At 33.3% G+C, this 72,089-nt stretch overlaps 3 protein-coding genes and 3 long non-coding RNA genes across 8 annotated transcripts; 4 read left to right on the top strand and 2 right to left on the bottom strand.

Moving 5' to 3' along the window:
- The first annotated feature begins 3,294 nt into the window (after positions 1 to 3,294).
- LOC139866970 (PRA1 family protein F3-like) lies at positions 3,295 to 4,143 on the top strand. The gene has a single exon (XM_071855276.1). It carries the CDS (start codon positions 3,364 to 3,366, stop codon positions 3,913 to 3,915), a length of 552 nt encoding a protein of 183 aa, XP_071711377.1. The 5' UTR covers positions 3,295 to 3,363; the 3' UTR covers positions 3,916 to 4,143.
- Positions 4,144 to 9,405: 5,262 nt separating this feature from the next.
- Positions 9,406 to 10,776, top strand: LOC139867718 (uncharacterized). The gene is made up of 2 exons (XM_071856081.1): positions 9,406 to 9,835; positions 9,929 to 10,776. The coding sequence occupies exons 1-2, from the start codon at positions 9,406 to 9,408 to the stop codon at positions 10,774 to 10,776; spliced, it is 1,278 nt and encodes a 425-aa protein (XP_071712182.1).
- Positions 10,777 to 13,755: 2,979 nt separating this feature from the next.
- On the top strand, positions 13,756 to 45,029 carry LOC139865850 (ABC transporter C family member 8-like). The gene is made up of 13 exons (XM_071853956.1): positions 13,756 to 13,919; positions 14,111 to 16,056; positions 39,233 to 39,553; positions 40,147 to 40,233; positions 40,316 to 40,903; positions 41,002 to 41,166; positions 41,242 to 41,536; positions 41,622 to 41,836; positions 42,591 to 42,896; positions 43,554 to 43,617; positions 43,740 to 43,979; positions 44,634 to 44,823; positions 44,936 to 45,029. The coding sequence occupies exons 1-12, from the start codon at positions 13,895 to 13,897 to the stop codon at positions 44,744 to 44,746; spliced, it is 4,365 nt and encodes a 1,454-aa protein (XP_071710057.1). The 5' UTR covers positions 13,756 to 13,894; the 3' UTR covers positions 44,747 to 44,823; positions 44,936 to 45,029.
- Positions 45,030 to 50,108: 5,079 nt separating this feature from the next.
- LOC139865720 (uncharacterized) lies at positions 50,109 to 51,633 on the top strand. 2 transcript variants are annotated; one of them, XR_011765081.1, is made up of 4 exons: positions 50,109 to 50,536; positions 50,820 to 50,948; positions 51,162 to 51,317; positions 51,581 to 51,633. It is a non-coding gene; the product is annotated as an uncharacterized lncRNA (long non-coding RNA). The 2 variants fall into 2 exon arrangements; XR_011765080.1 differs by having other exon boundaries at positions 51,162 to 51,615.
- A 10,421-nt stretch (positions 51,634 to 62,054) lies between these two features.
- On the bottom strand, positions 62,055 to 64,241 carry LOC139866759 (uncharacterized). Of its 2 annotated transcripts, none has more exons than XR_011765609.1 (6): positions 63,611 to 64,241; positions 63,189 to 63,406; positions 62,964 to 63,015; positions 62,806 to 62,880; positions 62,377 to 62,490; positions 62,055 to 62,286 (listed from the first exon to the last, which is right to left on the bottom strand). It is a non-coding gene; the product is annotated as an uncharacterized lncRNA (long non-coding RNA). The 2 variants fall into 2 exon arrangements; XR_011765608.1 differs by having other exon boundaries at positions 63,182 to 63,406.
- Positions 64,242 to 64,260: 19 nt separating this feature from the next.
- Positions 64,261 to 65,730, bottom strand: LOC139866760 (uncharacterized). The gene is made up of 3 exons (XR_011765610.1): positions 65,338 to 65,730; positions 64,919 to 64,971; positions 64,261 to 64,526 (listed from the first exon to the last, which is right to left on the bottom strand). It is a non-coding gene; the product is annotated as an uncharacterized lncRNA (long non-coding RNA).
- Positions 65,731 to 72,089: the final 6,359 nt, after the last annotated feature.

The following is a 72,089-nucleotide window of genomic DNA, read 5'->3' on the forward strand; positions in this document are numbered from 1 at the left end:
ATAGTGTTTTAATGTAGCAAAGTAAATTTTACTGTAGAAATTCACTGTAGCAAAGTAAATTTTACTGTAGCAAATAGTGATTTTCGAAAACACTGTAGCATTTTGGGTACTGTAGCAATTTGAAAATACTGTAGCAAATTAGTTTTTTTTACTTGTTCATCTTAAACGTTTTAGTTAACTTATCTAAATATCAATCGAATCAATAATCGAATGTTACTATCGTTTACTAAATAACTTGAAATCATATATATTCAAATAGATATATAAACCAATAAGTTTAATGTACGGTAACATGCAATTAAAACTTTGTTACGTTTTCAAGTTATAGTATATATATGTATCTATTTACATATAATGGTTCGCGAATCGTTGAGAACAACTGAATGGTATTTGAATAGCTTAAAATTTTTGAGATTCAGTTTTACAGACTTTACTTATCGTGTCGAAATCATTAATCATTTAAGATTAAGTTTAAATTTAGTCGAAATTTCCGGGTCATCACATAATTAAAAACTATGATAAACTTTGATTTAAAATTTGTTCTTCTGGGAAAATGATTTTTCTTATGAACATGAAACTATATCCAAAAATCATGGTTAAACTCAAAGTGGAAGTATGTTTTTCAAAATGGTCATCAAGACGTCGTTCTTTCGACTGAAATGACTACCTCTTACAAAAACGATTTGTAACTTATATTTCCGACTATAAACCTATACTTTTTCTGTATAGATTCATAAAATAGAGTTCAATATGAAACCATAGCAATTTGATTCACTCAAAACGGATTTAAAACGAAGAAGTTATGGGTAAAACAAGATTGGGTATTTTTTGATTGTTGTAGCTACGGGAAATATTGTAACAATTCTATACAAATCATAACTTAACAAACTTATATTGTATTATTCATGTATTCTAATATATATTATGTAATCTTGGGATACCATAGACACGTATACAATGTTTTGACATATCATATCGACCCATCTATATAATATATTTTGGAACAACCATAGACACTCTATATGCAGTAATGTTGGAGTTAGCTATACAGGGTTGATGTTGATTCCAAAATAATATATATAGTTTGAGTTGTGATATAACCTGAGGCTTGTATACACTGGGTCGTGGATTGATCCAAGATAATTTATATTTATTTCTGTACATCTAACTATGGACAACTAGTTGTAGGTTATTAACGAGGACATCTGACTTAATAAGCTTAAAACATTATAACGTATTAAAAAATGTTGTAAATATATTTTGAGCATACTTTGATAAATATGTACATATTTGTATATGTTCATGAATCGACCAGTGGCCAAGTCTTACTTCCCGACGAAGTAAAGATATGTGAAAGTGAGTTATAGTCCCACTTTTAAAATCTAATATTTTGGGATGAGAATACATGCAGTTTTATAAATGTTTTACGAAATAGACACAAGTAAATGAAACTACATTATATGGTTGAATGATCGAAGCCGAATATGCCCCTTTTGCTTGGTAACCTAAGAATTAGTAAACCGATCTACTAATTGACGCGAATCCTAAAGATAGATCTATTGGGCCTAACGAACCCCATCCAAAGTACCGGATGCTTTAGTACTTCGAATTCGTTTATATCATGTCCGAAGGATTTCCCGGAATGATAGGGGATATTCTTATATGCATCTTGTTAATGTCGGTTACCAGGTGTTCACCATATGAATGATTTTTATCTCTAAGTATGGGATGTATATTGAAATATGAAATCTTGTGGTTTATTATTGCGATTTGATAAATATATAGGTTAAACCTATAACTCGCCAACATTTTTGTTGACGTTTTAAGCATGTTTATTCTCAGGTGATTATTAAGAGCTTCCGTTGTTGCATACTAAAATAAGGACAAGATTTGGAGTCCATGCTTGTATGATATTGTGTAAAAACTGCATTCAAGAAACTTATTTTTGATGTAATATATTCTTATTGTAAACCATTATGTAATGGTCGTGTGTAAACAGTATATTTTAGATTATCATTATTTGATAATCTACGTAATGCTTTTTAAACCTTTATCGATAAAATAAAGGTTATGCTTGTTTTAAAAAATGAATGCAGTCTTTGAAAAACGTCTCATATAGAGGTCAAAACCTCACGACGAAATCAATTAATATGGAACGTTTATAATCAATATGAACGGGACATTTCAATTGTTGAGAGTGTTTAGTCCTGGTTTAGTCCTGCTTTAGTTCTGGGAAGGAAGTGAGATGGAGATGCTGATGTGGCGCTGAATGATTGGTTAGTCCTGGAAGAAATTTAGTCTTGGTTGGGAGCACTCTTAGGTATATTAGATATCTATATATAAAAGTGAGTTTTAAAAAGTTGACATGTTATTAGCACCTTAATTATAGCTAATTGTGACAAGTGAAAAATCCACATGTTCCTTTCACAATTATTTATAAAATTAAACAGCCAAATAACCTTTAATAATTTGATTTCCCAATTAATTTATAAAAATTGTTGTAACCCATTCCTAACGACACATACTTTGAATTTTATGCTAACCCATATTTTCCTTCCCCTATCCACGTTATCATCGTCACCGTTTTCAGACTATACATGATACTTTGAAATTTATGCTAACCCATATTGGAAGTCGTAGAAAAAATATTGAGTTTTGGTAATCTGAAATCCAATACGCATAGTTGAATCCTCAACTCTTAACAAATACTTTTCTCTGTGGCTTTATTGATGTGCCTCGTGCCTATTTTATATTCCATTTTTTTTTATCTCTATATATCCTCTCATTCTTACTCAGGTAATCAATATTACATACTATTCTTAATAATAACATGTTATAAGTGTAATCTAATATGTTGATTATTAGTTTTAGAATATGTCATAGTAAATGTAGCATCCGTGGAGTAGATTTTAAAGCCACTGAAGTGCTATTGAGAAACTATAATTAGTTGAAATAGGCTATATGAACTTCATAGATGTTGACTATGAAAAGATTATTAATAATTCTATTTCGAGAAATCAACCTAAATACTAACGTTTTAAGTTGCGTATTGACTTATAACGTGGAGTTTATTTACTTATGCTGTAAAATTTTCATTTAAACAGTTCAGTTTAACCCAGTTTCAAACAATATCTAACTAATTTGAACGATTTTTAAACAACCGTGCATTGCACGGGCTCAAAACCTAGTATAGTAATAGATAATAAAGAACGTATCACAGTCGTCCAAGTTATTATACAGCATAGTAGCATACACGACAGCTAAAACTCCCCAATTCTGTTTTATCGCAAAAAATAGAAGAAAAAAAATCCCCAATTAAATAAAATCCCCCCTAATTTCCTCCGGCACAAATCACCGTCAACGATGACGACGTACGGCACGATTCCGACAACATCAATCGGAGGAACTAACGTGGAATACTTATCACGAGCAAAAGCACGAATAAAATCAGGTTTAGGTACACGTCGTCCATGGAAAGAAATGTTCAATCTCCATTCATTTAGCCTTCCTCGCGGTGTTTACGATGCGTTTTCACGAATTAAAACGAACGTAGGTTACTTCCGTATGAACTACGCTATACTTATGCTTATAATAATATTCATGAGTCTGTTATGGCTTCCGATTTCGTTAATTGTATTTGTTGTTATGATGGCGGCATGGTTGTTCCTTTACTTTCTGCGTGACGAACCGTTAGTGATTATGAACCGTACGATTGATGATCGTACGGTGCTGATCGTGTTATCGATTTTGACGATTGTTGTGCTGTTGTTGACTGGTGCCACGTGGAATATAATTTCGTCGGTTTTGATTGGAGCTGCTGTTGTGGTGGTTCATGCTGCGATAAGGAGTACGGATGATTTATTGTTAGATGATGGCGGTGAAACAGGCGGTTATATTGCGACTTCTTCGTCTTAGAAGGTAGCTTCGTATTCGATTGATTGCAGGTGTGTGTTTGTTGATTGTTCAGTTTTAGTTATTAGTTGTTTTTACTTTGTTAGTGATGCTTAATTTTTTTTGAAATGATTCATATGTACTTATGTGGCTACGTGTGTTTTTTACTTTTTACTGATATGATATTCAATTCGTGTGCAAACTTCATTTCGTTCAACTGAAATACGAGTGCTTTGTTTTGTTCATAATTTGCAGGATAAAATGAGTTCTGATTCTATTGGTTTAGTAATTACACATCCAAATTGTATACTGATTGGAACTTTAATGGTTTGATTATTTGCTGAACTCTTTAGATTCATTTTTCGCGGCTCTATTGAGTCGACAGCAATCGTCGATTTATTGGCGACTTGACTGACTCTTAGAGCCTAAATTAAATTCTAGGCAGGATTTAAAATCCATGGAAATTTGATTACCATTTTCATGGCGCCTATTATTATTAAAACTTTTTCCTACTTAAAGGCCGGAGGTCCTCTCGGAAGCAATCTTTTTATCTGTCGAATAAAGAGAGGGATGACTTTCTCTACTCTTGAGAGTGTTTCACTCTGGGTGGAGAAATGACTTGTCTTTATTCTCGGATAGGGGAAGGATTGTCTACATCTCACCTCCCCATACACCACTTATGTGGTATTGGGTTTTGTTGTTGTTGTTGTTTAGATTCATTTAGATATAAGTACGTCCAAATTGTATACTGATTAGAACTTTAAATGGATACTATCATCTGCAACTATGAAGACTTTAGAACACATGATACTACTGTGTGGCCCTTGGACCATAGGTATAACTAGCTCCCTCCACAACCGTGTTCATGGGCTCAAGACTCATTGTTGGCATCAATGCATAGTTTAATTAGTTTAGTAGCATCGACTCTTAAAAGAAAAATGATTATACTGAGATGATGTATAGCTCTTTCTAGGTTAGGTGTGACATCAAGGAAAGTTTTTACATTATGTATGAGGTTCAATTCCTCAGATCAAAGTCCCAAGTGTGAAGGTTTCCAAAGGGTATTATGTAACTACTTAGTGTTGCAAGTATGGAAGTGTAATTGGTTACCGATTGCATGCTATAGTTTAATATATAGACAAGATGACCTAATGTTAACCAAGCCGTACGAGCCGATTAAGCCAAAAATGGCATTAACTCTCATAGACCATGTGTCTACATGATACACCTTGATAATTGTTACATCCTCTAAGTTAGTAGATGAGTTGGTGGAACTTGCGGGCATAGCCCAACGGTTCTCCCATGTAGTTTGTCTCATGGGATAAGGAGAGGTCATGAGTTCGATCCTTAGGGATGACATGATTTACTTTAAAACAATTGAACACCAATAATGGTGGTATATATTGACCCTATAGGGAGGTTTTACCGGATTCGTTCACGGACCTCTACCCAGGAACACTGTCCGAATGGATGTGTTCACGGGTACCGTCGATCGGGTTCGGGTTTCCGCCCGAACGTGTGTGATACGTGCAAATGATGAGAGTCGTTGAAATAAATTATCTACTCATGCCGAAAAATCTCCCTTAAAAAAAAAGTAGATGAGCTGGTGCAAGCTCAATCTCTCAACAATTCAATAAAGGGGTAGGTATAGATGAGCTGTTTGGACAGTAGGAAAATGCTTCTAATTTGGGAATTGCAAATAATTGAGGTATTTAAAATGAAGTGAGTATAATGTCAAATAAAAAATTAATGGATCCAAGTACAAATAAAAAATTAATGTATCCAATTACAAAGCAATCCTTGGGGAATGAATTGATGATGGATTGTATGGAATTTCAGGTTAAGGATAACATAAATGAAGTTTTGATGGATTAATTTTATTTTTTTTCTTATATATATACTGTGGTTTGATTATCACAAAATCAAGTACTCAACCAAGGCAAATCAGCAATTAGTCAAATTACCATATGTTACAAAAAAAGGTCTTTTAAATCTAGAGGTGCTTATACATACAATATTTTTTTTTTGTTTTGTTCGAGCTCGAGATATGAAGCTCGAGCTCGGACTCGTTTACTAAACGAGCTTGAAAATATGTTCATGCTCGGGCTCAAACTCGTTTAGGCTCGACTCGAATCGTGTTTATAATGAGTCAAGTTTACACTCCCTATCCCTTTTATGTGTGGATTCCTGATAAGGAACCCTGTGGAAACCGTAACATTAACCTAAGTTGACCAATATCAAAGTTAAATTGGAATCTTTAGTTTCACTACTCTTTCATTACATGTTCAAAAAGTATTCCTTTCCAGAGATCTCATATGTTTTGATGTTCCCTCTTTAGCTTGTTATGGGTGTAGTATATCCCTGTAATATTCTCTTTTATTCCTTGTGGATATACTCGGGTTTTAAACTAATTTCTATCTTCAGTATCATGTGTCATGTGTGTGGTGGGTTCTTGACACACATCAAGTTGCAATGCAGATTGTTAGGCTGTATAATATTGATTCTGAAAAACCGAACACTGATCTAAATGTTTGCAACTATAATAAAGTACAAGTTGGTTACTGTATTTTGTTTCGAATTCACCCTCTACGCCTACATTTAGGTAACTTTGAAATCAATAGCATTACTTGTGCTTGTTGAGAGTTTTTGTTTGCAACTAGAACCGGATGAATCCTTCTGAAGTGTGCAAGTGTTGGAGTTGATTTGGGCTCTCTTTTGTACAGTAGTGAATGAATGGAAACTGTAGGTCTGACAGATAATAAGGCAGAGGCAAAAGTGAGGTAATCCATGAATTTGTCAGACAGCACATGTTCAAAATTTTGATCCATGAAGTGCTTCCCATGATGCACAAAGATCTTGTTCTTTCACATGGTCATAATTTGTGATCTTTGTGCTTCCCATAATTTTGGTTTTGTTATTCTTGTTTTAAGCTCGATTTTCGTTAGTTGTATGTTTCTTGGGCTTCAATTTTTGTTGAAGACCCCGTTTTTAATCTAAGTTCTTGTTTTTTTCGCCAAAAAAAAGAAATGATGCACAAAGATCACAAAAGACCATTTCATTTCTGTTAGGGTTTGACTAGAAATTCAAACTAAAACAAAAACACAAATTTGAGAGATCTACCACCAAAAATAAACGCCAAGTTGGTGAAATTTTTTGATTTTTCAGTGATCTAGAATCAAAAACAGAAATGAATAGTTAACCAGTGAACACCAAACCTCTTGGAGCCTAGAGAAAATTACAAAATCGGACTCTAAACGAGGGAAGTTGAGGTTGATGACTGTGCTTGACAAGTAACTCAAGGTGTGCGAACGTTTGACAGTCGAGATGTCATTAGGTTTTTTTATGTTACCTATGTAGGAATTGACCTAAACTGAACTACTATGTTTTTGACACGATCAAACCTCAACTCCTTAAGATGATTGATGATTCTGACAATGTTATGTATGTAGTTAGCAACCAAAACGTAATGACATACAAAGATTGAAAATCATCTTACATGGAGCTTGTTTGCACGTTGTTATATGAGAGGCTCACATATAAGTGTGGAATGAAATCAACAAATGGGTTCGAATTTTGCTCACTTCAAAGGTATACATATACCTGTGACATTCGACGTCTTGAATGGCAATCCATACGCAATGTTCCAAGGGAAAAAAAGACTATGCAGTCAACTTTACATAGCAAATCAAATATACTAAAAAGTAATATAATAAAATTAAAAATAGAATAAAATACTAAAAAAAGATTTTTTTTTTGAAAAAAAAAATTGTTTTAAATATTTATTTTTTACAAAATCTATTTTTTTTAAAGAAAAAACGGGTCTGGACCTGACCCGACCCAATCCAATTTGTTTGGACTCGACCCGTTCAAATTTTGAGACTCGTTCAACCCATGACTAGTTTTAACCCAAACTCATTTGAATCTCGACCCAACTCGGCCCGTTTGCCATGCTAACAGTCAACAACATGGTCTATATCTAAAGGTTAGTTCACCATCATCTATCATCTATAATCTGGATTGGTGGGCTCTTACTATAACCAACAAAAAGAAGAAAAAGAAAAAGCTATAAACAAACTATAAACTATTACCTATCTGACACAACCAAAGCGGCTTAAATTTCTTGGCCTTTGCAGCTACTGCTCTGAACGGTGATCCATAAACAGTTTTGATCTTCACATTGATCTAGATAACGATGTAAGTTAACCAACATTTGGTAATCATGAAGATGAATAAACGCCAAAAAAAAAAAAATAGTATACATACATGACTGTATGTATGGAAATGCCTTATTAGGATCATACATGTTATGCAGCCGAAGGATCATCATTGAGCATAACCATGGATGCCATTTTTCCCTAAATAAGACCTCCATTAACGACTATACGCAAGAAGTTATCAGACTGTAATAACATGTAAGCCCTACAAACACAACAATGTGCACACATGTCATAAATATGCTACGTAAGCCTGTACGTTTGTCCTAAAAACGCGGGTCCAATTCTCAATGTTGGTCCGCCCATCAAATTATGTCACGTGGTCAAACAAGTACAAACTCTAGTACTTACCTACTCACTATATGCACCGATGCTAATACCACTACTGATGACATCCTAGTTATTTAATATTTTATTTTTACAAAGACTTTCTCTCTACACTCCAAGTAGAGTCAACTCTCAACTCCAAGCATAGCTAATTCACTTGAGTTCTCAACAAGGTTTTCTTTTTGGAACTTGATTTCAGAGAATGAAACATATTAAGATGTTGAAGAAAATCTGCAATTTAGTTGATTTTGGGGAAAAAGATATGTTAAATTACCAATTTACCCTCATGTGCTTAGCACACGTCAAATATTTAACGTAAAAGATCATGAGCGTCAGTAACAAGGACTACCGATGATTCGAGTGCAAATCAAAGGATCATCTTTGACAGAAAAAACACAAGGACCATTAATGTTATTCAATACAAATTATGGGGACCATTCGTGAAATTTTGTCATTATTTCACTACTTAGGCATCATGTTGTTCCTCATTTTTTAAAATCAATTGGTATTAGAAAAAGTTTGATTTGATATATATGCTTAATAGTCCCTCATCTTTGACTTATATGTATGCATTTATTTTTTTATTATGATTAATATGAGACTTTGATTTGCACCATTAGAGCGCTCCCATCATTTTCGTCCAGACGACCCCCCAAGCCACCGCCCACCTGGGCGCCGATGGCAGCAGGCCGCCCAGGAGCTCGCCCACCTTATCGTTCTGCTGCTCGTGCTTCTTAATCATTTTGCTGGACGTATGCATTGAGCCGTTGGTGATGAACCGATCAAATTTTTTGGCCGTTGCAATTTTTTTTTTCTTTTTTCTTTTTTACACTCTATATAAACACACATATGTTTCATTTTATACATCTCAAACACATACATTTCATATACATTTCATATTCATCTCAAATTATCAATCATTTTCCAAATTAAAGTGAATTCAAATAACCCAAATTCCGATCCCGATGTAAATATGGTATTAACGATCATGAATACCACTAATAATCGAGCACTTGAAGCACTCGAAACACTTGATCATTTGGATGAGTTAAGCGATAATGAAGAAGTTGAACCCGTACCAAGGGCACCTAGAAGATATTTATATAGAGATCGTGAAGGCCGCGCAAAAGCTTTATGGAATGATTATTTTTCCGACACTTCTACATTTCCAGACGATTATTTTCGTAGACGTTACCGAATTCGCAAACCTTTGTTTCTTCGTAGATGTCAAGGTATATTGAATTTGTCTCAAACTCCGATTCCCGAGTATTTTACTTATTTTCATCAAAGACGTGATGCTTGCGGATTACTTGATTTTAATATTGTTCAAAAAGTAACATCCGCCATACGTCAACTAGCGTATGCTGCGTCGGCCGACCTTTTTGATGAGTATTTGCATATGGGTGAACAAACCTCATATGATTGTTTAAACAAATTTTGCAAATGTATTTTTCACTTGTACGCAACTGAATATTTGAGAAAACCAACTGCATAAGATGGGCAACGTTTGACCGCTAAACATGCTCAAATACATGGGTTACCGGGGATGTTAGGAAGCATCGATTGTATGCATTGGAGATGGAGAAATTGTCCGGCACGTTGGAAGGGTCATTATACACGAGATGACCATGGTTACCCGTCAATTATGCTTGAAGCGGTATCGTCATATGATGGATGGTTTTGGCACGCTTTTTTTGGTACTGCGGGATCAAATAATGATATTAATGTACTAAATCAATCTGATTTGTTTAGCGACTTATTAGCCGGCGAAGCTCCACCGTCCACGTTTACTGTTAACGGGGGGACATTTAATAAGGGTTATAAATTGGCGGATGGAATTTACCCGGAATGGATAACACTAGTTAAGTTGTTCAGAAATCTGATTGATCCAAAACAAGTAAAATTCACAAAGTATCAAGAATCGGAAAGAAAAGATATTGAACGAGCATTTGGAACACTACAAGGTCGATGGACCATTGTTCAACATCCGAAAAAACCGTATTATATCCGCAAAATTAGAAGGATTATGTTAACATGTGTGATATTAAACAATATGATAACCGAGGACAACAGTCGTGCATTTTGTGGACTTGAAGAGAACTATTGTCCGATTCGACGTGCACGAGGAACATTCCAAGAAAGGGTTGAAGCGCATATGCGGGCGGACGCGGAGTTAAAAGATGGGTGCATTCATCGACTACTACGAGATATGTTTGTCGAACATGTATTTAGTCTTCCAGCTAATTATCGTATTCGACATGATCCAACAATTAATCCAAACAATCAAGATGAGGCAGGACATTCACACGTTAACGATGACGAAGACGAAGGCGAAGACGAATAATTTTTAAATTTTTATGTCATTTTATTTTAAACTCTATGTTTTAATTTTAATTATTTGTAATGTTTTTAATTTTTAATAAAAGTTTAGTTTTATTTAAATAAGTATTTAATTTTCGGAAATAATTTAAAAAAAGGAAGGAATGAGTATCATGGTTGGAAGTGTTTAGTCCTGAATTTAGTCCTGAAAAGGAAGTACTGATGTGACGTCCAGAATTAAGGATGAAGAAGTTCCTAGATTTAGTGCACTCTTATATTCTTATATTAAATTTCATCTTTTAAAACAATACACAACTATTTAAAACCGGATCTTACTTTTGGGCTCCACGTTTTCATAATGAATGAATGTTGTATTTATGACCCATCCATCAATATTAATTTCCATTATGGGGTTTCCAATTAAATTATTATTAAATTAAACGTTTGTGTTTCCATTTGTAGTAAGAAATTAATAAATGCTTGCCTACAATGGGCTAATGTCTTTTGATTAGGGAAAGACAAAGGATATTCGATTAAGGAGATTCATTCGATTCGATCTATTTATATGAATATGGATAATCTAAATGAATAATAAATGGATATAGATATGAGTAATGTGAATAATTAGTGAATAAGATATAAATTATAATTTATTATCTACGAATATATCCATTTATCACATGAAATACGTATACACATATAAAATACTCCCTCCGTCCCACTTCAGATGTCCACCTTTCTATTTTGGGACGTCCCATATCAAATGTCCACTTTGTATATTAACCAATGAGAAGAGGTTATCCTGGATAGAGAAGATTTCTGATTGGTGGAGAATGAAGTTAGTGAGATTTTCTAAAAGTGTGTGCAACTAGTACTAATTCAAAGTATTTACTTAAATATATGCATATATACATGTACATATCCTTATACATGTACATATAAATCATAAAATGTTATCGAAGATATGAATTGTAACGATACAACTAGTACTAATTCAAATATCTTACATATATTACGTAGGGGAATTGCCTCAAATATACTTTTTTCAAAGTTTTTTTAAAAAATACACCTTTTTCAAAAAAATTGGCAATATACACCATTAGGTCGAACATCACTTTGGTCGACTACTTTATAGCTTGGTCGACCACCTCATTTTTCAAGGTGATCGACCAACCTTCATTGCATTATTGGTCGACCACCATATAGAAATGGTCGACTCCTATATACACTCTAGGCAATACATTTTAAAGACACACTAACTTTTCAAAAAGTCAATATGTGTAGTTATGTATTCTCTCACTATCTTTTTTCTCTGCATATAAATTTCTCTCTCATTTAAGATTCAAAAACACCCCAACATTTAATTCAAGATTTTGAACTCGTCTTTGAATGATTTAGATGACACCACCGACACCATTAAACTCGAAATCGTTTTCCGAACGAAACAAAACAAATCCCACCATCTTCGGATCTCTGACGCGCTCTGACGGGTAACTCATCGGAATGTTCGTCGGAGTTATATTCACAGGTCACCTCTGAAAGTCTTAAAAATTAAAGGTAACTTTGATTGGCTGTAAAATGGTGCACATTTCTAATACAAAAGCAAAAAATGAAGGTGTTGATGAAACTAAAACCATGGTCTAGTGTAAAAAAAATAAAAAAATAAAATGTTGATGGTCTTGTAGGAATTGATACATCCCTCGTCCTTATATCAAAATCTAGTAGGAATCGATACATCCTTGTCTTTTTCTTGGAAATTTTAGGTAATAAAATATGTATATTAATTTAAATTAAAAAAATCTAAAAATTCAGTTAATATATGAAAATAACTGATAAAGAATAAAGAAGGAGTTGACACATGACATGAAAAAATAAGGAGTTGACACGTAATATTATTATCACGTGCTTTATATAATATATCAATTTGATATATTATATAATATAATGGGTCAGCACGGTTTTGAGTTGAAATAGCATTGCGTGTTTAAAAATTTTAAAACGTAATAAAAAAATCTTCAAAAACGAGTGTTAGAGTAACCCGGTAGCTCTTAGTGAAATTCAAGTAGCAAGTTTTGATTGGATCGCGAAGAGGTGCAAATTGAAGATATAGATTGACATAATTGGTTTCATAATCCTCAAATTTTTTCTATATGCTTAATCTTATTTAGATTCGTTAGGTTACTATCTGCTCTTTTGATGTATGTAGGCCTCAAATTGTACAACTGTTTCATTAATCAATATATTGCCTTTCCAAAAACTTTTAAACATTAACAATAATCAAAGGAGGAAATTCGATCGGGTTAAACGCATCTCAACGGAAAACATGGCAAGCAATCGTGTGGGTGACGTGCTACTTCATTTGGAAAAACCGTAATCAAAAGATTTTTCGAAACGAAGCATGGGCATCTTCAAAATTTATAAACGAGATACAAGTAAAATCCTTCGAGTAGGTAAAAAATCGTTCGAGAGGAAAACTCGTGGATTGGCGTCAATGGCTTCTTCAACCAAATATTCCACGTGGGGTGCATGAAAACATCGATCCGGGTTGAAGTCACATGTCGTGTATCTTTGCGTCGTAACATGTTTATAGTGATATAATTCTCTCGTGTAGTAGGCTTGTAATTATCGTGGCCGGTGTAGTGTAGCTACTTTGGCTACCTCACTATGTACATAACTTTCATTTATATAATAATAATATACCATAATTGCTTTTCAGAAAAAAAAAAAATAATTAGATAAAAAGAAAAAGATTTAATTTATAAATAAGATAATTAAAAAAGAAAAAAATCATGTAGATTAGTAATCTACGATACAGTAACTAATGATAAAACAAATATAATTCAGTTTTTATTATATATTATATTTTGTCTTCACACTTTCCACGTGCTCTCTCTAGACATCCATCCATATGGCGCAGATAATGGTTATAATTGATTCTGCTTGTGTTAGTAGAGAAATTGTTATCTCATATTACGTTCACATTCATATAATCATATTCTTTCTTCTTATCCCTACATAAATGCAGTGTCAGTATCGATACATACATAAATTGTACCTAACCACTAAACACTGACAGTGTTCATTAATGGAGATTTTTGTTTCAATTTAATTAATCGTACACAGAGTTCAATCCTTCAACATCAATGGCGTCTCCTAGGATTTCACTCGGTAACATTTCATGCTTCTTGCGATAATATCATGTAGTTTATGTTCATCATAGATTATACAGCATTAATTTGAACTTATATATACATATTTATTTTCATAATTGTAATTCTATATGAACTCTAGGTTTTCAGTAGCTCAATTTGACCTAATATATAAACATATACACTAATTATTTCAATATACAATTGCAGGAGGATGTATATGTGCGGATAATTGTGATTTTGTTTCACTTCACGGTCAAAGGATCATATTCGATTTGTTGAATTTATTGTTTGCTGTTATATTCTATTTGATATTGTTAATTGTTTGGTTTAAAAAATGTGGAATAAATGAAAATAGATACAGGAGAAGTGATTGGATATCAGTATCAGTTGCAATCTGTTGTTTTGTTACTAGCTGTGCTTATGTTGGTGATTGTGCGCTGGAGTTGATAGGCAGAACTCGAAATTTTGATTGTTCGGATTGGGTGATGGATGTGAGTAGAGTAGTGGTTTGGGTGACTTTGTCAGTTTCAGTGATGGTTAAACGATCGAAATTGATTGAAATTGTAGCTTCTGTTTGGTGGATGTTAGTATTTGTGTTGATATCTATAATAGAAACCGAGAATTTAGTAGAGAAGCGTGAGATTTCGCTTTGGAATGTTTTTGAGTGGTTTGTTAGTTTCTTGTTTTTTGTCTGTGCTGTGAGAAATGGTCAAGAACTTGTCACACGAAACACACATGAGACGTTATTAGATCCTTTATTGGCTAATGGAATGAAGGAAGGGAACACGAGGCAAGTAAACGAGCCTAGCTTTTTAAGTAAATTGGTGTTTACTTGGGTGAACCCGTTAATATCGTTAGGTTATAGTAAACCACTAGTTATAGATGACATTCCTACTTTAGCAAATAAAGACCAAGCGCTTGTTGCATATGAGAAATTCAAAATGGCTTGGGACTCGATTAAAAGGGAAAAGCCGTTAGATGATGGTAACCTGGTTGGCAGGGTGTTGAAACGAGTTTATTTTAAAGAAATGGTAGTTTTAGGATTTTATGCCTTGAGTAGGACTATTGCAGTCGTAGTGGGTCCACTTTTACTCTTTGCGTTTGTTAACTATTCCAATAACGAGATGAAAGATTTACAATATGGACTATTGTTGATAGGATGTTTGATTGTAGTCAAGGTTGTTGAATCTTTGTCTCAGAGACACTTTTTCTTTGATGCCAAAAGATTAGGCATGAGAATGAGATCGGGTTTAATGGTAGCAATATATGAGAAGCAACTCAAGCTTTCTAGTTTAGGGAGAAAAAGACATTCAACGGGAGAGATTGTAAACTACATTGCGGTCGATGCTTACAGAATGGGCGAATTCCCGATGTGGGTTCATATTTCGTGGACTTCGTTCGTTCAGTTATTTCTGGCCATTGGTGTTCTTTTTTCGGTGGTTGGAGTTGGTGTTTTACCGGGGTTAGTCCCGCTTCTTGCGTGTGGGCTTCTCAATGTGCCGTTTGCGTTAGCGCTCCAAAAATGTCAGTTACAGTTTATGATTGCTCAAGATAAAAGACTAAGGTCGACTTCTGAGATCCTAAACAATATGAAGATCATCAAGTTACAGTCATGGGAAGAAAAATTCAAGGATTTTATGAAGTCTTGTAGAGAAAACGAATTCAAATGGCTAAGTGAGTCACAGTATCAAAAGGCTTATGGGTCAGTTTTGTATTGGATGTCACCAACCATCGTTTCTTCAGTTGTTCTCTTCGGGTGTGCCCTTTTGAATAATGCTTCATTAAATGCTGCCACAGTTTTTACAATTTTGGCAACGTTAAGAACAATGTCCGAGCCAGTCAAATACTTTCCGCAGGCTCTTTCGGTTTTAATACAGACTAAAGTCTCCTTTGATAGGATCAATTCATTTCTGGTTGAGGATGAACTAAAACACGAGGGGACGATTGGAAATCAAGAAAAAACCCCGTCAGATATTTGTATCAGAATACATGGAAATTTCAGTTGGGATCCAGAATCATCTCATCCGACGCTTAAAGACATAAATATAGAAGTTAAGAGACAACAGAAGGTGGTGATCTGTGGGCCTGTTGGTGCTGGAAAATCGTCACTATTGTACGCTATGCTCCGAGAAATACCCACAACTTCAGATACTGTAAGTCTACGAACCACATTTCTATTTAAATTTCTCTTTGGAAAGAGTTTGCAATTTTTTTATACTTGACAAACGGGTCAGGTTGGGTCGTTTTGGATAATGGGTCAGAACGGTTTTGGGTTGAAATAGGTCATGGGTCAAACAGTTCTTATTTTAAACAGGTCGAAACGGGTCAGGTTGGGTTACGGGTCAAAACGGGTAACGGGTCAAAAAAAAATTTGGTTATTATTATTTATATTTATTATGTATATATAAGAAAATATTAATTAATATACATAATAAATGATATAACCATGGATGCTTTCATAAATGTTTGACGGATGAAACTTATAATGATCTTTATGTTCGACCCGTTTGACCCATTCACAAGACCCGTTAGACCTATATTTATTTATTGAGCTTTAGGAATTGATACCCATTAGACCCGTTTCTTTATATTGTGTATAAGACCCAATAGGTTGGAGGGGAACATATTAGACCTTTTTTTTAAGGTTGGGTTGGGTGGAAAACGTGTAAGTTGGCAGGGACACGCTAACCCTGTGTGCCGTAGCACCCACCAATCCCACCCCGAAAGAGACCTGTGCCGGAAAATTACCTCCTCCCAGTTACCCGCAGTGACGGCAAGGCGATCTTTACCCCAGCTAGCTAGACCCCCGAAAGCACTTCACAAATTCCCCCCCGGAGGGAGAAATAATTCCATGCGGGGCGCCCAGACTGAGAATCGAACTTGCGCCTCTATTGGGTGGAAGCTTCCCCCACTGTGGGCCCAGGGATCAAAGGCATCGGGTACCACTGAGCTATAAGCTCGTTGGTAAAAGCACTTCACAAATTCCCCCCCTACAGTGGTACCCAACATTCACTGTATAGCTAACTCCAACATTCACATATAGAGTGTCTATGGTTGTTCCGAAATATATATAGATGTGTCGACATGATAGGTCGAAACATTGTATACGTGTCTATGGTATCTCAAGATTACATAATATACAATACAAGTTGATTAAGTTATGGTTGGAATAGATTTGTTACCAATTTTCACGTAGCTAAAATGAGAAAAATCATATATATATAGTTATATTTATGTATATATGTATACTACCATATATATAAAATCATGTTTTAAATGTTGAGTAGATGATTAATTATGTATATTAAACAATTAACTACAAAGTATAACATTGTACATTTAATATTTTGATAACGTTGGTAAAATATGTTTGAATCATTTATATACAATATACTATATATATTCAAAATGAAAATCTTTAGTTATTAAATGTTATCTTTTATAATAACAAAATTACTTAATAGTTCATTAATACTAATATAATTAGTTTTATATATAATTATTTATATTTACATTCTTAGTTACAATTAAAGGTTCGTGAATCGTCAGAAATAGTTAAAGGTCAAATGTTATCATGAAATAGTTCAAACATAATGAGACTCGGTTTAATAGACTTGATTATAAACGATTCACAACAGTTGATTACATCGCGAGATACTTGACCTCTATATGATACATTTTACAAACATTGCATTCGTTTTTGAAAAGACAAACTTTCATTACATCGAAAGTTGACAGGCATGCATACCATTTCATAATATATCCAACTATAATTGACTTGATAATAATCTTGATGAACTCGACGACTCGAATGCAACGTCTTTTGAAATATGCCATGAATGACTCCAAGTAATATCTATAAAATGAGCAAATACACAGCGGAAGATTTCTTTCGTACCTGAGAATAAACATGCTTTAAAGTGTCAACCAAAAGGTTGGTGAGTTCATTAGTTTAACTTAAACAATCGTTTCCATCATTTTAATAGACCACAAGATTTCAGATTTCCATTTCTCATAAACATACGTCCCATGCATAGAGACAAAAATATCATTCATATGGATTGAACACCTGGTAACCGACATTAACAATATGCATATATAAGAATATCCCAATCATTCCGGGATCCTCCTTCGGACATGATATAAATTTCGAAGTACTAAAACATCCGGTACTTTGGATGGGGCTTGTTGGGCCCGATAGATCTATCTTTAGGATTCGCGTCAATTAGGGTGTCTGTTCCCTAATTCTTAGATTACCAGACTTAATAAAAAGGGGCATATTCGACTTCGATAATCCAACCATAGAATGTAGTTTCACGTACTTGTGTCAATTTCGTAAAACAGTTATAAAAGTTGCGCATGTATTCTCAGCCCAAAAATATAAAGGGTAAAAAGGCAAATGAAACTCACGATACTGTATTTTGTAGTAAAAATACATATGACGTCATTGAACAATGCAGGGTTGGCCTCGGATTCACGAACCTATATCAATTGTGTATATATTAATACGTATAATGTAAGTTACAAAATTTCATTTATTAATATGTATTATTTATATATTATAGTTTTGTAGAATTTATTCTAACCTTTATTTTAAAACGTATACTTATATTATATTTTAAGTTATATTTTATATATATATATATCGATTTTATGTATATATATCTATAATGATTTACGTTTATATAAATAGTGACATTAATATATTTATATACATATATTTGTGGTTAGTATTGTATTTATGAAATTTTATTAGTTTGTTATGTGAATTATTAATACAATCCTAGTATATACCATAAGTATATATATAGTGTACAAAAGATTTATTTGTTAAAATAATAATTTAGATAATAATGATTTACTAATAATAATAATAATTTTATTAATAATGATAATACTAATAGCAAAAAAAATGAAAATGATAACTGTTAATGATACTAATAATAATAACTCTAAAATAATATTAATACTAATACCATACTTATGTTAATAATAAGGGTTCTAATATTTATAAAATGATAAATGATAATCATAATAATACTAGTAAATATTAATGATGATACTGATAAATATGATATTATTAATTGTAAATGTACTGATGATACTATTATTTATAAACCGGTACAAATTCTAATATTGATGATAATAATATATTTTTATTTCCTTCATAATAATAATAATGATAATCATAATCCTAATGATGATAAAATACTAAAATGATAAGTTTATTACTAATAATAATATTATTAATACCTATCATAATAATAATAGTAATGTCTATAATACTTTCAAATATGATAACAAGTATGATACTAATAATAACAATAACAATCAAAACAATCACAATAATAATAATAATACTAATAATAATTAATATATAATAACAATAATAAAATTAGAAAAGAAAACTACCTCACATGAAAAGAGTTTAAAAAAAAAAAAGAAACTACCGTCCTCTGGACTCGATCTCGTGACCACATGCTCACACGCAAACACTCTCGACCATCCCACCAATTCTGATTCTCTGTAATAATATCGAATTTAAATTTTATATATAAACTGTTTTTCTTCTATTCCTCTTCTTCTCCACAAGTCTCATGGATTCAACAAAACATCAATAACCAAAAAAAAAAAAAAAAAAAAAAATCAGGGTTCCTTTTAAAGCTTCAAAACATTACAGAAAAAAAAATAATTTGGGTTCTAAAATAAAAAAAAAACACTAAAGGCCTACTGCAGCGTCGGTTCTTGGAACAAAACAAAAAAAATTGATTTCGTAATAGATAACATTATAGATAATGTTTATAACACGAAATAGTTTTCTAAACATGTATAAAAACTACTGGAATCGTCAATTTGATCAGAAACATATACACGAACGCGAATTTGTCTCAAGAACAATTGTTGACTTTTTTTAAACTAAACTTTGACTTCAAAATTCAAGATCGATATAAAGATTTGAGAGTTGAGATTTTGCAGATAGATTCAAAGAAAGATTTCTAACCTTTCTGCATTTTTAGATTTTGAAACTTTATTCGAAATTGAATTAAGAGAAAAAAAAATTGGAGCGTGCAGAGAAGAAGAAAAAAAAAATATCGCTGTGCTCTTTAATCCCATTGGATTTCCTTTTTATTTGATTTGCAATTATACATAATCATTTTGTAATAATAGAGATCGGTTGATAAAAAATGGAGAAAATGTCAACACAGGTTCACGAGTTTGGAGCAGGAAAGAAACAAAAAAAATAATAATAATAGAGATAAAGGATACAGAGGTCAAACGTATAATATAGATCCCTACTGTTTTTTTTAATTAATAATAATAATATATAATAACAATACTATTAATATCTAATAATATTAATAAAATTAATAATAATGATAAATATAATATTAATGATAATAATAATTGTAAAAATGATAATAATAATAATAATAATAATAATAATAATAATAATAATAATAATAATAATAATAATACCATACTAATTATGATAATATTAATATTTTATCGATAATAATAATATTAGTAATAATAATCTAATTTATACATCCAATTTCATCTTTATATGACATAAAGTGATATTATGAATACAAATATTGATATTTGACGATACAAATAACATTACTACAACAACTATATTTGTATTTAAATTTAATTTATTAATATCATCTATTATTATGTAATATTTAATAATTATGTAATATGTATTGTAACATATACTGAATATTATATATTTATGCATTTTAATATAAATATATTATAATATTTATTTACATACTAATTATATTATACTTATGTATGTAATTATGAAAAATATAAATGTTTTATATATGTAAGTATTATATATATTTATTAAAATAGTACATTATTTCATCATAGATATATTATAAATTTCTACATATACATAATATAATAATTATGTATAAAATCATATATATATAGTTATATTTATGTATATATGTATACTACCATATATATAAAATCATGTTTTAAATGTTGAGTAGATGATTAATTATGTATATTAAACAATTAACTACAAAGTATAACATTGTACATTTAATATTTTGATAACGTTGGTAAAATATGTTTGAATCATTTATATACAATATACTATATATATTCAAAATGAAAATCTTTAGTTATTAAATGTTATCTTTTATAATAACAAAATTACTTAATAGTTCATTAATACTAATATAATTAGTTTTATATATAATTATTTATATTTACATTCTTAGTTACAATTAAAGGTTCGTGAATCTTCGGAAATAGTTAAAGGTCAAATGTTATCATGAAATAGTTCAAACATAATGAGACTCGGTTTAATAGACTTTGCTTATCGAGTCGAATCATATAAGATTATGTTTAAATTTGGTCGGAAATTCCCGGGTCATCACAGTACCTACCCGTTAAAGAAATTTCGTCCCGAAATTTGAGTGAGGTCGTCATAGCTAACAATAAATATGTTTTCCTGACGAATATGAGTTGATAACTTGAGTTTTATCATCATTGAGTAATATGGATAAAAATAATTCAATTATTCGAAGAGTGCGAATGAAGCTATTCACAAAAGGATGAAATGAGAAACAAAGATTTGTTTTTAACTTTTGACGTAGTCAGGTTTGAATTTAGAAAATAAGGCGCGTCTTAACTTTTGACATTGCCTTGGTTGAATTCCGGAATTTAAGGGATTTAAAGAAAATCTTGAAGATCTATAAAATCTGATTCTTCGGGATTTATGGAAATTAAGATCTCTTTAATTAAATACGGTGATCTGCCCCGATTACTACGTCTGATATTTCCAGTATAAATTAAGCTCTTCCTTTCCATTATTCTCACCATTCTTATACTTTCTTTCTTAGTTCATACATCCAAAAGATTCTGAAAATGATTAATCCAGTTCTGATCCTTGTCCTCATCCTTACTATCGCAACAATCATTCTCCTTTTCCAACTTCCACCAGAGGAATCTGCTTTCTTCTACTTCGCCCTCGGGATTATAATGTTTTTAATTCTCCCGTGTCTTTATGTTGCGATAAACATTGATATACACGGTTTGTAATTTATGTGTTGTTATCGGACTTTATATTCTCCCTTATATTTCAAAGCTCTATGCTTTTGTTTTCTCTTCCCGACTTCAAGTCAAGCGAATAATGGTCCAGAATTTATAGATATAGAGTTTCGAATGATTATAATGTTCTAAGCATGAAGGAACGTGATAGCACGATTTGATTTTCAAATTTATCAACATCACGGAAGATAGAACCATCAAGAATACATTTTCTTGATTTGTTACGGAGTTAAGTAGGATGAAAGAGTTATGTAACATGGCACATGATGACGTTATGATCTGTGAATCATCACGTTTCATTTAGAAACTCAGCATGACTTACTGTAATATAATCACGTTGATCAAGTGTCATTATATTATACTAACTCATGCATCAGTTCCCATCATTACTACAATAACATTCATATTTTAAGCTTGAAAATTTACAGAATATAGAAACTAACAGTTTCTATATGATGTAATACTGATAGCACGAAAAGATTAATGATTTCAGATAAGAATAGTTATAAAAATATCTCCAGAAATATGGAGGATATTTATAATGAAAGGTACGATAATATCTCAGAATATCTAAGATCAGAGGATGATAGAAACTATTGTCTGCAAGGGTTTAGAGTAAGGAGCAAGTTATTCACTATAGACTTTAGCAGACATTGAATTATTTGGATTCTTTGAAGTCAAACTTATTCTTTGTGATTTATCCACGGCTTTCTTCATAGTTTCGCATAATCTGCTTTTCGGTACTATATTTTCTATTGAATGTTTCCAATATATTGATACACAGGAAGCACGAAGAGGTATATAATTTCGGACGAGAATATTTATGAAAATATCCTCAGATATATCAAAGATATTGATGATGATATTTTGGAATTTCTAAGTTCGACGGTTGATGGAGAAAGATTTTCCGCAAGATTTTAACATGACTTCGGAGCAAGATATTCTCTAAAGATTTCAACGGATCCAGAATTACCTGAATCCTTTGAATATAGGATTTGGTCCTTGTATTTGTCCTTGGTCTCCTTCATGGGTAACTCAATCTGTTTTTCAATACCCAATTTTCTATCGAGCGTTCCTAACACTCCTTTCTTTATCATCAAACTTTTGTCCGTTTAGACCATCTACCATTTTTCTGTTTCCTCTGCATTTAATGCTATGATATCTGAATCATCGGTTATTAATCCGAGGTGGTTTCAGGAGAATTGTGTTTTTAGATGATTAAACGCTGATGGTAATATGATGGAATATGAAAGGTTACCTGGTAACAATAAAAGAGCACGCGTATATATAAACGTTATAATAAGGTTGTTTCGTACGAAAAGTCGAAGTTGACTTGTTGGAGTTGTGACAAAATTGGCTAATTTTGAAAAGGGATCGCAAAGTTGTTTTTGTTAATAAATGCCAAAGGATCTGACGCGGCTACGTGTTGAACTTTTACTCAATTGCCGAGAGTTTCTCAGGTGCATAACTATATGCATAAATCTTTCCTTCCGTAGATGAAGTGCGGTTGATTCATCCTATCGATTGAGGTGTTTTCAAGAATCATGAAAGGTTTGAACGCAGAATGTAATCGTGAAGATACAAATGAGGTTTAAGACGAAATCAAGTGGCAAACTTGAAGAATTGTTTAGTTTCATATGTTATATTCAATATTTTAATTCATTTTAATTGTCCAATGTTATTAGTCCACAGTCGATAGTCCACAGTTGACAGTGCAATCATTCATATATAGTTTAATATATAATATTTGAATTAATTAATACGTATCGTGACCCGTGTACATGTCTCAGACTCGATCACAACTCAAAGTATATATATTATTATAGAATCAACCTCAACCCTGTATAGAGAACTCGATCATTACTGCATATAGAGTGTCTATGGAGATTCCAAATAATATATATAGATGTGTCGATATGATATGTCAAAACCTTGTATACGTGTCCCGATATTTAAAGTGCGTAAAATAAATAACAGAAATTAAATGACGATAAATAAAGTGCGTAAAGTAAATAACAGAAATTAAATGACAATAAATAAAATTGCGAGAATATAAATTGCGATAAAATAAATTGCGATAAATAAATTGCGATAAATAAAATGTAATACGGAATTAACAGTTAGCTAGGAACAGTTAGCTAGGATTTTGTTAGCGTGGTTTCTTAATAAAATTTAATATTGTTAATTAGTCTGTTTCTAATCAATTTTTATTGTGTCCATTATTTCTTCATTATGCCACTTGTTGGATTCTGATAGGTCAAAATTCAAATATGAAATTGAATTTGAATGAAAATAGTTATTCTTTGGTGAACGGATAAGTATCCCGGTGGTTGTAAATAGGATAGTGAATAATTGTTGAATCAGATTCGAAGAATATACAGTGTAACTTATTAATGTGAAATTTAAATATTCCTCGGGTATTACCTACCCGTTAAAATATTTTTATTATTAACAGTTTGTACAAAAGAATTTTTAATTACAATCTTTATGAAAACATATATACATATATATTTTCTTCAGATGTAATCATGAATTTAATGAGTTAACATGATATTAAACTCATTTAGTTTTCAGTTGGAACTAGAATAAATAATCTCTAAAACATTAGAGATTACATAATCACCATGTCGAACGAAGATAACTGATGTAGAATGTCATGTAGAATGATGATTATACTCGAGGTATAGATTGAGATGTTGAGGCATGTGATATTGAAATTTGGGTTGTTGGTGGTACCGTTGGTGCCGGTGATTTGGATGAAGCTGGTACGTTTTGCACCATATTTTCCAAGACTACAACTTATGCGCGAAGTTCGTTAACTTCTTCTATTACACCGGGATGATTGTCGGTTCGGACGAGCGGATGAATGAGGTTTAGAATCTGAGATAGTATATGATCGTGATGAGATACTTTGGAAATGAGAGAGAAAATGGTGTCTCGAACAGGTTCGCCGGTAAACGTTTTAGGTCCATTGTCAAGAGGTGAATTTGGTTAGTGGAAATGATCGCCTTCTTCGCGTTTCCATTGATTAAGTCGACTACGAACCCATCTCCAATTCATTCAGAATAGATGATGGCTAATTGATCGATTCATTCCGGTTACTCTGCTTTCGGAGCTCGAGTGGAAATCCATATCGAAATAGCTGTCGGAATAACTATCGAAATAGCTATCGAAATCAGATGGACTCGAACTGGTTGAGGGATTCATCTCGTACGATCAGATGAAGGATTTTCGATAAGAAATAGATTATAGGATGTAGATTAGTACCCTGCAATACATAATTTACATATGCATATATAATACTAAAATCCCATAAGCTACGGAGGAATCTACGGAAGCTGTCAGGCAAAGGTAACAATAACAGATACGCTAAGATATGAATTTAACTATACACTGTCTATGCAATAAAGGCAGTAAGACGTGTCTTAGACTTTAAGGATGATAAGCAAATAATTTTTCGACACTAAATGATAAGCAAAACTTTTGACATGCAAACACGGTCGAAGTCCAGACTCATTAATGCATTCTAACGACTATCAGTTAGACTCACTAATGCAAGCCCTGGTTCGCTAAGACCACCGCTCTGATACCAACTGTGAAGACCCGTCCTAATCCATCCGGACGAAGTCCATATCGATTATAAACGATTCACAACAGTTGATTACATCGCGAGATACTTGACCTCTATATGATACATTTTACAAACATTGCATTCGTTTTTGAAAAGACAAACTTTCATTACATCGAAAGTTGACAGGCATGCATACCATTTCATAATATATCCAACTATAATTGACTTGATAATAATCTTGATGAACTCGACGACTCGAATGCAACGTCTTTTGAAATATGCCATGAATGACTCCAAGTAATATCTATAAAATGAGCAAATACACAGCGGAAGATTTCTTTCGTACCTGAGAATAAACATGCTTTAAAGTGTCAACCAAAAGGTTGGTGAGTTCATTAGTTTAACTTAAACAATCGTTTCCATCATTTTAATAGACCACAAGATTTCAGATTTCCATTTCTCATAAACATACGTCCCATGCATAGAGACAAAAATATCATTCATATGGATTGAACACCTGGTAACCGACATTAACAATATGCATATATAAGAATATCCCAATCATTCCGGGATCCTCCTTCGGACATGATATAAATTTCGAAGTACTAAAACATCCGGTACTTTGGATGGGGCTTGTTGGGCCCGATAGATCTATCTTTAGGATTCGCGTCAATTAGGGTGTCTGTTCCCTAATTCTTAGATTACCAGACTTAATAAAAAGGGGCATATTCGACTTCGATAATCCAACCATAGAATGTAGTTTCACGTACTTGTGTCAATTTCGTAAAACAGTTATAAAAGTTGCGCATGTATTCTCAGCCCAAAAATATAAAGGGTAAAAAGGCAAATGAAACTCACGATACTGTATTTTGTAGTAAAAATACATATGACGTCATTGAACAATGCAGGGTTGGCCTCGGATTCACGAACCTATATCAATTGTGTATATATTAATACGTATAATGTAAGTTACAAAATTTCATTTATTAATATGTATTATTTATATATTATAGTTTTGTAGAATTTATTCTAACCTTTATTTTAAAACGTATACTTATATTATATTTTAAGTTATATTTTATATATATATATATCGATTTTATGTATATATATCTATAATGATTTACGTTTATATAAATAGTGACATTAATATATTTATATACATATATTTGTGGTTAGTATTGTATTTATGAAATTTTATTAGTTTGTTATGTGAATTATTAATACAATCCTAGTATATACCATAAGTATATATATAGTGTACAAAAGATTTATTTGTTAAAATAATAATTTAGATAATAATGATTTACTAATAATAATAATAATTTTATTAATAATGATAATACTAATAGCAAAAAAAATGAAAATGATAACTGTTAATGATACTAATAATAATAACTCTAAAATAATATTAATACTAATACCATACTTATGTTAATAATAAGGGTTCTAATATTTATAAAATGATAAATGATAATCATAATAATACTAGTAAATATTAATGATGATACTGATAAATATGATATTATTAATTGTAAATGTACTGATGATACTATTATTTATAAACCGGTACAAATTCTAATATTGATGATAATAATATATTTTTATTTCCTTCATAATAATAATAATGATAATCATAATCCTAATGATGATAAAATACTAAAATGATAAGTTTATTACTAATAATAATATTATTAATACCTATCATAATAATAATAGTAATGTCTATAATACTTTCAAATATGATAACAAGTATGATACTAATAATAACAATAACAATCAAAACAATCACAATAATAATAATAATACTAATAGTAATTAATATATAATAACAATAATAAAATTAGAAAAGAAAACTACCTCACATGAAAAGAGTTTCAAAAAAAAAAAGAAACTACCGTCCTCTGGACTCGATCTCGTGACCACATGCTCACACGCAAACACTCTCGACCATCCCACCAATTCTGATTCTCTGTACTAATATCGAATTTAAATTTTATATATAAACTGTTTTTCTTCTATTCCTCTTCTTCTCCACAAGTCTCATGGATTCAACAAAACATCAATAACCAAAAAAAAAAAAAAAAAAATCAGGGTTCCTTTTAAAGCTTCAAAACATTACAGAAAAAAAAATAATTTGGGTTCTAAAATAATAAAAAAAAAACACTAAAGGCCTACTGCAGCGTCGGTTCTTGGAACAAAACAAAAAAAATTGATTTCGTAATAGATAACATTATAGATAATGTTTATAACACGAAATAGTTTTCTAAACATGTATAAAAACTACTGGAATCGTCAATTTGATCAGAAACATATACACGAACGCGAATTTGTCTCAAGAACAATTGTTGACTTTTTTTAAACTAAACTTTGACTTCAAAATTCAAGATCGATATAAAGATTTGAGAGTTGAGATTTTGCAGATAGATTCAAAGAAAGATTTCTAACCTTTCTGCATTTTTAGATTTTGAAACTTTATTCGAAATTGAATTAAGAGAAAAAAAAATTGGAGCGTGCAGAGAAGAAGAAAAAAAAAATATCGCTGTGCTCTTTAATCCCATTGGATTTCCTTTTTATTTGATTTGCAATTATACATAATCATTTTGTAATAATAGAGATCGGTTGATAAAAAATGGAGAAAATGTCAACACAGGTTCACGAGTTTGGAGCAGGAAAGAAACAAAAAAAATAATAATAATAGAGATAAAGGATACAGAGGTCAAACGTATAATATAGATCCCTACTGTTTTTTTTAATTAATAATAATAATATATAATAACAATACTATTAATATCTAATAATATTAATAAAATTAATAATAATGATAAATATAATATTAATGATAATAATAATTGTAAAAATGATAATAATAATAATAATAATAATAATAATAATAATAATAATAATAATAATAATAATAATAATAATAATAATAATAATAATAATAATATGAAAGGATCCGAAACTAATCATCCGGACGTTGTCCATATTGATTACAAACGAATTACAATAGTTGATAACATTGCGAGGTACTTGCCCTCTATATGATACATCTTACAAACGTTGCATTTATTCTTAAAAGGCAATCTATAGTTACATCCATAATTGACATATTCGCCTGACATTTCATAATATTCAAATGACCTAAACCGCCATTTACTTAATAATAGTCTCTATGAACTTCAATGACTCGAATGCAACGCCTTATGATATAAGTCCTTAATGGCCTCAAGTAGTATCCTTAGTACGAGATAATGCACAGCGGAAGACTTAATTCATACCTGAGAATAACATGCTTTAAAATGTCAACATAAAGTTGGTGAGATATAGGTTTAATGTCGACAGCGATATAAATATAGACCACAAGATTTCATATATAAACATTTTAATAAAAATATTCTAAGTGGTTGAGCACTTGGTAACCATACTTAACAATTAATCACGTCGCATATTCCCTTTAATATGAAATCTTACTACACTGTACCAAGTGTAGTCACGAAACGAAGTACTGTGCAACCGTTGAATACTGGTCGTCCAGTCCGGTTGGGGTTGTCAGGCCCGATAGATCTATCAACAGGATTCGCGTTTACAATACCGCTGTAAATATTAGTTACCAAGCTACAGGGAAGTATGCCAGTGGTACAACTCAACGTAGAATATATTTTTCAGTTACTTGTGTCCATAACGTAAAACATAAAATACATGTATTCTCATCCCGAAATATTTAGAGTTTAAAAGTGGGACTATATACTCACTTTCGTCTTGAAGATATATATAATTTGACTTGGTCTCCGGTTGATATCACGAACCTATCCATATATAATATATCAATACCTTTTCTTTTTAAACAAACGTCACATATATATACTTGTTATACTTTTAATACTTTGAATAATTCCTTAGTCCGTAGTTAGCAGCTCGTTGTTAGTAATTCAATTTTAATGGTTCATTTTTAGATGTTTAATATACCCGCAATGAAATAAATAAAACCCCCAACGAAATAAATAAAACCCCATCGTATATGTATTGGTCAAGATTAATCTTGACCCACGGTACCGGTGTTGTCAAATGACGTGTTGCGTACATAAAGTACCGGTGTTGTCAAATGACGTGTTGCGTACAAACATGGGATCTATGATTAATCTTCTCGTGTTGTTTACGGGTGATCCTGAACCATATAAAATTGAATTATAAGTACATATATATAAAATATCATGTTATCTTAGAAATATGTGATTTATTTAATTTTTCCCAATTAATCCCGAAGTTAAACAAGTCTAGGATAACCAATTTTGTTTCGGTCATAGTTTCTTCGTTACAAATCCGTTTTCGTTGATTCAACTTGCCATCTCCTTGGATCGAGTCCCTCTTTAAGACTATGAACTGAAAATACCTTGGTTTATATTCAAAATCACACGGCATAGGTAAAACTTTAGTGAAACTTATGAAGTTAAACATTTTTGTTACAAAAAAATAACACTTAATGACCATTTTTCTAAAAATACTTATACTTTGAATTAAATCATGAAATTTTTATGTGTTAACATATTTATAGTAAAAATCATTTTTCCAGAACATAAACCTCCAATTCAAAGTTTAAGATAGTTTTTAATTATTCAACCCAAAACAGTCCCCGGTTACACTCCGACGTCGTAAAAACAGTTTTTAAGATATTCTTTGAAAAACCAAGTTATACCTTGTTAAGTTAGCATATATTTAAGTTATATTACAGGTCTTGAAGTATTTTAAAAGTTAAGTTAGAAGGATCTATTTAGTTTGCAAACAAGTTTGAAAACTTTCAAACTATGTTCTTGTTGTTAAAATTGTATACCACAAAATATGATAGCTATATATATATGAATCGAATAAGGTTATGAACATAGATACTACCTCAAGTTCCTTGGACAAGGTTGCTGTAAAAGAGGAGTAAAAAGCTAGAACCAAAAGGGTGATGGAATTGGATGAAAGATTGGAAGTAAGTTTGTGTTCTTGGAAGGATTTCTTGAAGTGTTTTTGTATGGTTTTCTTATGGTGTTTAAGTAAGGTTTTTGAAGCTAAATGATGGGGAAAATGCTTGGAGATGATCAAGTATGAAGTTAAGAGTATTTTGAGAGAGAAATGGAAGTGTAAGTGTGAGAAAATGGGGTGAAGAAATGGTGTGCATGCATAAAAACGTTTTTAGGTTATAAAGGAAAAAAAAGATACCTAACTTTGTTTTCTTGCTAAATAATTCATGCTACTTGACAAATGGTTGGTTCCACATGTTTCTTAATCATTTAAGGCTGCTAAGGAGCAGATTTTTATTGGTATATACCAATAGTAAATACATCTAGAAGCTGCGTATGATACGGGTACATATACCCTAGGTATACGTATAGAAATCTTTGAGAAAACGGAACGAGGATTCAAATATAGCTATCTTTTGTAAATATACTTATATTGTTTTATGTATTTAAGTCTTTAAAAGTGATTAAATACATTACTTATACGATATATGTATAAACATTATAGGTCATAAGTATTTAAGTCAAATAACGTTACGTATGGTTATCGTTTTGAAAACTTAAGTTAGTAGTTTCAAAATATACTTATAACTTATTGTTATTAATACAAAATGAGATATTAAAACATTCTTAGATCATGTTAAATATGTATATATACATATATATACACAAACGTATAATTATCATATATTGTATAGTTCGTGATATCATCGGTCAAACTAGACGGTCAAACATTGTGTAAAACTCTTTTCGAAAACATAAGTCTCAACAATTTGGATTGCTTATCATGTTGGTAAGGTTTAATTTATGTAAATATTAATCTTATAAGTATAGAACGATCGAAAAAGTGCGGGTCAACTTTAGGGTTTTTGCTTATCGTGTCGGAACCATATAGAGATTAGAGTTTAAATTTGGTCGGAAATTTCCGGGTCGTTACAGTACCCACCCGTTAAAGAAATTTCGTCCTCGAAATTTGGTAGAGGTTGTCATAAATAACAATAGGAATGTTTTCATGACGAATATGAGGTAATAATGAAATTTTATCATTATTGAAAGATTTAGATAAAACGATTCGGTTATGTGAGACGCACGAGCGAAGCTATCACAAAAGAGTGAAATGAGTAAATATAGAATTGTTGTAACCGATGACGTGATTATGATCGATTTCCGGGATTTAAGGGTTTTAAAGAAAATCTTATGTAATAAGATTTAGTTTTGCGGCGATCAGGATCTTCTTTGATTTAACGCGGCAATCTGTTTTGATTTCTTTGTCGAATATTTCACTATAAATTTACCTCCTTCCCTTTCTTTCTTCCCACATCTTCTATTCTTTCTCTTTAGTTCCTACTTTAAGACATTCGCTAATATGCTCCATCCCATTCTAATCCTTGTTATATTTCTAACTTTCATATCTTTCATTCTTCTTTTTCATCTATCACCAGAAGAATCTATTCTCTTTTATCCTTTCCTTGGAATTATAATGTTTTTAATTCTCCCGTGCCTTTACGTTGCAATACGTATTGATATGCACGGTTTGTAGTTTCGGGGTTGTTGTTAGGTTTTATACCTTCCCTTATATTTCGATGTTCCTACTCCCATCCCTTAAAATCATTGTCATCCACAGTTAATGCTCTCTCTTATTTGCTGTGGTTTATGTTCCTATTTCTATTCTGAGGTTTTGTCCCTTCGTTTCTTCTTCCTGTCCTCGAGCCAAGCGAACAATGGTCCGAAATTCGTAGGTAGGAAATTTGGAATGAACCTAGCTATTGGTTTTAGAATGAAATTGTAATGGCACGATCTTGATTCGTTAAATTACTCGAATATTCCGGAAAAATAGAACTAACAAGGTGATACGTTCTAATATGTTTGGAGACTTGATAGAATGTAAGAGCCGTGTAACATGGCACATGATAACGGTACTGTGAATCATCACATTCCATTAGAAACTTAACATGACTTACTGTAATATAATGAAGTTGATCAAGTTTCATTATATTATACTAATTCATGCATCAGTTCCCAACACTACTTCAAATCATTTATATTTTAATCTCGGAGGTTTCAGAATTTAGAAATTAACACAGTTTCTTTTATATTGTAACGCAGATGTTACGGAGAGATAAATGATCGCAGATAGGAATAGTTGTAAAAATATCTCCAGAAATATGAAAAATATGTATAACGAATGATATGAAGATATCTTATAATATCTAAGATAAGATGATGATGAAAAATATCATCCGGGCAAGGTTTTGAATAAAGAGTAGGGTTCTTACTGACGGTTTCAGCAGGTACGGAATCGTTTGTATTCTTTGAGAGCAGGTTCAGTCCCTGTGATTTATCCACAGCCTCTTTCATACTTTGCTTCATCCGTTTTCTAGTTCCAAACTTTTTTTTTTCCAGCTTTACCACCTTACTATTCTTTGTCATCAAACTTTTGACCGTTAAAGTCGTTTACAGTTTTTGCTGCTTCGTTAGCATTTCAAGAACTATTTCATAGTCCCGGGTGTTTTTCAGAAACTTCACGTTCAGATTATGAAATTCTTAGGGATAGACATTATAGATATGATGGAAGAAGTTCCGCGAGATTTTCAAAATACTGATTGTTGATTTCGCCAAAAGGATAACGATCTGCTGGTGCACCTGTTGATGTTGTCGAGGGATATAAAAGGTTTTCCGGTAATGACGGCGAAAGGACAAGGTATAAATATCATGATTATAATAGAAATAATCTCACTGAAAAGTCGAAGTGGAGCTGTGACAAAATTAGCTTCTCGAAAAGGAATTGTAGGGTTGTTCTTGCTAATAAATGGCAAAGGATTCAATATGTTATGTGTTAAATTATGAATTTGGGTTCGAGAGTTCTTCAGGTGTATAACTGTATGTATAAATCTTCATTCCGTAGGCAAGGTGCGGCGGGTTCAACTTCTCGGTCGAGGTGTTTTCAGGAATCATGAAAGGATTTGAATGCGAATTGTAATCGTCAAGTTACGAATGAGGTTTAAGATAAAATCAAGTGGCAAGCTTGAAGAATTGTTTAGCTTCATATGTTACAATCAACATTTTAATTCATTTTAATTGTCCAGAGTTAGCCGGAACAGTTAGCGTGGAATCCTTAATAGATTTTTAATTAGTTAAATCGTGTGTTTCTAACAATTTTTTTTTTATTTTGTCCAATGTTTTCTTCTTTATGCCACTTGTTGGATTCTGGTAGGTCAAAATCCGAATATGAAATTTGATTGAAAATGGTTATTCTGGGGTGAGCGGATACGAATATCGGTGGTTGTAAGTAAGATAATAGATAACCGTTGAATCAGATTCAAGAATGTACAATATAACTTATTAATGTGAATTCTAAATATTCCTCGGGTACTACCCACCCGTTAAAATATTTTCATCATTAATAGTTTGTACGAAGGAATTTTTAATTACTATCTTTATGAAAATATACTTGCATATATATTTTCTTCAGAGATAATCATAGATTTAATGAGTCAATAAGATATTAAACTCATTTGATTTATCGTTAATTCTAGGTTACATAATCTCTAAGACTTTAGAAATTACATAATCGTCATACGATACGTAAAGCGAAGATAATCGATGTAGAACGATATATAGAACGAAGATCATACTCGAAGTACAGATATTGAGTCGTGTGATGTTGATATTCGAGATACAGATTGTGATGTTGAGATTTAAGGCGCGGTTGTGATTGGGGTGATAAAGGTACTGTCGGCGTTGACGATGGTAGTACGGATTATGCTGCTGGTGCTGCTGTTGGTGTTTGTAACCTTCGCACCATATTCTCCAAAACCACTACCCGAGCACGGAGTTCGTTGACTTCTTCTATTATACCGGGATGATTGACGGTTGGAACGAGCCAATGAACAAGATTTGAAATATGGGATAGTATGTAATCATGACGAGATACTCTAGAAATGAGCGAGAAAATGGTGTTTCGAATAGGTTCGCCGGTAAGTGCTTCAGGTTCATCGTTAAGAGGACAATTTGGTGGATGGAATGGATCACCTTCTTCTTGCCTCCAGAAATTTAGTATATTACGAACCCATCCCCAATTCATCCAGAATAGATGATGGGAAATTGGTTGATCCATTCCGGTAACGCTGTTCTCGGAGCTCGAATGGAAATCCATATCGGCGAAGCTATCGAAGTCGGAGGAATTTGAGCTGGATGAAGAATCCATCTTGTATGGTCGGAGAAATGAATTTTTGGTTTGGAATAGATTATAGGAGTTGGGTTTGGTACTCTTCAATACATAATTTACATATGTATATATAATATCAAAATCCCATGAATTACGATGAATCTTTGAAATACGTCAGGCAATGTCTATCGTAACAGATACGCTAGGATATGAATTTTGTCTATACACTATCGATGCACTAAATGCAGTAAGACGTGTCTAGACTTAAGAATGATAAGCAGGCAGTTCCCTAAGAATGATAAGCAGATGATTTCCGACTAGGATTGATAAGCAAAACTTTTGACAGGCAGACACGGTCAAAGTCCAGACTCACTTAATGTATCCTAACAACTACTAGTTAGACACACTAATGCAAGGCCTGGTTCGCTAAGACCAACGCTCTGATACCAACTGAAAGGATCCGAAACTAATCATCCGGACGTTGTCCATATTGATTACAAACGAATTACAATAGTTGATAACATTGCGAGGTACTTGCCCTCTATATGATACATCTTACAAACGTTGCATTTATTCTTAAAAGGCAATCTATAGTTACATCCATAATTGACATATTCGCCTGACATTTCATAATATTCAAATGACCTAAACCGCCATTTACTTAATAATAGTCTCTATGAACTTCAATGACTCGAATGCAACGCCTTATGATATAAGTCCTTAATGGCCTCAAGTAGTATCCTTAGTACGAGATAATGCACAGCGGAAGACTTAATTCATACCTGAGAATAACATGCTTTAAAATGTCAACATAAAGTTGGTGAGATATAGGTTTAATGTCGACAGCGATATAAATATAGACCACAAGATTTCATATATAAACATTTTAATAAAAATATTCTAAGTGGTTGAGCACTTGGTAACCATACTTAACAATTAATCACGTCGCATATTCCCTTTAATATGAAATCTTACTACACTGTACCAAGTGTAGTCACGAAACGAAGTACTGTGCAACCGTTGAATACTGGTCGTCCAGTCCGGTTGGGGTTGTCAGGCCCGATAGATCTATCAACAGGATTCGCGTTTACAATACCGCTGTAAATATTAGTTACCAAGCTACAGGGAAGTATGCCAGTGGTACAACTCAACGTAGAATATATTTTTCAGTTACTTGTGTCCATAACGTAAAACATAAAATACATGTATTCTCATCCCGAAATATTTAGAGTTTAAAAGTGGGACTATATACTCACTTTCGTCTTGAAGATATATATAATTTGACTTGGTCTCCGGTTGATATCACGAACCTATCCATATATAATATATCAATACCTTTTCTTTTTAAACAAACGTCACATATATATACTTGTTATACTTTTAATACTTTGAATAATTCCTTAGTCCGTAGTTAGCAGCTCGTTGTTAGTAATTCAATTTTAATGGTTCATTTTTAGATGTTTAATATACCCGCAATGAAATAAATAAAACCCCCAACGAAATAAATAAAACCCCATCGTATATGTATTGGTCAAGATTAATCTTGACCCACGGTACCGGTGTTGTCAAATGACGTGTTGCATACATAAAGTACCGGTGTTGTCAAATGACGTGTTGCGTACAAACATGGGATCTATGATTAATCTTCTCGTGTTGTTTACGGGTGATCCTGAACCATATAAAATTGAATTATAAGTACATATATATAAAATATCATGTTATCTTAGAAATATGTGATTTATTTAATTTTTCCCAATTAATCCCGAAGTTAAACAAGTCTAGGATAACCAATTTTGTTTCGGTCATAGTTTCTTCGTTACAAATCCGTTTTCGTTGATTCAACTTGCCATCTCCTTGGATCGAGTCCCTCTTTAAGACTATGAACTGAAAATACCTTGGTTTATATTCAAAATCACACGGCATAGGTAAAACTTTAGTGAAACTTATGAAGTTAAACATTTTTGTTACAAAAAAATAACACTTAATGACCATTTTTCTAAAAATACTTATACTTTGAATTAAATCATGAAATTTTTATGTGTTAACATATTTATAGTAAAAATCATTTTTCCAGAACATAAACCTCCAATTCAAAGTTTAAGATAGTTTTTAATTATCCAACCCAAAACAGTCCCCGGTTACACTCCGACGTCGTAAAAACAGTTTTTAAGATATTCTTTGAAAAACCAAGTTATACCTTGTTAAGTTAGCATATATTTAAGTTATATTACAGGTCTTGAAGTATTTTAAAAGTTAAGTTAGAAGGATCTATTTAGTTTGCAAACAAGTTTGAAAACTTTCAAACTATGTTCTTGTTGTTAAAATTGTATACCACAAAATATGATAGCTATATATATGAATCGAATAAGGTTATGAACATAGATACTACCTCAAGTTCCTTGGACAAGGTTGCTGTAAAAGAGGAGTAAAAAGCTAGAACCAAAAGGGTGATGGAATTGGATGAAAGATTGGAAGTAAGTTTGTGTTCTTGGAAGGATTTCTTGAAGTGTTTTTGTATGGTTTTCTTATGGTGTTTAAGTAAGGTTTTTGAAGCTAAATGATGGGGAAAATGCTTGGAGATGATCAAGTATGAAGTTAAGAGTATTTTGAGAGAGAAATGGAAGTGTAAGTGTGAGAAAATGGGGTGAAGAAATGGTGTGCATGCATAAAAACGTTTTTAGGTTATAAAGGAAAAAAAAGATACCTAACTTTGTTTTCTTGCTAAATAATTCATGCTACTTGACAAATGGTTGGTTCCACATGTTTCTTAATCATTTAAGGCTGCTAAGGAGCAGATTTTTATTGGTATATACCAATAGTAAATACATCTAGAAGCTGCGTATGATACGGGTACATATACCCTAGGTATACGTATAGAAATCTTTGAGAAAACGGAACGAGGATTCAAATATAGCTATCTTTTGTAAATATACTTATATTGTTTTATGTATTTAAGTCTTTAAAAGTGATTAAATACATTACTTATACGATATATGTATAAACATTATAGGTCATAAGTATTTAAGTCAAATAACGTTACGTATGGTTATCGTTTTGAAAACTTAAGTTAGTAGTTTCAAAATATACTTATAACTTATTGTTATTAATACAAAATGAGATATTAAAACATTCTTAGATCATGTTAAATATGTATATATACATATATATACACAAACGTATAATTATCATATATTGTATAGTTCGTGATATCATCGGTCAAACTAGACGGTCAAACATTGTGTAAAACTCTTTTCGAAAACATAAGTCTCAACAATTTGGATTGCTTATCATGTTGGTAAGGTTTAATTTATGTAAATATTAATCTTATAAGTATAGAACGATCGAAAAAGTGCGGGTCAACTTTAGGGTTTTTGCTTATCGTGTCGGAACCATATAGAGATTAGAGTTTAAATTTGGTCGGAAATTTCCGGGTCGTTACATAATACCATACTAATTATGATAATATTAATATTTTATCGATAATAATAATATTAGTAATAATAATCTAATTTATACATCCAATTTCATCTTTATATGATATAAAGTGATATTATGAATACAAATATTGATATTTGACGATACAAATAACATTACTACAACAACTATATTTGTATTTAAATTTAATTTATTAATATCATCTATTATTATGTAATATTTAATAATTATGTAATATGTATTGTAACATATACTGAATATTATATATTTATGCATTTTAATATAAATATATTATAATATTTATTTACATACTAATTATATTATACTTATGTATGTAATTATGAAAAATATAAATGTTTTATATATGTAAGTATTATATATATTTATTAAAATAGTACATTATTTCATCATAGATATATTATAAATTTCTACATATACATAATATAATAATTATGTATAAAATCATATATATATAGTTATATTTATGTATATATGTATACTACCATATATATAAAATCATGTTTTAAATGTTGAGTAGATGATTAATTATGTATATTAAACAATTAACTACAAAGTATAACATTGTACATTTAATATTTTGATAACGTTGGTAAAATATGTTTGAATCATTTATATACAATATACTATATATATTCAAAATGAAAATCTTTAGTTATTAAATGTTATCTTTTATAATAACAAAATTACTTAATAGTTCATTAATACTAATATAATTAGTTTTATATATAATTATTTATATTTACATTCTTAGTTACAATTAAAGGTTCGTGAATCGTCGGAAATAGTTAAAGGTCAAATGTTATCATGAAATAGTTCAAACATAATGAGACTCGGTTTAATAGACTTTGCTTATCGAGTCGAATCATATAAGATTATGTTTAAATTTGGTCGGAAATTCCCGGGTCATCACAGTTTTTTTTAAGGTTTGGGGTTCATGTTGCCATGTTTTTTTTTCAAGACCCAATCGACCAAAAAACTTAACCCAGTATACCCAAATTTGAGAGTATAGGTCTCAATTTCCAGGTATAAATTTTTTAGAGCTTATTGTTATTTGCATTTAGGTGGATGTTGTTGGTTCAATTGCTTATGTTAGCCAAGCTCCCTGGATTCAAAGTGGTACGATTCGAGATAACATACTCTATGGAAAGCCAATGGACACAGCTAGATACGAGAATGCGATAAACGCTTGTGCTTTAGACAAGGATATCAATGATTTTAAGCATGGTGATCTAACTGAAATAGGTCAAAGGGGACTTAATATGAGCGGTGGTCAAAAGCAGAGGATTCAGCTTGCCAGAGCAGTCTACAGTGATGCTGAAATATATCTTCTTGATGACCCTTTTAGTGCTGTAGATGCACATACAGCTGCAACTCTGTTTAATGTAAGATTCTCTAATACCAATTGGCAAGGATGTAAAAGACGTGAGACAGATGAGTCGTTCATGACCTTGAAAGGTCAAGTCAGTCATGACCTTGAAAGGTCAAGTCGGTCAAAACGGGGTCGAGACGGACGTTGACCAACGTTGACTTTTAAATAAAAGTATATTAAATATAAATGTTTTTGACATAAATATTTCAAACATAGCTATTTTAAAAATAAATGATTCACAAATAAATAAGATGATGTGGTGTTAATTTAAATAATATATAGGTTTCATATATTGTTTTGGTGTATATGGTGTAGTGTCTTTATTAATTTATCTTTAAGTGATACTATGTAAGTCGGTGTTTTTCCCAACTACAGTAATTTTTAAGTGAGCTTGGAATTGTCCTTTACAATAGAACAAAGCCAGACAAAAGTCAACTTTTGACCGACATTGAACAACTTTTTCCGACTTTGACCTGAATTTTAGCGTTGACCGACTAATTAGACTTTTTTGGGCTAAACGAGATGGGCGACTCACCAAAACGCCGCAACCACCATTTGTTTTTGGTTTCTTTTGTGGCCATTACATTTGAATTTGTTAACGTTCAGGACTGTGTTATGACTGCTTTAAAGGAGAAAACGGTCATTCTTGTCACTCATCAAGTGGAATTTCTGTCAGAGGTTGACAACATTATGGTAATAAACAAACCAACGTATTACTCGTGTGAATTCTGAATAATTAAGTTGCAGTGTAACTGTTTTCTTTCATTAATTATAGGTGATGGAAGATGGTCAAATTACTCAATCAGGAAAGTACGAGGAACTCTTAAAGGCAGGCACAGCTTTTGAACAGCTTGTGAATGCTCACAAAGATGTCATAACAGATTTGGAGTCTTCATCTTATGAAAACAAAAACAGTCGCGTAAAAGTAATAAAGAATTTGAGCCAAAGAAATGAGATTAATGAGGAGATTTTAAAGACATCCGTACAGTTGACTGAACAAGAAGAAAAGCCAATTGGTGATGTTGGGTGGAAGCCTTTTTTAGATTACATAGTAATCTCAAAAGGTCACTTTTACTTGTTCTCAAGTCTATTGACCCAGATCAGTTTTTCTTCTCTTCAAGCTGCTGCAAGTTATTGGCTTGCTTTTGCCATTAAAATTCCTGACTTCAGCAGCGTCACGTTAATAGGTGTTTACGCATTGATATCAACTACAAGTGCCTTTTTTGTTTTAATGAGATCTTTATCTACTACCCTTTTGGGGTTAAAAGCCTCTAAAGCCTTCTTCTCAAAGTTCACCGATTCAATTTTCAGTGCACCCATGGTATTCTTTGACTCAACCCCAGTTGGACGGATTCTAACACGAGTAAGCCCTTCCCTAACATTGTCAAACAGAGAAATATAATATATATTTTGTTATATATTAGTATATATTAATAATATATAATTACATTAATCATACAGGCTTCAACTGATTTGAGTGTATTGGATTTTGACATACCCTTCTCGTTGGCTTTTGTGGTCACTTCTGGTATTGAACTGCTGACCACAATTGCTGTTATGGCATCAGTAACATGGCAAGTCCTAATTGTAGGCATCTTTGCTATAATAGCTACAAAATATTATCAGGTAAATTTATCGCTTCACTTTTGTTAAAAAACGAGAGAGAAACAAAGATTTAATTTTTTTTTTTCCTGCTTGCAGGGGTATTATCAACCATCTGCACGGGAACTTATTAGAATCAACGGAACAACAAAAGCACCTGTGGTAAATTATGCATCCGAAACATCACTTGGGGTGGCTACTATAAGGGCGTTTAAAAAGCAAGACAATTTCTTTCAAAAATACCTAAAGCTAGTAGATATTGACGCAAGCACTTTCATTTTCACAAACGCGACGTTAGAGTGGTTGGTTTTAAGAGCAGAAGCACTTCAAAACCTGACACTATTTACTGCTGCTGTTTTCCTGGTTTTGTTTCCACAGGGTTATATTTCTCCCGGTACGCATGTTTCTATTTGTAAAAAGAGTTTTTCATAATCTTCAAGTGTAATTTAGCTTAGCGAAAGAATTTGATACTTACGCAGGGTTAGTTGGGCTTTCACTTTCTTATGCACTGGCACTGACTAATGCCCACGTGTTCTTGACACGATGGTATTGTAGTCTATCCAATTATATCATTTCAGTCGAACGGATTAAACAGTATATGCATATTCCGTCAGAGCCTCCGGCAGTCGTGGAGGGCAATAGACCACCATCTTCTTGGCCTTCACAGGGTAAAATTGAGTTCCGGGATGTCAAGGTCAGCCCATCATTTACTTTCACTTGCATAAAAGTATACCTGGCAAATGGGTCGGGACCTGAAACAGGTCATGGGTCGAACGGGTCAAACGGGTCATGTCAGGTTGGGTCGAGACCAGTTTCTTAATGTTTCTTAAACTCGTAAAACCTCTAGATAATAAAATTTTAAAATCTCGTAAAGACCCGTTAAGACTCATTAAGGACCTGTTTGACCTTATATATATATATATATATATATATATATATATATATATATATATATATATTTGTTAGGCTTCATATGGGTCTAAATTGGACCCATTCTCCAATTGGATAAATACCTAACCTGATAGACCTATTTTTCAAGCTATTGGTCTTAATTGCCGGGTATACATGAAAGTAACATGAGGGTTAATAATTTCTGGTTTGGGTAAAGAGTTATTATAGGCCAGTAAATACCATCAACGTTTCAGTATATTTGATTTTAAGTGCTAATCAGCAGTCAGCACCACATCAGAAAAATATCAACATGGTAACACGTTACTGACACATCAGCAGTTTGACCAGTTAGTGGGTCAGATATCCTGGCATTGAGGGTTGGTTATGTTGAAATTAATCATTATTTATTAGTATTTGAAAGTTTGTTACCTTTTTATGAAATTTGATGGTTTTCTGGCTTAGGAGATAAATTGAAATGCTTATCTTTATATGCAGTTGGCCGTTCTTTTTGACCCTCATATCCGTTGGTTAATTATAATCTTGTCTGCATGTTTCAGATCCGGTACCGTCCAAATGCTCCACTAGTTCTCAAAGGAATCACGTGCACAATCAAAGAAGGGACTCGGGTAGGCATTGTTGGAAGGACAGGGAGTGGGAAAACAACACTTATAACTGCGCTTTTCCGTTTGGTTGAACCCGATAGTGGAACAATCCATATAGATGGTTTGAACATTTGCTCTATAGGATTAAAGGACCTCAGAATGAAGCTAAGCGTCATCCCTCAAGAGCCAACCCTTTTTAAGGGTAGCATACGAACAAACTTAGACCCTTTAGGACTTCACTCTGATGATGAAATATGGATGGTACGAATTACTTCCTTTGTTCCAAAAAAAAGATGCATACCTGGAATTATTGATAGCTAAAGTTTATTCTTTTGACCTGGGGTTCATTTGACCAATTTCGTGTCAAGCTATTTTTTGTTTTAATGTTTGAACTGCTAAAGATAAAGCATCTAACATAACTCAAATAAAGTTATTTATAAGCAACTTATTTCAAGCTTTTTAGGCTCTATTGAGTCGACAGCAATCGTCGATTTATTGGCGACTTAACTGACTCTTAGAGCCTAAATTAAATTCCAGGCAGGATTTAAAACCCATGGAAATTTGATTCTACCATTTTCATGGCGTCTACTTATTTTTATTTTATTATTTTTTATTTTTTTAAAAAAACTTTTTCCTACTTAAAGGCCGGAGGTCCTCTGGGAAGCAATCTCTTTATCCGTCGAATAGAGAGAGGGATGACTTTCTCTACTTTTGAGTGTTTCACTCTGGGTGGAGAAATGACTTGTCTTTATTCTCGGATAGGGGAAGGATTGTCTACATCTCACCTCCCCATACACAACTCATGTGGTATTGGGTATTGGGTTTTGTTGTTGTTGTGTTATTTCAAGCTTTTAAATTTGTTCTCTAAAACTGTCAAACCACTCTTAGATTCATTATTAAGTTGACTTATTCTTGCAGGCACTGGAAAAATGCCAACTAAAGAGTACCATTAGCAGTCTTCCAAACTATTTAGATTCTTCTGGTGAGTCTACAATAGAAAGTGAATTATTATTGACTCGTTAATTCAACTACACATACCTTCATATGCGGATACTGATTCAAAGTTTTAATGTTTAAGATTTTGTGCTAATCCTTATACAACAGTGAGCAACGAAGGGGAAAACTGGAGCATGGGTCAGCGACAGCTCTTCTGTCTCGGAAGAGTTCTGCTCAGACGCAACAAGATTTTAGTTCTGGATGAAGCAACTGCGTCCATTGATTCAGATACGGATGCCACTGTACAAAGGATTATTAGGCAAGAATTTTCAAGCTGCACCGTTGTAACTGTGGCTCACAGAATTCCAACTGTTATAGACAGTGACATGGTCATGGTCCTCTCTTCCGGTATGTTTTGCTCGCCTTCTTCTTATATAAAAAAGGAAAGTCACAATTATGTCAAGATTGAATACTGACCTTTAGATGAGTTAATAACTGGGATTTTCAATCATTGATTTTGATGATGATGATGATGAGATAATTCTCTCTTCAATTCAATCTTTGATTTAAAATTCAACAATTAACTTGAATTTCAACCATTGATTTATAACAAACTTAATTATCACTCTTATAAATGAAAACAAAACAAACTCAATTATGGTTTTGCTTAATGGTGGAATAATGGAAAGAGTGGGTACACATTTCATAAAAAAGTGCAACTAACAACATGTTGGATCGTCCCGCCAACATTTGAATTATTTTATCATAACTTTGAGAGTTAATTTAACTCTTCAAGTATGAGTATAAGAACTATAACCCAAATTGACATGTTTACCCATCAATGGGTCAGACTGCCAGCTCTAGGGCTCTTGGCCATGACTCGATGAGGAGTTGCTATTTGCTAATATGGCCCAACATATTAGATACATAATTTAGGTGATTCACTATGTTAAAATAGTTGTATATATATGAGATGTTTTACTGGTTTATATTAGATAGATGGAAAATTTAGCTTCAGGTGCATGAAGAAAATGGTTAGCTTATGTTAATTTGTGTATATAGGTGTAATGATGGAATATGATAAGCCGTCAAAGCTAATGGAGTCAGATTCCTATTTCTCAAAGCTGGTTAACGAGTACTGGTCCAGCTGCAGGAGTAGCTCTGCTCCAAAATGAACAAGATCATCAGGGGTAAGGTGTGTCACTTGTTACTGTTAATTTCCTCTCGAAATTACATCACTATTGTTTATATATGTACATGCATATATATATTTGCATATATATATATATATATATATATATATATATATATATATATATATATATATATATATATGTGTGTGTGTGTGTGTGTGTGTGTGTGTGTGTGCATACTAAGGTTTAAACTTCAAAGGCAATTGTAATTGTAATTGTAATCTTGTAATAATGCAACATCTAAAAAGTATGAAATACAAACCTCATTTATTTTCAAATTGCACTAATGTTGAGTTAAGAGACGAAGTATAAGAAAGTAACATGGCGGCATCAGTCTTTTCTTATTTTACAAAAAACATCTGTTTTGGGACAACGTGGTGTATCGTGTACGTATTAGTGAGTATTGCATAAGTTAGAATTACTCAGTGAGTACTCATTTGCAACTCGGAGAGTATTCGGCTCGTCCAAAACTTGAAACTATTCGATGATCGGGCAAAATACAGCCAAAAAATCGGAATTACTAGGAAAACCGGTCAAAACTCAGTCAAAGTCACACTTGGTCAACATCCGAGTACTCCCGGAGTTGCCGAGTACTCCCTAAAAAGTCCCTACCAAGTACTCCTCGAGTGGCGATTTTAGCAACCATGGTATTTGTACTTTCTTTTTGTAACCTTCACGTGACAAGGATTATTTGACACTCTTTTTGTAACCTTTCCGTTATTGTTAAAACGGCATTATTAAGAGTATCGTATGGAAAAAAAGAACGAAAAAAAAACAAGGTAAATTAGTGAGTTGTTGATCCGATTGCACGAGATTGGACGAATAGCTCCGAATTGTTGACTTGTTGGTTATCACTTATCAACGCTTTGCTTTGAGGGTATACTTACTTAAGTTTGAGTTTTTTAGCATTGAGTTATCCAAATGCCAGCAAAATAAGGGCTTAGGTTTCTTTTTAGCTTATTACCCACACAAAATCAAGTAAACTCCTATGAATCAGCTCATCATTCAAACACTTCCAGTGAACTTAATGGCTATGAAGATATAAAATAAGAAAATAGGCTACTATGCAAGGGCGGACCTTTGTTGAGACAAAGGAGGGCACCCGCCACCCTAAAGTATTGAGTTAGAACTACAATATTTATATATTTTAGGGGTAAAAATAATAGGTGTATTTTGTTAGCCCTCCTAAATTGCAGCTTTGTTTTTCCTATTTTGAGATTTGTTTTTCTTATTTTGATAACTGAACCGTCCTTGACATGTTTCTTTCTCCGTCTTTAAAATCCTCTTTCTTTGATTCTTATTACCCAACTGCAAAAGAGTGAAAGACAAGGAAAAAGGTTGTTTGCAATAAAAAAATACAAGTGCTATTGTCCACACGTCTAGTTGCTTTCAAGTTGAAGAAACCCCAAAATCCTCATTTTTTGATTCTTATCATTGTATGTTTTTTATTGTATTGTAGTTCCAAAACAGACGCTCACCATTTAATTTACATATTTATAAATGCTTTAATTTTCACGAGGTCTTATGGATAATTTGGTGCTTTATATTGAACGAAAAATTGCTGAAAAGTTTAATTCGAAATATGTTATCGATGATTTAAAATGTTCAAAGGTCGTCGAGCTGAGTTATAGTGAATTTTATTATTGTATATAGGACTATAATGATGCTTATTTTTGTTTAGTACTACACTAAAAAATTTTAGTGTTCGCCCTCCTAATCTAAAACTTCAAGTTCCGCCACTGTTACTATGTATAAGATAACAAGATAAGCTTCAATCACTTAGAGCATACATAGTGGGCAAAATTCGTCCTTGTTCTCTTCGGAATTGTTGAACCTCAATGTTCCCTCACTCCCTTCACCGTTCAGCTCAAGGTTCCTGGTCACCGTTTGCGAGGTAACAATGTAATGTGTTTTTGTTTTCGTTTATTCTTATTGGTTGATATATATAATTGTGGACACATTTTAATCTCTGAACCCTAACTTGAAGATTGACATTCGCTCAGTTTTTATACTTTAGTAATCCCGTAGAACAATGATCCGAAACACTAAATTAAATCCGTTACCACTTCTGGTGCTCTTAGACTACCTATATCGGCTAAAAACATAACGTATTCCCAAGACATTATAAACACTATATCTAAGTCTTTTTGTACTGTTTTTCTTGGTTTCAAGGTGCATTTGTGCAAACACTATCTCAAGATGTGTAAGACCAATATTTTCCAATAATCTGATGATGTCTGAGGAAGCGTAAGGTCAATATTTTATAATAATTTGATGGCATACTGCTTAGTTCACATTTTAAATTTTAATAAAGGTCATTGACATAGCTATATGCCCATATGGCCATATACAACTGAAGTTAGGGCAAATAGTAAAACCCACAACACTACCCAAACTAGATTTTTTTTTAAAATGGTAATAATTTTGATCCCACTTTCAAAAATGGAAAAAAAGGAAATTTCGTTGCAAAAATGGTAAAACCGAAGTTTGAAACTTCGGTTTTGCCAAATCCGAAGTTTCAAACTTCGGTTATGTTCTTTTTTCTTTTTTTTTATAAAAAAATAATAAAAAAGCAAAACCGAAGTTTGAAACTTCGGTTTTGCTTTTTATAATATTTTTTTATTTTTTATTTTTTTTTATTTTTTTGTAAAACTCTATGCCCATATAATTAACAAGGATAATAATATAATAACATTGATTTAGATGAAGAGGATGCATAGAAAAAGATGAAAAAGATGAGGTATTATTGGAAAATTGACAGGCTGGTTGTATGGAAAGAAAATGCGTGGATAGTATTCATGTTATGGGGAATTGGGGATGTATAATTAATATTTAAATTTAAACGTGTGGATAGTTCTAGACTTCTCAGTATTTACTTTTTATATATTACATATAAAAGCATATAGTTATAATTAATATTTTAAGAAAGTCTTACAAGTCATATTTGAATTTGAATATTGAAATTACTACTGTATTACTATATATATTTATTTAACATATATATTTATATAAGTCTAATATATTGATACATATAAACATATTGGAACATATATATTTTATATCATTACCCATTAATTATATAGGTATAGGGTCAAAAAAAAATAATAATAATAAAAAATGCAAAACCGAAGTTTCAAACTTCGGTTTTGCTTTTTTTATTATTACGGATTATTTTTTTTTTTGTAAAAAAAAAAGAAAAAAAAACAAAACCGAAGTTTGAAAGTTCGGAAGTGGCAAAACCGAAGTTCCAAACTTCGGTTTTACCATTTTTGCAACGAAATTTCCCTTTTTTCCATTTTTGAAAGTGGGATCAAAATTACTACCATTTTAAAAAAAAAATCACCCAAACTAAGAATTCTGAGACAAATTAAAAAAAGAAAAAAAAAAACAAAACCGAAGTTTGAAAGTTCGGAAGTGGCAAAACCGAAGTTCCAAACTTCGGTTTTACCATTTTTGCAACGAAATTTCCTTTTTTTCCATTTTTGAAAGTGGGATCAAAATTACTACCATTTTAAAAAAAAAATCACCCAAACTAAGAATTCTGAGACAAATCTCTTCATCACATAAAGCGTGATGTACACTTTCAATGTGTCAGATGCTCAGAAACATCCCTATCTAACTTACAAGTGTCACACCTCTATTCAATAACACGTGTCCACCAAAACACAATGGTTGAAAACCACATACAAACTTATTTCCTTCCACTCTCTCTCTCACATCTTAACTCTCCTCTCATCTCTGATTGAAATAAATACGAACCCAACCTGACCTAATATACAGCCATTTCACTTCTCCGACGACGTCAATCTGTAACGGAAAACATGTAGTATTAATCCATACATTTTTTCAATCATAACGATACCGATTATGCGTAATACTACCATTGTTCAATGAATCGAATCGGTCCGATGAACGAAAGGTCGCCGGAATAATTGAGCCCGACAAAGTTCAGTCTATTAATACTCCACCGGTCACCATCCACAATTCATCTTATTCCGGTAATTTTCGATTTTGTGAATTTCGACGATTCATATTATATTGATCTGTTGTATGAAACTCTAATTATTCGTACGACTATATTATTGTTAAATTCGTAATTTCGCTATTAACCATTGTTCCGGTAACCATCCAAAATTCATCGTATTCATATCTTAGTTCAAGTATTAACACCCATTCTTTGATTTATATTTTTTTATGCCTAAATTGGTTCTATAATCCCTAACCATACGCAGAAATTCATAAATGTGTTTTGTCAAATCGTTCACATTATTTTCTAATTAACCATACCCAGAAATTCATATAATTTATCTTTTTTTTACACTAATTTGTCAGTTTACATCTAAAATTCGTTTACAAGTGTCCATATTATACTGATTAGTGAAATAAATTAGGCTTAAACCCTAATCTAAAATTTGTTAATAACTTCATTCTTATTTACATTAGGGTTTTTTTTTTTTTTTTTTTCTGATTTGTGGTGTGGTTTTAATACATGTATAATCCTCTTCTTTCCTTTTCTGTTTACTTTTTTAACAAGATACATTGTCAACATAGGTATTCTTTGATGCACACTACGTGTTTGATGAAATGTTTAAGACAAATTTGGTTATAGACATGTGTACGCTTTTGTGAAGTTACCACCCATTTGATTTTATTTACTTTGTATATACCTAAATTTTCATGTTATTGATGTATACTTGCTTCAGTTTAATAAAGAAACCATACTATACTACTACATATGATAACATGGATTTATGTTAATTCTTTGACTTGATTCAAAATTCAGGCAATATTTACTCAATTATATGTCATTTAATGTGGCACTTTGCAACTTTCAGTGTTTATGCCATGAAATAGTCGTTACATATTTTCCAATTTCCACATCGGTGTGAGTAGGGTTCATGGCTACATCACATTACATATAGTGTTATAATTAGCGTGTACATGTTTTTGCCTCAGAAGCATATATTATAGGATGAATATAGTTTAATAAACCGTGTATTCAAATTGTTAGATGTTAACTGAGTTTCCAGTCATTGTTTTTATTATTTTAAAGGCTGGATAGTTAAAAGAGTAATATAGTTGTAGTTTAATATGTGTTGTATTTAAATTGTTGGATGTTACTGAGTGTCCAATATTTGTTTCTATCATTATGGATGTCAAATAGTTACAAGAGTAATATTACATCAAGATGTCAGTGGACTGCGATTCAACGAGTATTTTGATCAACTGAAAATGGTATACAAAGAATAATTGCATTGATTAATTTTAGAAGTTCGATACTTTTTAGTTTAGGTAGTTTTGATAATTTACTGAATACACATTGAAACTCTAATAGCCGTGAATATGTATTGCCCCTAAAAATTGATTACGTAATATTATTACGCAATGGTTCAATATTTGGTTTCATCGTCTAATTATTATTATTATTATTCAAAAAGCATGCCTAACCCTCTGTAATTTCCTGAAGTAAATGCTTTACATGAGTAATATGCATAGATCCTTATTGTGTGTATACTTATGTTGTGGAAGGTCACTGTGTTAATGTGTCAAAATTTATGCATTCTAACAAGACTAAGCATAGAAGTTGTATGTTACTTAGAGAAAATGTTTTAAGTTTATGCATCTAATGTCTAAAATATCCAATATGGGGCTTCTGTTATCTTCAGTTTTAATCACCTATTTTAGATGTTTTTGCTTTATTCATGTATAATGATTAGCTCTTCCCAATTCTCACTTACAAGGGCCAGTGGCAAGACGCAGATATCATAAAAGGTATTACTTCTACCATTTTGTTCCTTATAAAAATGATCAACCTTTACTACTTGTGTTATATAAGTATGCTTATGCTTATATGCTTTTGTACTGTGTTTGACAAGCGAGCGGGCTTTTAAGTTGTTGATATCATTATTTAGCGACATTAATGAGGATAAATATCATGATCATAGGATAACACAAGTAGTAAAGGTTGATCATTTTTAGATAAGTTTAGTAATACAGTGATTGCTCTTTCTAGCATTTTTATGCTTGAACAACGTTTTATGGCTATCTTTTACAGTTTATTTTGTACAGTAATCTCTCATAGCAAATAGCAATGTGGCTGCTTCAGATAATTGCAACAGTGTTACAAACTGATATGGGTGCACTCAATAGCAATTGGAATATCAAATTACTTTTGAGATGGGAGGTAAATTATTTCTTACTTAAACTTCATGTTATCATATTAATCTATTTAACGATCTGTTAATTATAAGATTGATTCATTGTCGATATGAACACATTATTGGATTCTATTAATGTTTCGACTTCTACACAATTTTGATTCATTGTCACAATGTTTTGGTGTTGAATGTTTCAGTCAACTATATGATTTTGCCTACTGTTCTTGATATGGGTACAGGAAAGCTGGCTTCAAGCACTTAAATTTCGGGCATTGAAGGTGAAAAATGCAACATGCTTTCAAGCTGTATGTATTAGTCGCACACAACTGTTGAAAGACTTTTTCTTGGTTTAGTAAAATTAACGAGTACCTTACTTCTCATCCCGAATACATTAGGTAATATATGGGTCATGGAGAAGGATAAGGATATGGATTATTTCGGTTTGGATCAGAGTGTTAAAGGCTACAATTTTCGAATTTGGTTTCATCATTATTCTTTTGCAAAGTCTGCTCTCTATGGTCAATTTTTGATTGAAAATTGATGGGTTGACTTGTGCTGACATTTTAACTTTTAAAAGTCAAAACGGCCAATTTTTTGGGGAGTTCTTATTCTGTTTTTCTTTTGGTAATGTGGGTAATGGACTTGGTTGATGTTACAGGATGTGCAAGTATTAAAGATTTTGATGGTGGTACAAGACATATAATTGTAAAAGATGCTACTTTTTGGTTGATCTACCATCCATATGCAAAGTTTTAAGTTTGTGGGTTTTTGTATAACTTATTTGGCATCTGTATTAATTTTGAAAAGTGTAATTGGGATGTACATTAATAATCCGTCCTAGGTTGTTTTTGGTCATTTTGTAGTTGTCATGTAATCGTCATTTTGTACTCTCTTTATCATACCGTTAATTGATATAACATATACGTTTCCAGTTTGTTTGATTAAGAGTTTCCGTGCAACGCACGGGCTCTTAAAGGCTAGTAAACCACATAAAAAGGGCACAATAGTAAAACCACGATGGTGTGCATACTTGTTCCTTCCTACACATCAACCCTTTTGGGCCAGCTTCATATTCATACCCACAAAAACACTTCACTTTCTAAAATCATGCCAACTAAATCACGGCATTACAACCACTTATGACTTCATCATCATCGATTTCGTCAACCACCAGCATAGATAACGTAAACGAAGATGAACACGTCTAGACTCAAATCAAAGCCGGAGAACGTTGTGACGCTGAATCCGAACCAGCTCTCGCAAGTTACTTATACTCCACAATCATATCTCATTCATCACTAGATCTTTATCTTTTCATTTAGGCAATAAATTGTCTTCTTCAACGCTTTTATTAACTCTTCGTTACGATCTGTTCCTTAATACATTTTCTTCCTATCAGTCTTTGCTCTCCGCTAGTGTTGCTGACTTACGCGCCACTCGTGAACGTGATCCCGCGCATATCACATTTGCTCATTGTTTCTTGAATTATAAAGGCTTTTTAGCTATTCCGGCCCATCGTGTGGCCCATAGACATTGGGCTTTGAATCGGAAGGCCCATTGCACTTGCGCTGCACTCACAGATATCAAATGTTTTCTCGGGGTGAAAAGAACGGATAAAGCAACAGCAACTCAAACTTATGAATCAAAATCAGTCACCATGAAAACATCAACATACAATCGGAGTACCAGCAGAAACAAATATGTGTGCCAAAATTAAGAACCAAGATTACAATCGTAAAAGAACAATACTAATAGTAGGTTCAAACAATTGATAAAAGAGATTTGGATTTTAGGGATTGAGTAGGTGAAGATGACCAGCGACTGTAATTGCTGAATGTGTGTCATTCTCTAACCCTACACATACAGCCATATAAATAAAGTCTCAAAAATGCAGAAAGTCCCCCTCCATAAAAGGCAAACGAACAGCAGCCCCCTTAAACTTTTAGCACATGAGCAAACAGCCCCCTTAAACTTTAGTACATGAGCAAAAGAGCCCTCAAGCATAGGAAAAACAGCACCACCAAACCTTACATAACCAACAGAAACACATTAAGTTAGACATGAGAAATAGAGAAAATAAGCTTGATAATTTAACATCCCCCCTCAAGCTTATTTTGGAACATGTCAACAAGTCCCAACCATTTTGAAAGGAGATTATGCTGAGCAGTACCCAACCCTTTAGTTAGAATATCTGCAAGTTGATTTGCAGACTCAATTTTTTCGGTTCTGATTAAACCAGAAGTAACTTTATGTCTTATAAAATGTAGGTCAATGTCAAAGTGTTTGGTTCTATCATGAAAGACAGGGTTGGCTGCAATTTGAATTGCAGAGCTGTTGTCACAGAACAGGGTAATGGGAAGATTGACTTTAATATTAAAGTCAAGTAGAAGGTTTTTTAACCACACAATTTCACAAGCAGTGGACCCCATGGCCCTATATTCAGCTTCAGCTGAGGACCTGGAGATGGTAGCTTGTTTTTTGCTTTTCCAAGAGACAAGTGACCCACAAAAGAACACAAGATATCCAGTAACAGATTTCCTATTAAGCTTGCACTTTGCCCAGTCAGAGTCACAGTAGGCATGCAGGGAGTACCCCTTGCCTTTCATCATTTGAATACCCTTGCCAGGAGCACCCTTTAGGTACCTTAGAACCCTAATGGCAAGGTCAAAGTGAGATTGCAGAGGGGCATGCATGTATTGACTGAGCACCTGGACAGCAAAGGAAATATCAGGCCTAGTGAGAGATAAGTAGATTAATCTCCCAACAAGCTTTTGATACTCAGTGAGATTGGTAATGGGTTTATCCTTGTCACTAGGTTCACATGCCACACATAAGTTTTGTTCAATGGGGGTTGACACAGGTTTACACCCAAGCAAGCCATAGTCATTTAGAAGATCAAGGCAATACTTTCTTTGAGACATGCATATACCATCATTATTTTCCAGAATTTCAATACCAAGGAAATATTTCAGTTTTCCCAAGTCCTTAATCATAAATTTGGATTTTAAATTTTTTTTGACTTGGTCAATTTCATCAGGGTTGTTCCCAGTGATCACAATATCATCCACATAAACAAGCAGGGCAATAAACACATTATCATTATTCTTCACATACAAAGAGTAGTCAGATTCACTTTAAGTAAAACCATTTTCAACCAAGGCAGAGTTCAACTTCTCATTCCATTGCCTTGGTGCTTGTTTAAGCCCATATAAAGATTTGGACAGTTTGCACACTTTGGTTTTATCAGAGTCACTATAGTATCCTTTAGGCAAGGTCATGTAAACATCCTCATGAAGGTCACCATAGAGAAAAGCATTGTTAACATCAAGTTGATATAAGGGCCACCCATTTTGAACAGCAATGGTAATAAAACATCTGACAGTAACATGTTTTACCACAGGAGAGAAGGTCTCATCATAGTCTATGCCCTCCTTTTGACTGTAGCCTTTAGCTACAAGTCTGGCCTTGTACCTCTCAATCTCTCCATTTGACTTATATTTAATTTTATAGATCCATTTATTCCCAACATGAGTCCTATCATCAGGAAGGTCAGTGATAACCCATGTGTTGTTTCTAATGAGAGCTTCCATTTCTAGGTTCATAGCCTCAACCCAATTGGGATCAAGGCAGGCTTCCTCATAAGATTTAGGTTCAATAGATTTATTCAGATTGGACACAAAGCACAAATTATCAGAACTTAGCAAAGAATAGTTAACAACCTTTTCTATCCCATACTTAACTTTACCCTCTATCACATAGTCATCAAATTTCCTAGGCATTGCAGTGTTTCTGGAAGATCTCCTTAGGACTTCAGGTTCATTATGAACCTCAGGTTGTTGTGACCCATCATTATTGTTATCAGTATTGCCCTCAGGAGAAGTAGAGTGATCATTTAAAGTTGCTGTAGGACTACAATCAGGTTCATGGTCATTGTTACAATGACTAGCACCATGATCATTATCACTACTGCCATCATTATCACTTACATCTCTCCCTTCATCATTGGGACTTTCAGTGTCAGTTTCAAAAAAGGTAAAGTTTTCACTATTAAAAAAGTTTTTGTGGTTTAAAGCATTTGCATCAGTTGTAGACTCTTTTGATTTTAAAGGAAACACAGTTTCATAAAACTTGACATCCCTAGAAAACAAAATATTTTTTGACTCAATATCATAAAGTTTATAACCTTTTTTTTCATTTGAAAAACCAATGAGAACACATTTTAAGGACCTACTTTGAAATTTGTCAGAAGGATTTAAAACAGCAGCAAAACATAAACATCCAAAACACTTTAAATGGGAGAGATTGGGTTCACTTTTAAAAATCATTTCATAGGGGGTCTTTCCAGAAAGCACAGCAGTGGGAGTCCTATTGATGAAATAGCAAGCAGTTAGAACACATTCACTCCACATATTTAGGGGCAAACCCCCTTGAAACATAAGGGCCCTAGCTACATTTAGCAGGTGTCTGTGTTTCCTTTCAACTATTCCATTCTGTTGTGGTGTGTAGGCACATGTAGTTTGATGAATAATTCCTTTGTTTGACACAAGATTGTGAAATTTAGAGTTCAAGAACTCAGTTCCATTATCACTTCTAAAGATTTTGATTTTAGCAGAAAATTGATTTTCAATGAGATTTACAAAGATATTAACATTATCATAAACTTCATCTTTAGATTTTAGCATATATAGCCACACAGCTCTGGAATAGTCATCAACAATAGTCAAGAAATACTTAAAGCCCTCTCTACTTTGGATTCTAAAGGGACCCCATAAATCAAGGTGAATTAAGTCACCAAGAGAGTTAGATTTATGATTACTCAAAGGGAAAGGGTCCCTTGTTTGTTTTGCCTGATGACAAATATCACAAGGTTCATTTTCAAAAGTATCTTTTAAGTTTAATTTTTGTTTTAAAACATTTAGAACCTGATTGGATGGGTGTCCAAGTCTAGAATGCCAAAGTTTAGAAGACACATAACAATTACTCACATAAGGAACAGAATCAAACAAGTACAGGCCATCATGTTGGCTACCAGTCCCCTTTATAGTCCCCTTTTTCAAGTCCTGAATATAACATTTAGAGTCATTAAAGCTAACCATTAGATTGCTATCTTTTGAAAGTTTGTGCACAGATAAGAGACTGACACAGTATTCAGGAACCACAAGAACATCAAACAGAGTCAAATCATTTGTCAACTTTAAATTCCCAACCCACTTGATTTTGGCCTTAGTTCCATTTGGGTGACCAACAGAAAGATTAAGTTTTGACACATCAATGACATCACAAAGAAGTTTTTCAGACATGGTCATGTGCTGGTTTGCACCAGAGTCAATGATCCAACTAGGATATATAACTTTGTTTTGAGAGCAATTAAAGTTGAAAAATTTATCAAAGTTGGAATTAAATTTTTTGCTATTATTGAATAGGATACCTGAAGCATTAGCATGACTGGATGTGGCAGCAGGCTTATCATTGATAAGACTGAGAAGCTTGAGCATTTGTTCATTTGAGAAGGACATGGGTGTGCCAGGAGGGTTACCCTCATCAGGAGGGTTGGAAACACTGTTATTGGCAGAAGGTCTAGGGGCAGTGGGTCTCCAACTGCCAGAACTAGGTCCATTTCTTTTGTATCCAGGTGGGTATCCAATAATTTCATAACATCTTTCAATTGTATGACCTACCTTGCTACACTTTTTGCACTTAAGACTGGTGTTAGGACCTCTATTATTATTACCATTATTATTTTGAAATCTGTGATTAGAGGTTTGGGCAATGAAAGCAGAAGTTTGGTGTTTAGTTGTGATATCTTTGTTGGAGAAACCCCTGTGGGATTCTTCCCTTGATACCACAGCATAGGCAGTCTTGACATCAGGAAGAGGGTCTCTTAAAAGGAGGTTACTCCTAACAGACATATAGCAATCATCCAATCCCATGAGGAATTGCATAAGTTTGAGGGTCTTGTTGTGATCAGCAATGTGAGTTGCAGCAACACAGTTACAGGTGGGTATGACAACTAAGGTTTCATATTGTTTCCACAAGGCATTCAAACTATGATAATATTCAGACAAAGAGGATCCATTTTGTTTTAAAGAGTTGATTTTATGGTGAACATTAAAAATAACAGACCCATCAACCTTGTCATATGTTTCCTTTAGTTCAGTCCAGATACTTGAAGCATTCTTTGAAAAAATGAGACCAGAGTAAAGTTCATCAGCTATTGACCCAAGTAACCAGGACAGGACAACAGAGTTGCACCTATCCCATTGTTTAGACAAAACTTCATCAGTGGTATTTTTAATGCAAGTGCCATCAATAAAGCCAACTTTGTTTTTAGTTTCAAGAGCAAGTAACACAGATCTACTCCATATTTTATAGTTTTCAGTCCCTTTAAGTTTTAAAGAGATTAAAGGTGTAGTGGAGGTGTCACTAGGGTGAAGGTAAAGTGGATCCCCAAAGTCCAGTTTGGTAATCAAAGTAACAGCAGAAGCTTCAGTATCCCCCATGAGGGCAGCAAGAGCAAACAAAACACAAAAAAGACAGTAGAACAGAACCACACACAATAAGAAAATTAACACATAACACACAGACAAAATCCCAAAATAACAGACCAAGAATACCTGTAAGGATAAAGAGACAAAACAGATAATAAGCAAGAGAGGTCACGAATCAACCAAGTGCTTGATCAGGTATTCACACGTTTCAAGAACGTAGATCAAGAGTTGGGCACTGGGATTCGGTCAATAAGGGGTGATACAGATAAAATAAAAGAGGAAAAGGAAGTGTACTCCCCTATAGAGCAATAATACTCTATCACAGTAACACAGATCAGCGGAAGGCGATTAGCAGCAGAGCACGATTAATAACCAATCAACAAACTGGTGCAGAAAATCGGATCAATAACCAATCGAGCCCTAACCCTAATTTTAAAATTTGGGTTTCTTTCAAACAGTCGATTCACCAGCAGCAGATCACGAGCCTAAGCTCTGATACCATGAAAAGAACGGATAAAGCAACAGCAACTCAAACTTATGAATCAAAATCAGTCACCATGAAAACATCAACATACAATCGGAGTACCAGCAGAAACAAATATGTGTGCCAAAATTAAGAACCAAGATTACAATCGTAAAAGAACAATACTAATAGCAGGTTCAAACAATTGATAAAAGAGATTTGGATTTTAGGGATTGAGTAGGTGAAGATGACCAGCGACTGTAATTGCTGAATGTGTGTCATTCTCTAACCCTACACATACAGCCATATAAATAAAGTCTCAAAAATGCAGAAAGTCCCCCTCCATAAAAGGCAAACGAACAGCAGCCCCCTTAAACTTTTAGCACATGAGCAAACAGCCCCCTTAAACTTTAGTACATGAGCAAAAGAGCCCTCAAGCATAGGAAAAACAGCACCACCAAACCTTACATAACCAACAGAAACACATTAAGTTAGACATGAGAAATAGAGAAAATAAGCTTGATAATTTAACACGGGGACTGCTGGATGGGTTGACAAAGTCAACACAGGGCTAACATGTCCCTGCCGATACACATGTTTTTGCAACAATCAAATGTTTTCTCTGTTGATATCCCTGCCGCTAGGGTTGGAAAAGGTATTTTTTATTTAAATTTTTAATAGAAGTGAAATTATTATTACCTTATTCTATTCTATATATATAAAAGAGAGAGCTGAAATGAATAGTAAACTTCATAAGTTTTACAAATTTACAACAAATTTTTTATTTATTATAACTCAACCTCATCTTTTTTAATACTTAACTCTATAGTTCTTATAGAGAAAGTCATTACTCTCTCTATTCGACGGATTAGGAGATTGCTTCCGAGTGTACCTCCGACCAATAAGTAGGTTTTTTTTTTAAATAGTAAAATAAAATTAAGACGCTATGAAAATGGTGGAATCAAATTTCCATGAGTTTTAAATCCTGTCTAGAATTCAATTTAGGCTCTAAACGGCAGTCAAGACGTCAATAAATCGACGCTTGTTGTTGACTCACAAAAAGAGCCAAAGCTTTAGTCGAGTATCTATTTGTTTTAAATAAGTTTGTGTACCATACTACCGTATATGTAATTTGTTGTGATTCCATTGATTATCGGCAATCACTTTTTGGTTGTTATATTAAAAAAGCGGACATGTATCTTTTAAACAATTTCTATCTAATTCATGTTAATATAAGTTTAGACTGATGCACGAAAAGCATAAGACAAAGTTAAGTTTCAGGAAATGTATATCACGATGCAAGGTCGTAAAAGTTGTTAGTCGAGATCAATCGATCGGGACCTTATAGAAACAAATCAGCTAAGTCAGGTGAACGTTCACCAAATTTGACTTTGACTGTATTAGATCAATTTTGAACTAATTAATTCGATTTTTACTGACAACTAGATATTTTTTACAATTTTAAAGTATAAACCGGTGTAATTGGAGATTATTTGGACTAGACTAATGTCTGCAGTCAGTCTCAGAAATGAGCTTTTCAAAACGTTGATTGCAAATCCTTCATTTAGATCGAGAGACTTTTACAGAAACCCAATAATACGGATATGTAAAATATGTTTCATCTATACACCTATATTTTAACCCACGCTAAGTACCTTTAAGAGTTAAGACTATAAATATATCATATACTTTCAGTTATGTTCCAATTTAAGTTATATACTTCAAAAAATAACATTTTAGGTCATAAATTTAAAAAATGTGTTAATGTAAACAAAATGTCGCCGGTTATTTGCTAGACCGGTAAAACTAAGTATGTATCATTTTTTGAACCGGAAAAATTAAACGAATAGTCCATGTGGTTTGTTGAATTTTTGCGTGCAGTCACTGAGGCTACCGGACATTAAAAAAATCTCATTAAGTCAAATCACGTGTGTGGCTTTTGATTTGAACAACTCCCACAGATGAGTTAAATGAAAAACGCGAGAAATATAAAAACACAAAAATGCCCTTACATGCTTAGCTTGTGACTCTACTTTAACAGAAAAAATTATATATATATATATATATATATATATATATATATATATATATATATATATATATATATATATATATATATATATAGTGGTAGGATCAATGCGGAAGTAACCAATTGGGGGGAAGGCGGGGGAAGCAATTTTTTTTTTATTTTTTTGAAAAAACTTTGTTCCCTAACATTATAGATTGGATGAAAATATGAACATTTAAAAAAGAAACTTTGTGATAAATGTTTTTATTTTAACAATTATCGTGTTTTTCGAGCGTATTTTGAGAGTTTAGAAATTAGGGTTTAGATATTAGGGTTTAAATATTAGGGTTTAGATATTAGGGTTTAGAAATTTAGGGTTTAGGGTTTAGATTTAGGGTTTAAATTTAGGATTTTGATTGAGTTTTTAACACGAACGGTTTAGAGTTTAGGGTTTTGAGTTTAGTCCCTAAACCCAAAATCTTAAACCCTAAACTATAAACCGTTCGTGTTAAAATATTCAATCTAAACCCTAATTTCTAAACCCAAAACCTAATTTCTAAACCCAAAACCCTAATTTCTAAACCCTAATAGCTAAACCTTAATTTTTAACCCCCTAATTTCTAAACCCTAATTTCTAACCCCTTAAAAAAAAAACTCAGAATCAAAACATTCAATGCATTGAATGTTTTCATTTTTTTCTTCGAGCGTTTTACTACCAAAATAATAACATTCATCACAAAGTGTCTTTTTTAAATATTCATATTTTTATTTGATCTCAATGCCTGAAATTTTTTTTCGAAAAAAACTAAATTTTTTTTACTTCCCCCAAAAAAGTGCTTCCCTCTTGATTATATATATATATATATATATATATATATATATATATATATATATATATATATATATATATATATATATTGAAACATAAGTATTATGTTTATAGTCTACGCTAGTATTTTTTAAAGTATATAACTTTATAAGAATAAAAATGAAAGTATATGAGCTATTTGCAGATTTAACCTTACTTATAACGACATGGTAGATAATGGAACCCCGTCAAACATGTGATCACTCGATTAATAACATCTCTAATATAATGGTTTTACTAACACACGGGTTAAACACCTAATTAGCTGTGCTAAAGGTGTTTTATCAAAACTACTTTTTTATCATTATAAGACCACTCGTAACAGCCATCGGCAACGTCGTTGCCGGCTGATTTGGACACCGGAAACCGCCGTAACAAGGCGTTTTCGGGTGGCGTTTTCGGGGCGTTGGGAGACTTCCAACGGGTGAGAAAACGTGTGTTGAAGCCACGTGTCGTCTTGTGATTCGTTGGTCAATCCAACCGTTTGAAAATGTAACGGCTATTAAAAAAAAATTTACCTTTTTTTTTATTATATAAACACTACAATACCAAACCTCAAATACATACACACAATATTCTACAAAACATCTCGTAAACACTCTAATCTTCTTACAAATTTATCAAAATGTCTAACACTCCAAACACACCAATCACTCCACGAAACCAAGATCACGAAGAACCCGCAACACCACTCTCCAATACCCGACCGTTTTCTAATCTTTTGGTGTTCAGGAGTGCTAACCAACCCGGAATCGCAAACCAACCAATACTCACGCCAAGTCCACAACAATACGCTCATGTAACTCGAAATTTGTTCGGGTTAAATCAACAACCACCACCACCCTTGATACCACTAGCGTTAGAACAACAACAACAACAACAACAATGGGCATTTTTTCAACAACAACAACAACAAATGTTTCAATCGCAACAACAACAAATGTTCCAAACTCAATCTCAAGCGCAACAATCTCTATCGCAATCTCAATCTCAATCTCAATCGGAAGAACCACGACGACGGGTAGCTCGAAAACACTCAAGAAAGGGCAAAGGTATATTATTCTCTCTCTCTCTCTCTCTATATATATATATATATATATATATATATATATATATATATATATATATATATATATATATATATATATATATATATAATATTATATAATATGTATTATAAGTAATATATAATTATATATATACCTACTGTTGCTATATTTAATATGTATTTAATTATAAGTAATATATAATTATTTTAACCTACTATTACATACATATTATAAATATATATTTAACTAGGTTGGTGCCCCGCGCTTCGCTGCGGGTTTTGAACAATTGTAGAGTTTCATTAACATCTGAAACATTAAGTATTGTTATGCACCAACACTATTTAAGAGTATGTATCAGAATGATAACACAGTATGATAACACATCAAACTATTGAAGGCGCATAAGTAGCAATTTGTTGGCAGCATAAGTTTCAGTACATGGTGGATTGAACTCATCCTCGACTGCTATATAGAACTGCTACATAGAACTGCAAGAGCAAGATTGCAAGTCAAATTCAAAAAATGCCGTGCTACGAATCACATGATTTATTCATATGAGTAAGATTGCAAGTAAGTACCTTCAAATTGTACACGAACAGAAATTTTACGTGACAATGGACGACCCACGACGACACTCGAACCTAATGAATGCACTACTTGTTGAAACGTACCCGGAAAACCCCCACATGTGGCTGCAAAATATCAGCATAAAGTCAACCAAAGAAGTAAAAAAAGGACCCAATCACATTGTTGTACATTTTTATCTTAGATTATCTTGGATAAGAAAAGTAATTGAGCAAAAGTATAAGATAAAAAGGGTTTCATGAACTTATATGAAACGTATAACTGAACTAATTCCTACATAAGTAACATTTTATTTTTGTTATAGTATTTCATGAACTATATGAAACGTATAACTGAACTAATTCAGACATCTCGGGTAAAGAATATGGCATTTTATTATAATGTGTCGCGTTGATTGATAAGAGATGATAAGTAGGCCATACCTCGACAGTTTTTGCTACAATGTTAAGTCCAAGGATTTCTATAGCTCCGGAGCTTGCAACTGCTCTAGCTACAACCTATCAGAGATCCAAAGTAAATTTCAGATAAGAAAAGAATTTGAACTATCAAATATATATTCACATATAAATTCAAATGTTACCAGTGCTGCGACAGAAGATTCTTCAGCACAAAGTCTTGCACGGATCCAGTGGCTGTAACGTTAATATATTTTACAAAAGCGCACTTACGCTTAATATGCTTGGTCAATTTGATAATAAGCATAACAATTCTCTATAGACCATACTCGCATAGTAAATTAAATTATACTCGTAATATATACTAATTTAGTTGCTATAAATGGTAACCAAAATAACATACATCATACTTCGCAGATTTCAAAAATGCACTCATCGAGCCGTTAGTATCCATTCTACAATATTCAGGTGAGAGCATCAATTTCGCTTTTACTCCAAACGGCGTATTTGTTACAATCATTCACTACATGCATAGTTTTCATAGGGTAGTCCATGCAACTTTGTTTCTGTGTATATCCTCTTCATAGCCTTCAGCCCAAAAAAACATAACATTCACCCAAAAAGCTATCTACACACAAAATGATATAATTAGTAAATAATCAGCTTACTGTTATTTTTTGAAAATTGGTCTTTCAAAATTAAATACAAAAAACGTCACCACTTACGCAAACAAACCAAAAGAGATGCATAACTAATAAATTAAATACAGAAAATGCAAACAAAAGCACTATCGAAGATGGTTTAGTCAACAAAAAAGTGTGAAGGAGATAACCTTTAACAACTGGCTGAGTCGTGCACGCCAAAAAATCCATCGCTGAACGGGAACCACGGTGCTGGAAGAATTCTCGGACAAATTGTGAGCAAAAATCCAGTAACATGGCTTTGGGTTCAAATGACACTGCTCTTGTATAAATTAATCTAAATGGCTATCAAATGAATCTGAATACCCTTTTTTATTTTGTTTCCTATAAAAAATATCCAACACCTTAAACCAAAGCATATCTAAAATCAAATTGAAGTAACCTTCAAAGACTTTGTATCTACCATAAGAAAACCAAAGGAAAGAATTACATAGATGCTGGTGGTAACTCGGGCCACCAGTTTACTAACAATTCCGATAACCGGTGAACAACGAACTCCGGTGAATCACATTGAAATCCGGCAAACCACATCGAAATCCGTTTGTTGCAGACATGGGTTAGAACGATTTAATTATTAAAAACTACACATTTTTAAACAACATGAATTCAATCCACATTGACTTATGTACTAAACTAAGTTATGAGTCTTCTAAATGGTGATCCGTCTCATCAAAAATTTCCTCCTACATGACATAATTTTTTTTTTCTTCAGATACATAATGCTATGCATTATTAATTTTCATATTAAAGAAAATATAAAGATTTACCTGTAAGTCTGTAACAGCTCTTCGATTACATCTCCCATTGTTATTACACCAACTGCTTCTTCATCAGGGACTTGAAGTGGGTTTCCATCAATATCTAAGATGTCTGAATACATTTTTTATTCCATTTTTTCACTGCTAAAGTTGCCTTTAAAAGAGTTGTTACCCTTTCCCGGGAAACTTTTCCACTGCTTGATTGATCTTTTGGTCTTTAAACTCTTCTCTATAGGAGTTTTATCATAATCCCCATCGACATCAACACGCACTTCCCCAACATCTTTTTCTAATAAATGGGAGAGATTATTAGAATTAGTAAATTAATTTAAAAAATCGATCTTTAGTAGAGTTTGGTAGAGGTGACAATTTTGAACCATTTGATTATGAATGGATCGATTTGGGTTATGTTTGGTTTTAGAAATATATAGGCCAAGACAGCTAGTTTTAATGCATAAAACCTCCCCCAGTTGATTACTCAAAAAATTAAGATAACTTAACTTTCTAATCATATTAGATCCGCTAATGGTCTAATTATAAAGAAAATTTGGACAAAAAGTGGTTCCACTCTATCAAACCCACAGAAAGACTACCCATTTACAAAATCGACTCAAACACGTTTTGACCCGTTAACCCAAACTCCAATGTGTCCACCTCTGGTATTCAGTATGAGCGCTTTACCTGATAATGGGGTTTTCATGCCAGGCTGCTCTATTTTAGTATTTATGAACTGTCTAACAACAAAGAGTGTAAGGTGTAAAGAACGTCAAATACAAAAATATGAAACAATCAGATACATACAATCTATTTTACATGGTTTACCTCCTGCTAAATTGGATGCCAATTGCTAATCATTTGTTTCAAGAGAAGTAAACTTAAAATCTTCCTTCTTTCTTTTTTCTTAAATATGATTTGACATTAATTTTGTGTAGCATCTTCCATGTATTTGCATAATTCTTTTTAATTTTTTTAGCTAATTATTAATTAATTTGTAATTCACTTGCATCAAAATCACTTCCTATTTCACAAACCCACAACTTAGGGTTTATACAAACTCTAAACATCAAATTAAGAAGCTGGTAGTATAAAAAAAAAATTACCTGTTAGAAACCGAATTTGCTTGCCTCCATTTTGGTGTTTCTTTAAACCGTCACCTGGAGTTTCTAACAGGTTTGTGTATGTGTAAATAATAGAGTGATTCATGTTTAATTTGTGGATTTATCTTCTCTCTTGTTCCTCTATAAACCGTCGGCTGTGGTGCCTTTTTATCTTGTAGAACCCTAAGGTTGTATAGTAGAAGCAGGGTTTTTTTTTTTTTTTTTTTGGAATTAGAAGGGAGGAGGGTAGAAGAGATGATGAAGACACTGGTGGAAGAATGGTGGAGAAGGATCTGGAGGGTTGAGGGGAGTGTGAGATTTTTAGTAACAGTGTAACAGTGAAAGGACACTTTATTGTTTAGAAGGAAATGGGTCGGGTAGGAGATGAAATTGGGGAATAACAAATAGTGTTGGAGAGCTATGTTGCGGAACAGTGTTTAGAATTTGCTCAAATGTAATATGTATAATATACTAATACGTAATACAATTTGTATATATTGTAGGTAAAGAGGTAGAAGAACCGACAAAAAAGAACGCGAGGGGATGGTCACAAAAGGAGTTTTTATGGTTAGCCGAGTGTTTTTGTGATACCTCGGAAAATCCTATAGTTGGGAGATCACAAAAACGGGTTAGTTTTTGGGGAAGGGCGATGGAAACGTTCAATAACAACGAATTTGGATGGGTACGAAACGAAGATTCAATGTCTTCAAAGTGGCTTGATTTTAAACAAATCGTGTAGCGAGTTTTTGCCAATTTATCAAGACATTAAGGATCATTGGCGTAGTGGGGCAAATGACGATGATGTTTACCAAAACGCGTTGCAAGCTTACTATGATCGATACACCAAAAACTTTATTAACAAGGACGCCTTTTTTTCTTGAAAGAACATTCGAAGTGGATCATTCCAAATGATCCGGTTGCTAGAGCTCAAGCTCAAGGTGAAGGTGAAACAGGGTATCGTGTGGATATGACGGGTGTAGCGACCCGACCAAATTGTCATTGACGGCGCCGTCTACTTAGGTCCCGTTACGTGGTCATAAGTCTTTAAAACAACGTTTGACCAAAAGATATGTCGCATTCATTTCAAATGTAAAGGTTGTTCAAGTTTACAAGAATAGTTCCACCACAAGTTACGATACAAAGTTTTAAGTACAAATGAAACTTATGCGACACAATTTAAAAGTATCCAAAAGACGCTCCATGTATGCATATATACTCGATATCCCATGCAAGTATCAAAATAATGAGCGGAAGCATGTATCATGTATCGTTCAAGGACCTGAGAAAAAACATAGAAATCTGTCAACGAAAACGTTGGTGAAATCATAGGTTTAAGTAAGTAAGTACAAGTGAACCACAAGATTTGCATCAATGAAATAATAGTAATACATTCCCAAAAGTTTGTTTCACGAGCACCCAATTATCAATGCTTAACGTTTTCTTCCATTGAACCCCATCACTTAGTGCTAGAACATACACTGTTTCTCGAAAATATATTTCATTCGTAAACGGTAGCGAACCGTTTGAATGAGGGTTTGTCAAACCCATATGGATCCATATAACGTAAGTTCTCGCTTACACCCGGCAAGTGTAACTAATGATAATCGAATTGAGGATTTTGTTCTAAACTCGTATGTAGAATGTTTGTTTTCCTGTACTTGTGTTCACTTAGTAAAGAAATGTTTATGTTTTCTCATCCCAAATGTAAGTTCAAAAAGAGTAAAAGTGGGACTATGATCTCACCTTGAGTGCACGAGTAGTAAAGTACTTCACAAAATAACGTGTGCGAAGGATAGTGCTAGTCTTGACCTAAACAAATAGGTCGTATCAATAACGGTAAACACGATAGGTCAAAGATGTTCAATTAGTCCTATGGCTCGTTACGACTCGATTATTTAGCATGTGAAATCAAATTGTCAAGTTTCATGCAAGATACAAGTATATAAACAAGTTAGGAAGGTTGCAAAATCATTTGGTTAAGTTTGACAAAAAGTCAAACTTTGGTCGGTCAAAGTCAACGAAAAAGTCAACACGTTCGGGTCGTGTTTCGAACTATTTTTCTGAGGTTTTTAATCATGTATGGGCATGCTAGGACAAGTTACATGTGAATCGGAGGTGCGTAGCATAGCAAACATTATTCGAAAATTGACCAAGTTGGACAGACCCAAACGGCGCGCCGCGCGGGTATATGGCGCGCCGCGCCAATACCTGTGCAGAGAATTCTGGCAGTTTTTAAGTTTTATGCACGAACCTAACTTCAAACAATCACCATTTATGATCCGCAAACAATCAAGACGAGTATCTTATACCGTTGGGAAGGTAATTTGACGAGGAAAACAACTAAACACATTTCATCAATCAATCTACCTATTACAACAACCAAAACCGCATCTAATGCTTAACATTAACCGCATACAAGTTCATAAATGCAATTCAATGATTCGGGCAATCAATTTACATGAATGATATGCCGTTTCGAAGGTAATAAAGCATACAATCCAACTAAACACTTACCAATAATAATCCATGGCATTCAATGCATCAAAAGTCCATTTCAAGTTCATCAAACCCTAACCCAAATTCACCAAAATCAATAATCAAGTTCATGAAGTTTTCTAAGGCAACCTACACATCAAATTGAAGCTAGAGATGCTAGTAACACAATTAAAGCATCAACTTTTAACATCTAACAACATATGATCATCCAAAATTCAAGAACAACACACCAAAATTCAAGTTCATGCTAGTTACACTAAAACAACGAGATCGAGCATATAAATCATATATTCATGTTAGACTTGAGCCATAGACACTAATTAACACTTTTATAAGTTAAAAACATCAAGAACACAAAATCTAGTGATTTTAGAAAGTTACCCAAACGAGATGAAGTTGGTACCAAAATGAAGAGGATGAAGAGAGGATCACGAATATGTAATTTATTTTGTTGTAAGCCTCCTAGATCGAATTTAGATGATGATTGAATGAATTTGGAAATTGGGTGTGTTCTTGCTAGAGAGAAAGAGAGAGAGAGAGAGAGAGAGAGATGGTTGAATGGTGGTGATTGGGGTGGACTAGGTGACCTAGTCAACTAGTTTGCCCCGTGTCAATTTTAGTCCCTCGAGTTTGTAGTCGGGTGCGGAAAATACCTAAACGGAATATTTTAAAACGCGTATTAACGGGAGATGTTATAAACATATAACGGAGTTTAAATTAGTATAACGGAAAAGAAAACGAAAAAAGGCGGGATGTTACATTACCTACTCCTTAAAAGAAATTTCGTCCCGAAATTTAAGTAGGCGTAGTAGTCGTTGTTTCTTCCTCGAGATCTTGCGTTTCCGAATTCACGAATAGATGAGGATACTTCCTTCGCATTTGATCTTGTCTTTCCCAAGTAAACTCGGGTCCCCTTTTGGCGTTCCAACGGACTTTAACAATCGGGATTCGGCTTTGTTTCAATGTCTTGACGGAGGTGTCCACAATTTCAACCGGTTCCTCCACAAAATGAAGTTTGTCATCAATAGTAAGTTCTTCGAGAGGGATGACGATATCGGGTTCAGCAAGACACTTTTTCAAGTTAGATACATGGAAGGTAGGATGAACGGAGTTCAATTGAGGCGGAAGATCTAAACGATAAGCAACGGTTCCAATACGCTCCAAGATTTCGAAAGGACCAATATACCGCGGATTTAGCTTCCCGCGTTTCCCAAAACGGATTACACCCTTCCAAGGTGCGACTTTTAACATTACTCGGTCACTGACTTGAAATTCAAGATCGTTGCGTCGTTTGTCGGTATAGCTCTTTTGACGACTTCGGGCCGTCCTAAGCCTATCTCGGATTTGAACGATTTTCTCGGTGGTTTCGTGAATGAGTTCGGGTCCGGTGATTTGCACGTCGCCTACCTCGGCCCAACAAAGAGGTGAACGACATTTGCGGCCATATAGCGCTTCAAAAGGTGCGGCTTTAATACTCGCGTGATAACTATTGTTGTAAGAGAACTCGGCGAGAGGTAAGTGCTTGTCCCAAGCTTTTCCGAAATCAACCACGCAAGCTCGTAACATGTCCTCTAAGGTTTGAATTGTACGTTCGCTTTGTCCATCGGTTTGAGGATGATATGCGGTGCTCATGTCTAAACGCGTTCCCAACGCTTCTTGCAATGTACGCCAAAATCTAGAAACGAAACGGCCATCTCGGTCGGAGATAATCGATAAAGGTACACCGTGTCGGGCTACGATCTCCTTAATGTAAAGTTGTGCAAGTTTCTCCATTTTGTCCGTTTCTTTCATGGCAAGGAAGTGTGCGGATTTGGTGAGACGGTCAACAATAACCCAAATGGTATCATAACCGCCCGTCGTTTTTGGTAGTTTGGTGATAAAATTCATCGTTATTCTTTCCCACTTCCATTGCGGGATCTCGGGTTGTTGAAGTAGTCCGGACGGTCTTTGGTGTTCGGCTTTGACCTTGGAACATGTCAAACACTTGGAAACATAAGTAGCTACGTCCCTTTTGATGTTCGGCCACCAATATAGTTGTTTAAGGTCGTGGTACATCTTATTGGCACCGGGGTGAATCGAGTATCGTGACTTATGGGCTTCATCTAAAATAAGGCTTCGTAGATCCCCATAACTAGGCACCCAAATTCTTCCGGCGAAATATCGGAGTCCGGTTTCTTTAACTTCGAATCGAGAGGTGAGGACGTTCAAGTGTTCGAGAGAGATGTTTTCATCCTTGAGAGCCTCATCTTGGGCTACCCGAATTTGGCTATTAAGGTTGGTGTGAATGGTGATGTTTAAAGCTCGGACACGGAGAGGCACCGCTCTTTCTTTTCGACTTAAGGCATCGGCTACTACATTTGCCTTCCCGGGATGGTAACGAAGCTCGCAATCGTAATCGTTTAAGGTTTCAATCCACCTTCGTTGTCTCATGTTTAGTTGCTTTTGATCGAAAATGTGTTGAAGGCTTTTGTGATCGGTGAAGATAGTACTCTTGGTTCCATAAAGATAGTGTCTCCACATTTTAAGTGCAAAGACAACGGCTCCGAGTTCGAGATCATGTGTCGTATAGTTTCGTTCATGAATTTTGAGTTGTCGAGAAGCATAAGCAATGACTTTCGTTCGTTGCATCAATACACACCCAAAACCATGTTTTGAGGCATCGCAATATACAACAAAGTCATCATTGCCTTCGGGAAGTGACAAGATAGGAGCGGTGGTTAGCTTCGTTTTCAAGATTTGGAATGCGGATTCATGTTCGGTCGCCCAAATAAATTTCTTTCCCTTGTGAGTCAATGCGGTTAGAGGACGTGCAACCAAAGAGAAATTTTCGATGAATCTACGATAGTACCCGGCGAGACCCAAGAATTGACGAATGTGAGTAGGAGTAGTAGGAGTCTCCCATTTACTAATGGCTTCGATTTTCGTGGGATCGACTTTAATACCTTGATCACTTACAACATGACCAAGAAATTGAACTTCCTTTAACCAAAATTCACACTTGGAGAATTTGGCATAGAGTTGTTCTTGTCTTAAAAGTTCAAGCACAAGTCGGAGGTGTTCCTCGTGTTCTTCTTCGCTTTTTGAATAGACTAAAATATCATCGATGAACACGATAACGAATTTGTCAAGATACGGTTTGCACACGCGGTTCATAAGATCCATGAACACCGCCGGTGCGTTAGTGAGACCAAATGGCATTACAAGAAATTCATAACTACCATAACGAGTTCGGAAAGCGGTTTTGGAGACATCTTCCCCCTTAACCCTTAATTGATGATAACCCGAGCGGAGATCGATTTTCGAATATACACAAGACCCTTGTAGTTGATCAAAGAGGTCATCGATGCGAGGAAGAGGATATCGGTTCTTAACCGTCAATTTATTTAGTTCACGATAATCAATGCACATTCGTAGGGATCCGTCTTTCTTTTTAACAAACAAAATCGGAGCGCCCCAAGGTGAATGGCTAGGTTGGATAAAACCACGATCAAGTAGTTCTTGGATTTGACTTTGCAATTCTTGCATTTCAGATGGAGCGAGTCTATATGGTGCACGTGCTACGGGTGCGGCTCCCGGAATAAGATCGATTTGGAATTCAACCGGTCGATGCGGCGGAAGACCCGGCAATTCATCGGGAAATACATCGAAATAGTCACTAACAATTGGCACATCATCGATATGCTTATCATCGGACTCGACTTTCTTAACGTGGGCAAGGATCGCAAAACAACCCTTACGGAGCAGTTTTCTAACTTTAAGGCACGAAACGAGGTTGAGTCTGGTGCAACTCTTATCGCCGTAGACAATCAAAGGTTCACCATTCTCGATAGGAATTCGGATTGCGTTAAGATCACAAAGAATGTGAGATTTCGTTTTGACTAACCAATTCATACCGATTATTACATCAAAGCTTCCTAGTTCCATGGGTATCAAGTCAATTTCAAATTCCTTACCCAAAATGTTTATCGTACACCCCCGGTAATATGTGTCGGCACTTAATAGTTTCCCGTTAGCCACTTCAATGGTATAAGTGGTATCTAATGGAAGAGGTGGAGTGCTAAAAGAATGAGTCAAAGTCTTGGATACAAAGCATTTATCGGCACCTGAATCGAATAAGCAAGAGACATAAGAATTGTTGAGAAGAAACGTACCCGTGACTAGTTTAGTGTCATCCCGGGCTTCCTCGGTGTTGATGTTAAAAGCTCGGCCGCGCGTATTGGGGTTATCTTTCTTCTTTGGGCATGCATTTCTATAATGAC

This window comes from Rutidosis leptorrhynchoides, chromosome 9 (assembly GCF_046630445.1).
Source record: "Rutidosis leptorrhynchoides isolate AG116_Rl617_1_P2 chromosome 9, CSIRO_AGI_Rlap_v1, whole genome shotgun sequence".
Classification (NCBI taxonomy): Eukaryota; Viridiplantae; Streptophyta; class Magnoliopsida; order Asterales; family Asteraceae; genus Rutidosis; species Rutidosis leptorrhynchoides.

Excerpts from the sequence above, each read along its gene's own strand:
- LOC139866970 (XM_071855276.1), top strand. The coding sequence starts at position 3,364 with ATGACGACGTACGGCACGATTCCGACAACATCAATCGGAGGAACTAAC.
- LOC139867718 (XM_071856081.1), top strand. The coding sequence starts at position 9,406 with ATGGTATTAACGATCATGAATACCACTAATAATCGAGCACTTGAAGCA. Across the intron at positions 9,836-9,928 it reads TGATGAGTATTTGCATATGG|ATGGGCAACGTTTGACCGCT; the intron begins GTGAACAAACCT and ends CAACTGCATAAG.
- LOC139865850 (XM_071853956.1), top strand. The coding sequence starts at position 13,895 with ATGGCGTCTCCTAGGATTTCACTCG. Across the intron at positions 41,167-41,241 it reads TAGCTACAAAATATTATCAG|GGGTATTATCAACCATCTGC; the intron begins GTAAATTTATCG and ends TCCTGCTTGCAG. Across the intron at positions 42,897-43,553 it reads CTGATGATGAAATATGGATG|GCACTGGAAAAATGCCAACT; the intron begins GTACGAATTACT and ends TTATTCTTGCAG.